The following is a 72,089-nucleotide window of genomic DNA, read 5'->3' as shown; positions in this document are numbered from 1 at the left end:
TGTTAACAGACTGCCTGTCAAACATCAAATTGTGGATGCTCCAGAGCTTTCTCCTGTTGAATACTGGGAAGGACAAAGCCATTGGGGGAGAAATTCGGTCGCGCCTCAGTTGGAGCGGTAATCCAGGCGGAGCAGTGATTTTAGCGCCTTAAAAAAGTTTGTGCCTCCCGGTGAGAAAGTTGTAAGAATTGGGCAAAGAGCTGAAGGTAGCGCAAAAATCAGTTGTTACACACTTGACCTGGGGGGGGGTGGGGGGGGCACTAATGAAAAATTTAACCAATCCATTGCGCATGTGTCGATCTCCGATTGCGATCCCGGGAAAAGCCGGGTCTTAAAGGCGCGGCATAGTAATGCACTCATTAAAGTTTTCAAAATCACTTGTTTTCAACTGTAGTTATGTCTGTCTGCCACTGCAAACTCGGAGGCTCAAGCACCATGCTCTGTGTAAATGTTGCACTGACTGTGACCTCTGAGGGAAGCGCTTTCTCATCCCTTTAAGGAGCCACCAGTTAACGACTCTGCAAGCCTGTACCGACTGTTTTTCCAGACGTTGTTATTGGCAGGCGCTAAATGAGGCGGCTGCACCTCATTTAGCGAGCTGGGCGCAAGCGTGGGCATTGCACCAGGACTAACGCCATGATCGGAGTGATCATCAGCAGCCAGGTGCTAGCGGTTTGCCCCCCCTAAACCAGTAACAAATTTTCTGGCGGGGTGCTAAAAGCTGCGCACCTGGTCACTAATCTCTTACGCTCGCATTAACTCCACCTCTGGCCAGTAACTGAGGCAATAGACAACAAAAAATCCAGCCCATTGTGTTTGGATTCCATCAAAAATTCTGTACCCTTGCCACCAACACCATCCTCTTCTCTGGTTGCTCACTCAGGCTGAATCCTGTTCAACCCTGAGTTGAGTTTTAAACCCCACACATTATCAATCACCAAAGATTGTATACTTCTGCCACTGCAACAAGGTCCATTTCTGCTTTTACCATTGAAGTCTTTGCCACCTCCAACACTTTCCATCTTGGCCACTCATTCTTCACCATTGATAAACTTCAAATTGTCCAAACCTCTGTAACAAATATCCTGTCCTGTATACCGTGTCGCACCTGTCCATCATTCATCTCCTCACTGACATACACAGGCTCCCTGTTCCTAATGCATTATATTCGGAATTCTTATCTCATCTCTAAATCTCTACATTGCTCTATTACACATCATCTCTGCCATTCCCTCCAGCCTACATCACCTCCTGAATGCATTTTGTTCTTCTGATGCTGCGCTTTCCCTCTCATCAACCCAACATGGTGTCAGAGCCTTCTGTTATCTTGGTTCTACCTTTTGGAATTCTTACCCCTAAACTCTATCTCTCTTCACCTTTATAAATCTTCACAGCATTAATTTCTGTGACCATGTCTTTGGTCACTCCTCCTAATCTCTCCTTTCCTGACTCAGTGTCCGTTTTCCTTATGTCTATTTGTGACGAGCTTTGGAACATTTCTTTATGTCACAGGTCCTATATAAAGGCATATCGTGGTTGTATCTAGTTTGCCACCTCATCTTATGTAGGCCAATTTATTTTTACCATACACTAATCATAGAATATTGTCTGATTTCAGAATACCATGAATTTCATACAACATGAGTGTAGAAATCCTAACGGTTAATCATAGACAAAAAATTGCATAATCAGCCAACTTTATATACACTCAGACTTTACACATGTCTTTCTTCCACATGTCTGTTCCTTGTAATACCATTTGGAACTTTGCACATGTGCTGGCTGCCTGAAAAAGCTATTTATTTAGCCATATTTCTCAATCAATTCCCTTTTAAAAGTTTTTATAGATTTTGCTTTAACCATTGTTTCTGGGAGAACATTCCATGTCCGAATAACTCTCTGCATTAACAAATTTCTCCTAACCTCTCCCTTCATTCTTTAGGAGATTATCTTACATTCATGTCCATTAATTATCTACTCAACGCTCAGTCAAAATAGTTTTTCTCATTTACCTTATAAATTCAGCTTTAAGCTACATTAAATGCTCCGTTCTTGAAGCATGTCCAATGTTTTATAATGTTGTATGTTTCCTGGATTACCCTTTAATAAGGCCTTAATAAGCACTAAACATTTTAAATATTTTTGCTATGGTCTGTTGATCCATTTTCAAAGGGATAAGAATCATCATGAAGTGTAAACACAGAGGAATAGCAAATTCCCCCACTTTCCAAATCTATTTTTAAATCAATTTACCAATGACAGGAACTTCAGTCCTGCAGTCAGAAAAGCAACAGTGATGGTAGCCAATGAGAATGTCTTGATCATTCTGCACTCCTATCTAAAGGACTAAAAGAAAAGTCAAGGGCAGAAAAACATAAAGCTTACATCTCTCAAATCTTTCTCTGTAGCTTTCCCTCTTTACATTTGGGGTCAGCCTTGTTGCTCTTCTCTGCACTCTTTCCAATCGATGTATTTGTTTTTGTATGGTATGGTAACCAGATTGAGCACAATACTCCAAGTAGAGTCTGATCATGACACCAAAACATGATTTCCAGAGACTTTATTGTAATGTGTATATGTCCTGGCATTCCATTAGCTTTTTAAATTGCTTCAACACATTGTCTAGATATTGTAACTAATGAGTCTGCTATCACCCCTAGGTCCCATTCTGAGCCTCCTTCTGCCAGCTCATTTCCATTCCTGTTGCACTTGTGATGCAAACCATTGCAACCAATGTGCAATAGATTACATTCATCAATGTTAAATTTGCCATTTGTCTGCTCAATACATTGCTGATCTAAACTGTTCTGCAAAGCTTTTACTGCATTCTCTGGCTTTACTGCTCTTCCTATTTTTGTTCCTCTTCAGCAACTCAGGCTTACAGATTAGGAAACAACATGGATGCCTACACTCAACCCTAGGAGACTTCATTCAACATCTTTCCCACAAGCGGACATTGGCATAAGAACATAAGAAGTAGGAGCAGGAGTAGGCCATCTGGCCCTCGAGCCTGCTCCGCCATTCAATAAGATCATGGTTGATCTGATCTTGGCCTCAACTGCACTTCTCTGCCCTCTCCCCATAACCCTTGATTCCCTTATCTTTCAAAAATCTGTCTATCTCCAACTTAAATATATTCAATGACCCAGCCTCCACTGCTCTTTGGGGTAGAGCATTCCAAAGATTCATGACCCTCTGAGTGAAGAAATTCCTCCTCATTTCCATCTGAAAGGGGCAACCCCTTATTCTGAGACAATGCCCCCTAGTTCTAGACCCCCCATGAGTGGAAACGTCCTCTCTGAATCTACCCTGTCAAACCTCCTCAGAATCTTATACGTTTCAATAAGATCACCTCTCAGTCTTCTAAACTCCAATGAGTATAGGCCCAACCTGCTCAACCTTTCTTCATATGACAACCCCTTTGTCTCAGGAACCAACCTCGTGAACCTTCTCTGAACTGCCTCCAATGCAAGTATATTCCTCAAGTATAAGAGCTCAGAAAAGCATTCCAAAAGAACTGATTTATGATTGATTAGAAATTGTGATCAGTGGAATTCTTCCTCTATGTTCCATTTCTTTAACCAAGTTCTTCTCCTGAAGCCCTGTCACTTTAATTTCATTAGAAGTATTGCAGCTGGAATTTTGCTAAAAGCTTTTTGAAAGTCCAAATAAGCAAGATGGCGAGTTCCATTACTTATTTTATTTGCATCATTCTCAAAGGGTTAAAGGAGGTTTTTCAGGCGGGTTAGAACATAAGAACATAAGAAATAGGAACAGGAGTAGGCCATTTGGCCCCTCAAGCCTGCTCCACCATTTAATAAGATCATGGCTGATCTGATCATGGACTCAGCTCCACTTCCCTGCCCGTTCTCCATAACCCTTTATTCTCTTATCACTCAAAAATCTGTCTATCTCCGCCTTAAATATGTTCAATGATCCTGCCTCCACAGCTTTCTTCCCCACTCCAAATTCATGCTGCTGTTTCTTATTAAGTTATTGATACCGTGGTTTCACGGTCTTTGAATAGTTTCCATTATTTTACGTGTTATCGATGTTCGGCTAATAAGCCTGTAGCTGCCTGAGCCAATCTTGCCACCTTTTCAAATATAAGTATAAATTGGCTTGCTGTTACTACTGAGGTTCTGAGAGATATGCACAAAACCTTATCAGTTCCCCAGCCTCTTTACGAGCTCTAGATTATGTACCATCTAGTTCAGGGGCTTTGTTAGTCTTAACTGTCTTTACCTTATCAAGTATCTCCACCACAAAAAACATTGGTTTATTTGAAGAATTGTAGTGAAGACTTAAAGGAAAATTAGGTAAATAAAACAACAATAGACCACCAAGTTTTATGGCATGACCAACCAAATCTCCTGTATGGCCTGCTACAAATTTCTTGGCATATGTTATCATTCGTACTCTCTCCAAACGCTCTTCACTCATGTATACAGTGAATTGAAGTCTCCATAAATAGACCAGCATCCCCTATGGTTCAAAACTTGCAACCTTGGTCATTCCCACCCTCTCTCTTGTAACACTAAAAATAAACTGCCTGGGGAGCAGAGCTCCATGCATGCATGGGTGCAGTTAGCAGTGTAACTTAGGCCTACATATCATCACTTTCTACAGATACTGGTCAGACTGGTAGCTATAGTTAAACTGCGTCCTTAATTTACCTCTAATACAGAAGCAACATACTGCAGATGCTGAAATCTGAAATAAAAACAGAAAATGCTGGAAAGCTCAGCAAGTCAAGGAACATCTGTGGAGAGAAACAGAGTTAACGTTTCGAGTCTGTGACCCTCCAGACCTGAAACAGTAACTCTGTTTTTCTCTCCACAGATGCTGCCTGACCTGCTGAGATTTCCAGCATTTTCCGTTTTTATTATCTTTAATTAACCTATTGTGTGAGAGTACTTATCTTTGGCCAGATATTGTTACTGCATCAAAGGATGTGCAAACCACATTCACTTTGAACTACACATTAACACAAGTTTTATTTTAAGTGCGAATATTCAGAAGGAGAAGACTGGATGATGTTTCTTAGTTGTGCTGTAACTGAATTGAATCACATAATGCAGCTCCTCTTCAGCTTAAAAGCAGGTTTACATGTGAAATTTGCAACAAGTACAGTTTTTGAGTCAACTCGTCAATCGTGGATCGTGTTTTTCATAATCAGTTATTTTTTTGTATATGTTAGTTCATAATCTGAAAGCCACAAGAGTTTCTTGTGTGGAGAACGTAAATGAACTGCTGGCTACTGGGTTTTCTGCGAGATTCTGACAAAGAAGTACAGTGGTTGAACTAACCAGTGAAAAATTGAATTCCACGATAAAGATTTCCCTAATAGCAGTAACTGGGCAGTGGTGTGTTAATGTTAATAGCCTACCTGGCAGTAACAGCAGACATTCCCTATTCCCTCTCCCTTCACATGGGGTGTAGCAGAGTAAGCCTATTGCCTGCATACATGCCAATTTAGAACACTTGTAAAAGCTGACCAACAGCTTTAAACAAGCTAACAGAGACCCAGAAAAGCTGACAACTCAAAAACAACCCTGACTATATGATATCGCGGATGAGAGACTTTAGCTATGAGATTAACATGATACATAGGAAGAAACTATTCCTATTGGTTGATGAGTTGGTATCTAGTGGGCATAAGTTTAAAATTATTATCAAAAGGATAAAGGGCTCAGAGATTTCCTTTTTACACAGTGTTGCTAGGAGGTGGTATGCCTTTCAGAAAAAGAAACAGAAGCAAAATCTATCACAGCAATCAAAACGGAAGTTGACAAACATTTTTTTCAAATATTGAAAGCAGAATGGGAGTCAATTTTTGGCTCTTTTAAAGACCTCGCGTTGAATGATACAGCACAGAGGGAGGCTGTTTGACCCATCATGCCTGTGCCGGCTCTTTGAAAGAGCTGTCCAATTAGTCCCACTGCCCTGCTCTTTTCCCCCATAGCCCTGAAAATGTTTCCCTTTCATGTATTTAGGTACAGGCAGAGGAGGCTGAATGGTCTCCTGTGCTGTAAAATTCTGTGACTCTATGTTTAGATAAATCACACTGAAACTGCAGAAGGACATAGATTTTTATTAACGTAAGCTGTAGGTGGACCCTTATGCATTGAATCACTTTTATTGCAGCACACAAATGCAGAATTACCAGCAGGTTTTGAATTAGAAATGATTGAAAAGGGATGTGACTGCGAATGGCACGAGAGTTATTTCCTCGGGGGTCTGGAGACATGCCCTCTCCTGCTAGCAAATTTTGATTTTGACACCTGATGTGGTGCATTATCTGGTATTTCCAGCCAACTGTATTCAATGTACATTTAAGTGTATTTTTTTTTTTATTTGTTATCGCTCCAGCCCGATTTCCTGTTTTATCTCTAAGCATCAGCAATTCTGCAAGTACAGTGGTAGGATTGTTCAAATAAAGTAAGTTAATGTGTTCATACCCAAGAAATTCTTCCTTACCGCAAAGATTGCTGTGATCAGTTTTGACGCAGCAGCAACAACTTGTATTTATATAGCACCCTTAATGTAGTAAAGCATCACGAGGCGCTTCACAGGAGCATTGTCAAAGAGGTAGGTTTTAAGGAACATCTTAAATGAGAAAAAAGAGGTGGAGAGGTTTGGGAAAGGAATTCCAGAGCTTAGGGTCTAGGCAGCTGAAGGCGTGGCCACCAGTGGTGGAGCGATTATAATCGGGGATGCTCAAGAGACCAGAATTGGAGGAGCGCAGATATCTCGGTGGGGTTGTGGGGTTGGAGGAGATTACAGAGATAGGGAGGGGCGAGGCCATGGAGGGAATTGAAAGCAAGGATGAGAATTTTAAAATCGAGCAAGTAAACTTTAGACATTAGACAACAGCCAGATGTGCCCCAGAAAATTCCTTTCACGGAAATGACAAGTTTGTAAAGCTGCATTTTAATTACCTATTTGGTATATATAACTTCTTTGGGGACAAACACTAAATAAACAAATCTGTAACTGCAACTCTGTTTAAATTCTTCAGCCTCAACTTTATGCACAATTTTGATTGACATCCAAGTTTAAAATGACATTGAAAACAAGAACAGCAGTTGCTAAATAATGTAGAGCACATTTCTGGAACAGACCTGCAAGATTAAGATGTGCTCTATATACAGTTGATTGACCTCACTGAAGTACCTTGATTGACTTGGTCTGATTGATCCCGAGAGCTCTGATGGTTCTAAAAGCCTTTGGTCCTGTCTGATTATTGTATAACATGAAATTATGAAATAAAATCAGAAATAAAGTATCTTGAAGAAGCCAGGCCAAAAACAGCAAGTTATTTAAATGAAGGTAGGCAAACTGTGGGGGAGAAATTCCCCAACGCCATGTTTGGGGGCGGTAACCCAGTCAGGGAGGAACTTCCTGAGCCCTTCTATCAGTGTGTCCCAAGTGCCTTAGTTTAGTGGATGTAACTATATGAGAGACTTCACAGTTCGATGTAACTTCCATTCGCTGCGTGGACTTGCTGTGGCAATGCTTGAATTAGGGGGTCAGGTGGGGGAGGCTACTGTCTTCGAGACATCAAGACTGAAGAGTTAATAACATGAGGGGTGGGTCTGCAGAACTGAGTAGCAAGGTTAACAGCGCATGCAGGCCCTTGAGTGGGTCGGGCTTCAAATGTCATTATCACATTGCTGTTTGTGGGGGCTTGCTGTGCGTAAATTGGCTGCCGCATTTCCCACATTACAACAGTGATTACACTCCAAAAGTAAAGCTGTAAAGCGCTTTGAGACATCCGGCGGTCATGAAAGGCGCTATATAAATGCAAATCTTTCTTTCTTTCCTGTTCTGGCAATATCCGGGGCGTTAGTCGGGTGGGATTGGCAGCGCTATGCGGCTTCACCACGTATCGCTAGCGTCTTTCAATGCCCCTCCCCTTCTATTAAAAGGGAAGGCCGCAGCGCACTCTGCAGGGTCTCTGATGGCCTCCACAGGGCCACCAGGATGCGCGGTGCCGTGGCCGTAGCCCGGCACCCAAGCAGAGTGCCGGGCTGCACGATGGCGGCCTGGACCACGCCACGGAGCACCAAAACGGGCCGGCCAGTTAGTCAGCCAAAACAACAAAATGGCGGCAGGTGGTGCAGCGCACCTTCCCTTTAACTTTCGCCCCGGGAGCGGAGGTCGGCCCAGTTCGTGACCCGCGAGGCTGGCGCTGACACCGCTTGTGGCAGTCTCAAGGGGCGCTGGCCAATTTCCGCTGCGGAGCAAAAAGGGGTCACCACAGGATGCTAAGGGGTCACCGCGCATGGCGATGACGTCATCACCGGTTGCGCGGTTGCCCGTGGTGCTACTAGCAAGGTGCAGCGCTACTGTGTTAATGCCTCCACAAGCTCCCGTACAAATTCATGGGAGCCGGTAACACCCTCACCCCCACCATCCCCCAGCCCCCCCACCCCGGAAGAAAACAGGTTCTCGCCCAATTAACAACCCCCGGAGGCCCTAACATGAAGCACAGAACAGAGGAATTTCACCCCCTGTATCTTTAATTCCTTGTAATGGTTTTATAATCACAATTTGTTCCTTCTTTCTTCCTGCTAACAATTTCAGAAAAGGACAGACATCAGTTTTATTTCTTAATGTGTAAAAAAATTGTTGAAACAGAACTAATCCTGTGACATACATGGTCTGCCAGTCAAAAACTCAAAAAGGGGCCAAAATTTGGTTGCTAATGGCAGCTGATAACGCCGGCGTTAGGGGTTAATTAGGCGGCAGTGTGTTGTCACCGGCGCTAGATGCTGTTGACACAGCCACAAAATTGTGTTGTGGTTTTTTTAAGGGCGTTAAAATTTAACTTCCCGCCAGCTAATCACTTCACGTGCAACGCCTCATTGGTGCCAGTCTCCCCAAATTCACTTTTGCTGCCTCACTTAGCGGCTGGTGGTGATGACGCCTGAAAACGTTGGCATTCACAAGCAGAGAATCAAATCCAGGGCGTTATTTAAAGGGAGTTGTAGCGAGCCCAGCCCAGACAGTTCGAAGGTGCTGGTATCCTGCGGCTACTCTCTCTTAAGCTTCAGTACGAGCATCTTGGAGACATTGTTGGGTTCAAGATCGGTTAAATTTGGAACTAGCATATTGCTGTTAACTCTGCAAAGTTGTTGGGGCAGTGATCGCACACATTGTCATCCTGTGGCGAAGACGTCAAAAGCAGTGGCTGCCATCATAAAATTCAGCATGTCCAAGGAAGACCTGGATGAGCGCACCCATGGCTTTACCAGGATAGCGGGTTGCCCAGGGTTCAGGGAGCTATTGGTTATATGCAATCTAGCATTGAGCTCCCCACCCCAAGATGGCAAAGTGTATCGGAATCGCAAGGGATTCCACTCCCTCAATGTTCAGCTGGTCTGTGATCGCAGGCAGATTATCTTCGCTGTCGATGCCCGATAGCCTGACAGCTGCCATGATGCCTTTATCCTGTGGGAGACCACTGTGCTACGACTCTTCCAGCCACCACATGAAGGCCATGGCTGGCTCCTCGGTGACAAAGGGTATGATGTGGCCCCCTGGTTAATGGCACCCCTCCGCAATCCCACCACCCCTGCCGAGCAGCGCTATAACAGCAACCATATCAGCCAAGGAGGGGGCAGCCTGACACTGCTGCGGCTGGAAGGGCTGCTCATCAGAGACTCATCGTGCATCGATTCCAGTGAATGACTTGAGATGTGCCGAATTGGCAGACTGAAAACCCAGCATCTACTAAACACATCTCTCCCGACCGTTGTGTATATAAATTGCAGCACAATAATCTAAAATTTGTTTATTTAACACATAAACCATGGTGTGCTGAAAACAAGCACAAGACAACGCCTCATCCCCAACAAATAATCATACCCACAAGACCCGTTCAAACATTCTCTACAACATCCAACTGCAACTATTGACATCAGTTCATTTTCCAACAAGTAACCATCTCGAGCGACTAGCAAACAATTGTTTCTTTATTTATCCAAGTGCAACAATTTACATGAGCTCACATTCCAACAAGGTAGCCATCTCTGTTAACTATCAAGCAATTGTTTGCTACGCCCTCCCACACCTACTGCTGCTCCTCAATGGGGTTTCAGGGCCTGCAGCAAGGCTGGTAGTAGATCGCTGACTTGAAACGGCAGCCACATATGATGGCCTAGCAGGAAGTCCCCAACCAGCTAGGGCCCTGGAAGACCGGTCTCACCTCAGCATGGGTGGAAGCACTCTGTTGTGGATGGGTTGCAGAGAGCGGCAGGTGCAAACAAGAATTATGTTGTCTTGAGAGATGACATCACGTTCCAATTGGCTCAACACAGTGCTACTCCCCCGGGGCAGAGCTTCATCATCTGCAGCAATCTGTGTGAGCACAGATTGCTGCCCTGGTTCGGCAAGGTTAGGTCCCCGTTGAACTGATGGGGCCCCAGACAGGATGACATAGACATAGACATAGACATAGAGGATGGCAGCTGTCAGTCCGCAGGCCTACAATAGCATCGGCCTGGTGCTCAATGGACACTGCAATGTCAGCCATAGCTTGTGCCACCATGTCTGGGACCCCATGGTCATTGCTTTCATCCAATATCCGTTGGTATCTACCAAGGATGGACTCGGTGGGCTGCTGAGAGGCATGAGCAATAGTTGAGGTAGACTTCTCTATTCTCACAGCTAATGCATCGAGACTCTAGGGCACCCTTGCTAGTACACCCAGCAAATCATTGTACAACTGCAGGGATTGTCTTGCGACAATCTCTAGTTCTGGCTTATCATCAGAGTGCTGCTGAGCATCACTCAGGCACGCACTCACCCACTGGGGAGGTGGCCCCTGGGCTTCCCCTCCCCTGTGGTGTTGCTGCAGGGCCCCGGAGCATCAGCCACCTCTGCCTCCCCCACCACCCCTTTATGAACAAAGCTGCAAGCCCCGCTCTCAGATGCCACTGGCTCCTGCATTACATCAATTGATGTGTCCTCCTCTTCCTCCTCGGCAACATCTCCACCAGTGGAAGGCTCAAGTCAAGGCCCCGGTGTATCTGATTGATAATCTGAAAGCACAAATACATAGAAGACCGGTTACCTGCAGCGGAGGCGGCCAGGAGCGATAAAGGCATTTGAGAATCCCAGTCTCATGGAAAGAGCTGAAGGATTGTGGTATCAGGCCTAAGAGGCCTGCCGGACACTGCAAAGGAACTAAACTTACCGTCACTGTCCCGAGGGGGTTCGGCCTCACCCACCACCATAGCACCAACTTGAACGCCCATCAGGGTCAAGACGCGTTCCTCCAACGGTGTCAGGTCCTGGAGTTCTGAATCGCCTCCTCCAGTCCTCATCAGCTCTCTGCAGTTGTGGGCGAACTTCGCCTGGAAGATTAAAGAGAATGTCTGAGTTAGAGCCCTTCTATCAGTGTGTCCCAAGTGTGTCCCAAGTGCCTTACATAGTTTAGTAAATGTAACTATATGAGAATCTTCACAGTTCAATGTAACTTCCATTCACTGCGTGGACTTGCTGTGGCACTGCTTGAATCAGGGGGCCACGACCTAACAGTAAATTGGAGGCTACCGTCCTCAAGACACAGATGAAGACTGAAGAGTTAAGAACATGAGGAGGGGGTCTGCAGAACTGAGTAGCAAGGTTAACAGCACATGCAGGCCCTTCAAATGGGAACCTTGCCTCACCCACGTACAGCATGGATTCCGAAACACTACATTGAGCAGAGAGTGCACATTGAGCTCAGAGCATAACATGGTGACATTTAAAATTTAAGATACTCACCCTCACCAGGCACGTCATGTCGTTCCACCTTTTTTTGGTATTGAGTGGCTGTCCTGGCCTCCGTGTCACTTGCCGACATGCTTTCTGCGATTTCCCTCCATAGCCATCTGTAAGTTTGTGGTTGTGATCTCCTCCCAGCCTCTGTCCTGAGCAACTCCCGCCGCCTCTCCAGGGCATCAAGGAGTGCATCCACGGCGGTGTCCGAGAACCTGTGGGCACACTGACAAGCTGCTACTGCAAGGTCTTCCATCCTCACCATCTGAGTGAGTGCATAGGGAGTGAATATAACCACGAGGCATCCAATTAATACCTCAATGGAATCCAGGTGGCATCATTTTGTAGGTGTTGCAGCTCTAAATGCTGCCTAACGCTTGGATGTTGAGCCCATGCTTAACGCCACTTAACACCTCCAGGTTAGTGTGCAACGCCATGAGTTAACACCTCAACCCACTTTTCAGGTGGCAAAACTGAATTTCGCGCCTAACACCTGGCGTTAAAAAAATCCTCTCAGCCGGTGACACCGCCTCAAAAATGGCGATACCCAATTTCGGCCCTAAGTATCACACAACCCTGGGACATCCTTAAACAGCAATCAAAATTCTAACCATGAACGTATTTGGAAACATAAATTAGAAATAAAATCGCTGTGATATTTGACAAACACAAATGTAAACCTAAGATGTTGTGCAACTTGGTCTCAATGGCTTTGTAACAAAAAAGTGAAAGCTTCTTCATAATATTCTCATGAACAGTATCAATGAATATGTCTTTGATTTGTACATTGTGTGCTACATGAAATGGCATATTTCAGTGGTGTCCTTTTCAGTAACTCCCTATATCCCTGATGGTTTATTTGATTGAGCACCAACTAGCATTGTAATGGAACAATTTGAAGGATCTTAAAGACTAGCTCCATTCCCTACAACCAGGTATACACTTTGACATATTGCAATGAAAGGGATGAAAATATTTTATGGCTTAACATGTTGTGTCTTCCATCTGTCATTTATTTTGATAAATGTATTCTTTTTTTTAAGGAAATTATCCTCCTACATGAAATTTTTAATCTACCAGAAAGATTTTCATTTACAAAGCACATTTCATATCCTCAGGATGCCCTAAAGTGCTTCACAATCAATGAAGTACTTTTAAAGCATGGTCACTGTTGTTAAGTAAACAAACCTGACAGCCAATTTGCATATAAGTTCTCACAAACAGCAATGAAATGAATGTCCAGTAAATCTGTTTGTGGTGTAGTTTGTTGAGGGATAGGTGTTGGCTAGGACAAACAAGAACACCCCTGCTCTTCTTCTTAGTATCATGGGATATGTTCATCTGAACAAGCAGATGAGGGCTCAGTTTAACATCTCCAAAAGACATCACCTCCAACAATGCAGCACTCTCTCACTATTGGGCTTAAATGCTAGCCTAGCTTATGTACTTAAGTCTCGGAATGGGGCTTAAATCTACAACCTGCTGTGTTAGATGCAAAGATAATACCAACTGAGCCGATACACAATTATTTGCAACTGAATATTTTACTGATAGAGATTAGCTCTATAGTTAAATATATAGACGAGTTTGATTTCCAACCTTTGATGTTACTTATTCGTTGAGAATTATTTTCTCCTTTAAGGATCTTGACATGCTTCACTGAGGTACTTTTCCAACTTCCCTTTCTCTCTGAGGTAGTTCGTCCTGTTGAAGGACTTTTCCAATGCTGTACCTAGTGGGGTGGCTTCCACCACTCTTACTGAGGTATACTTCCCCCACCCCTCTCAGTGGGGAGGTTGTAGGAAAATATATCTCAGCAAGGTAAAGGTACTGGAAACGTACTTCAGTGGGGGTGGGTTGGAGAAGTATCTCAGTTTGAGGAGGACAGGAGTATGGAAAGTACCTTAGTAACAGGGATTTTTGTATGCCCTGCTGAGGTACTGTTCCTACTCCCGTCCCAGTCATTTCTCCTCTACTCCTCTCCCTCCCTAACCACCTCCCCTCCCACTTCTCATCTCCTCACTCCCTCTCACCCTTCCCCTTCCTCCTCCTCTCCTCTCCTTCCCCTCCCCCATTCTTTTGCACTGGTCCAATTATCCCCCCAGCCCCGCAACATTTAACCATGCTTAACCTGTTCATAGCTTTGGATCTTGACTCATTGGGGGTATTAACTTTTATTGCGAGTTGTAAAATGGACAATAGCAATTTGGCCACCTGTTTAATGGAAATGAAAATTGGGTGGGGTGTAAACCAGGCAGCTGAATCACCATTTCCCATTTTTTGCCCACTGATAAAAGGAGGAGATTTATATGCACCCTGCATCCCTCCACTCCATGGCATTAAATGGGCACTGCTCCAAACTGCATTGCCACTGTACCATCCAAAAACAAAGTTATTAGATGCAGGGGTATATTGAAAAGATAAAGAAATGAGCATAAAAATCATTGATGTAATTCAATGTCAGTAAATGTGAGGTGGACACAATTAAACTATTTTACAATATTTTGATCCAAGGCATGATTAGATGGATCATGAGTTTGTTAAGATGCATTTTGAAATTTAAATTGCCTGACCCAGTTTCAAAAAAAGTATGACAAGTTGTTTATTAACTTGTTCCGATCTGTTCTTTCTGGAGTTTTACACTCACAATGTCTGTAATAATTTATTACTTTGATTTTATTTAGGTTTTACATAGAATCTCATTTTCATTATTTTAATTATACATTAAACTTGTCACACACAAGTAACTGGAGAGGAGATGAAGCTCAATAAAATAATATACAACATGTCAAACTCAGAATGAACTTGGCTTCAGAAAACGGAGTTAATTTGGGAAGGAAAACTTTTGAAGCAAAAATGTAAAAGAAGTCTTGATTTAATATAAACTAAGCGGATTTGTCTCTACTTAGCATTTTGCATCCTTTTTTCCCTCTCTTGTGCCTTCTTTTCATTTCCCTTTCCGTATCAATCTCAGATTACTCTTACAATTGCAAGGTTATCCTTAAAGCAGACATGTATAGTAGAATATGGATCTTTTTCTTGACTTTCAAAACATTACTCACTCAACTGGTATATATTGTTTTCTCTAGTCATAATAGATATTAATGGGGAGCAGAACTATAATGATTATATCACTATGTTTCTAATGAATTCTATTTGCATAATTCTATTTACACATTTTAGTTTACTTTAATGTTACACAGATAGCCCTAGAGATTGGCTTGTACCGGCCTCCCAGACGTACATTAGAGTAGGTGGATATTGGGCCTTATGCCTCATTTACATGAGACAGGCGAGCTGCAAACATCCCCAAGCAGAGCTATTGAAGAGGATCACAGTTTCGGGTCACTGGCAACGCCCCTTGGGTAGGTCCTGGGAGAGCAGGGGAATTAATTAGGTGGGAGGGGGCCCACCGAGAAAGGGAGGAAGCAATCGGGACAGGGAGGAGGCAGTGATCAGGAGATGAAGAGGAGGCACTGATCAGGAGATGGAGGGATGCAGCGATCGAGAGAGGAAGACGACAACTGGGAAAGGGAGGGGGCAGAGGAAGGGGGCAATGATTAGGAAAGGGAAGGGGGATATCAAGAGAGTGTCGAGCAGGGGCGAGCAGTCTTCAGCAATATGGCGAGTGGCCCATTTCCGGTGAGTAATGAGAATATGCGCCCTACCCATCACATTGGATATTTGGCACCCGCTTAGTGCCTGAGCAATGGCCATGTCACTATCGAATTTCTCGGACATTGTTTTTATTGCATCTCAACTTTGTAGGAATGAGTCCTGAACCAAATTTAAAACTCATAGCAGAGGACCTCCTCTGTGTGTTAGAGATAATGGATGTGCTAAGTGTGCAAAAATGTTTAGTCATTTTGTTCATTATCATCAAAAGAAGGTTTACTCATTTTAACCCACTGTCCTAAAATACCTTGCAGGACCAAATCATTTTCACACACATTAATGCAAGGAACTTGCTTTAGCACTTTTTTGACTCGCTAACTGTTACTGAAAGGAAAAAGTACAAATCACAAATTTGCCCATAATTATCTATGTCCACACTGTGTTCATGATGCCTGCTCTACAGGTAGCATTGATTTAACAGACAGAGTTACCAAAGATTAACCACAGAACAGAGCAGATGACATTGAAAGGAGCAACTTAACTGTTTCAGTCCACATAGCATCATTGATGCGTCAGCAAATCTCACTATTTTTTGACAAGGTCCCGCACAAGAGATTGGTGTGCAAAATCAAAGTGCAGCGTATTGGGTGTAATGTACTGACGTGGATACAGAACTGGTTGGCAGACAGGAAGCAGAGAGTCGGGATAAACGAGTCCTTTTCAGAATGGCAGGCAGTGACTAGTGGGGTGCCTCAGGGCTCAGTGCTGGGACTCCAACTCTTTACAATATACATTAACGATTTAGATGAAGGAATAGAGTGTAATATCTCAAAGTTTGCAGATGACACTAAATGGGTGGTGGTGTGAGCTGTGAGGAGGACGCTAAGAGGCTGCAGGGTGACTTAGACAGGTTAGGTGAGTGGACAAATGCATGGCAGATGCAGTATAATGTGGATAAATGTGAGGGTATCCATTTTGGGGGCAAAAACATGAAGGCAGAATATTATCTGAATGGCGGAAGATTAGGAAAAGGGGAGGTGCAACGTGTCCTGGGTGTCATGGTTCATCAGTCACTGAAAGTTGGCATGCAGGTACAGCAGGCGGTGAAGAAGGCAAATGGTATGTTGGCCTCCAGCTCCTGGTGGACCGCGTTGCAGAATTGGAGCTGAAGTTGGATTCGCTCTGGAGCATCCACGATGCTGAGAATGACGTGATTAGCATGTGTAGCGAGTTGGTCTTACCGCAGGTAAAGGGTCCACAGCCAGATAGGGAATGGAAGACCAACAGGAAGAGTAGTGCAAGGGAGGTAGTGCAGGGGTCCCCTGCGGTCATCCCTCTGCAAAACAGATACACCGCTTTGAGTACTGTTGAGGGGGATGACTCATCAGGGGAGGGCAGCAGCAGCCAAGTTCATGACACTGTGGCTGGCTCTGCTGCACAGGAGGGCAGGAAAAAGAGTGGGAGAGCGATAGTGATAGGGGATTCAATTGTAAGGGGAATAGATAGGCGTTTCTGCGGCCGCAACCAAGACTCCAGGATGGTTTGTTGCCTCTCTGGTGCAAGGGTCAAGGATGTCTCGGAGCGGGTGCAGGACATTCTGAAAAGGGAGGGTGATCAGCCAGTTGTCGTGGTGCACATTGGTACCAACGATATAGGTAAAAAACGGGATGAGGTCCTACGAGACGAATTTAAGGAGCTAGGAGCTAAATTAAAAAATAGGACCTCAAAAGTAGTAATCTCGGGATTGCTACCAGTGCCATGTGCTAGTCAGAGTAGGAATTGCAGGATAGCTCAGATGAATACGTGGCTTGAGCAGTGGTGCAGCAGGGAGGGATTCAAATCCTTAGGGCATTGGAACCAGTTCTGGGGGAGGTGGGACCAGTACAAACCGGATGGTCTGCACCTAGGCAGGACCGGAACCAATGTCCGAGGAAGAGTGTTTGCTAGTGCTGTTGGGGAGGAGTTAAACTAATCTGGCAAGGGGATGGGAACCAATGCAGGGAGACAGAGGGAAACAAAATAGAGACAGAAGCAAAAGACAGAAAGGAGATGAGTAAAAGTGGAGGGCAGAGAAACCCAAGGCAAAAAACAAAATGGGCCACTTTACAGCAAAATTCTAAAGGGTCAAAGTGTGTTAAAAAAGCAAGCCTGAAGGCTCTGTGCCTCAATGCGAGGAGTATTCAGAATAAGGTGGACGAATTAACTGTGCAGATAGCAGTTAACGGATACGATGTGGTTGGCATCACGGAGACATGGCTCCAGGGTGACCAAGGCTGGGAACTCAACATCCAAGGGTATTCAACATTTAGGAAGGATAGACAGAAAGGAAAAGGAAGCGGGGTGGCATTGCTGGTTAAAGAGGAAATTAATGCAATTGTAAGGAAAGTCATTAGCTTGGATGATGTGGAATCGGTATGGGTGGTTACGGAATACCAAAGGCCAGAAAGCACGAGTGGGAGTTGTGTACAGACTCCAAACAGTAGTAGTGATGTTGGGGACAGCATCAAACAGGAAATTAGGGGTGCATGCAATAAAGATGCAGCAGTTATCATGGGTGACTTTAATATGCATATAGATTGGGCTAACCAAACTGGAAACAATACAGTGGAGGAGGATTTCCTGGAGTGCATAAGGGATGGTTTTCTAGACCAATATGTTGAGGAACCAACTAGGGGAGAGGCCATCTTAGACTGGGTGTTGTGTAATGAGAGAGGATTAATTAGCAATCTTGTTGTGCGAGGCCCCTTGGGGAAGAGTGACCATAATATGGTGGAATTCTATATTAGTATGGAGAATGAAACAGTTAATTCAGAGACCATGATCCAGAACTTAAAGAAGGGTAACTTTGAAGGTATGAGGCATGAATTGGCTAGGATAGATTGGCAAATGATACTTAAGGGGTTGACAGTGGATGGGCAATGGCAGACATTTAGAGACCGCATGGATGAACTACAACAATTGTACATCCCTGTCTGTCATAAAAATAAAAAAGGGAAGGTGGCTCAACCGTGGCTATCAAGGGAAATCAGGGATAGTATTAAAGCCAAGGAAGTGGCATACAAATTGGCCAGAAATAGCAGCGAACCCAGGGACTGGGAGAAATTTAGAACTCAGCGGAGGAGGACAAAGGGTTTGATTAGGGCAGGGAAAATAGAGTACGACAGGAAGCTTGCAGGGAACATTAAAATGGACTGCAAAAGCTTCGAAAGAGATATAAAGAGAAAAGGGTTAGTAAAGACAAATGTAGGTCCCCTGCAGTCAGAATCAGGGGAAGTCATAACTGGGAACAAAGAAATGGCAGACCAATTGAATAAGTACTTTGGTTCGGTATTCACTAAGGAGGACACAAACAACCTTCCGGATAAAAAAGGGGTCAGAGGGTCTAGTAAGAAGGAGGAACTGAGGGAAATCCTTTTTCATCAGGAAATTGATGGGATTGAAGGCCGATAAATCCCCAGGGCCTGATGGACTGTATCCCAGAGTACTTAAGGAGGTTGCCTTGGAAATAGCGGATGCATTGACAGTCATTTGCCAACATTCCATAGACTCGGGATCAGTTCCTATGGAGTGGAGGGTAGCTAATGTAACCCCACTTTTTAAAAAGGAGGGGGAGAGAAAACAGGGAATTATAGACCGGTCAGCCTGACGTCCGTAGTGGGTAAAATGATGGAATCAATTATTAAGGATGCCATAGCAGCGTATTTGGAAAGAGGTGACATGATAGGTCCAAGTCAGCATGGATTTGTGAAAGGGAAATCATGCTTGACAAATCTTCTGGAATTTTTTGAGGATGCTTCCAGTAGAGTGGACAAGGGAGAACCAGTTGATGTGGTGTATTTGGACATTCAGAAGGCTTTCGACAAGGTCCCACACAAGAGAATAATGTGCAAAGTTAAAGCACATGGGATTGGGGGTAGTGTGCTGACATGGATTGAGAACTGGTTGGCAGACAGGAAGCAAAGAGTAGGAGTAAATGGGTACTTTTCAGAATGGCAGGCAGTGACTAGTGGGGTACCGCAAGGTTCTGTGCTGGGGCGCCAGCTGTTTACATTGTACATTAATGATTTAGACAAGGGGATTAAATGTAGTATCTCCAAATTTGTGGATGACACTAAGTTGGATGGCAGTGTGAGCTGCGAGGAGGATGCTATGAGGCTGCAGAGTGACTTGAATAGGTTAGGTGAGTGGGCAAATGCATGGCAGATGCAGTATAATGTGGATAAATGTGAGGTTATCCACTTTGGTGGTAAAAACAGAGAGACAGACTATTATCTGAATGGTGACAGATTAGGAAAAGGGGAGGTGCAACGAGACCTGGGTGTCATGGTACATCAGTTATTGAAGGTTGGCATGCAGGTACCGCAGGCGGTTAAGAAAGCAAATGGCCTGTTGGCCTTCATAGCGAGGGGATTTGAGTACAGGGGCAGGGAGTTGTTACTACAGTTGTACAGGGCCTTGGTGAGACCACACCTGGAGTATTTTGTACAGTTTTGGTCTTCTAACTTGAGGAAGAACATTCTTGCTATTGAGGGAGTGCAGCGAAGGTTCACCGGGATGGCGGGACTGAGATATCAAGAAAGACTGGATCAACTGGACTTGTATTCATTGGAGTTCAGAAGAATGAGAGGGAATCTCATAGAAATGTTTAAAATTCTGACGCGTTTAGACAGGTTAGATGCAGGAAGAATGTTCCCAATGTTGGGGAAGTCCAGAACCAGGGGTCATAGTCTTAGGATAAGGGGTAAGCCATTTAGGACCGAGATGAGGAGAAACTTCTTCACCCAGAGAGTGGTGAACCTGTGGAATTCTCTACCACAGAAAGTTGTTGAGGCCAATTCACTAAATATATTCAAAAAGAAGTTAGATGTAGTTCTTACTACTGGGGGGATCAAGGGGTATGGCGAGAAAGTAGTATTGGGGTACTGAAGTTGCATGTTCAGCCATGAATTCATTGAATGGCAGTGCAGGCTCGAAGGGCTGAATGGCCTACTCCTGCACTTATTTTCTATGTTTCTATGTTTCTAATGGACAACCAGTAAGGTGCTCAGATTTTGGAGGAGGACCACGAGGACACAGTAAACATTGAGGAAGACAGTAATAGACTTCAAGAAGATATAGATAGGTTGGTGGAATGGGAGGACCTATGGCAGATGAAATTCAATGCAGATAAGTTTGAGGTGATCCATTTTGGTAGGAAGAATGAGGAGAGATCATACATGTAAATGGTAGAATTATAAAGGGAGTGCAAGAACAGAGAGACCTGGGGGTGCTTTTGCAAAAATCTTTGAAAGTGGCAGGACGGGTTAATAAAGCAGTTAATAAAGCAGATGGGATCCTGGGCTTTATAAATAGAGGCATAGAGTGCAAAAGCCAAGAAGTATTGCTAAACATATATAAAACACCAGTTTGGCCCCAACTGGGGTATTGTGTCCAATTCTGGGAACCACACATTAGGCTTTGGAGCGGGGACAGAAGATATTTACTAGAAAGATTCCAGGGATGAGGGATTAGAGTTATGTGGATAGATTAGAGAAGCTCGGTTGCTCTCCTTGGAGCAGAGCAGTCTGAGATAGAGGTGCTTAAAATCATGACGTGTTTAGATAGAGTAAATAAAGAGAAACTTTTTCCAATAACTGAAGGGTCGATAACCAGGGGGCACAGATTTAAGGTGATTGGCAAAAGAACCAGAGGTGACATGAGGAAAAACCTTTTTATGCAACGAGTGATTAGGATTTGGAATGCACTGCCTGATAGGCTGGTGGATACAGATTCAATAGTAGCCTTCAAAAGGAAATTGGATGATACTTGAAGGAGAAAAAAATTGCAGGGATATGGGATAGAGCGGGGGAGTGGGACTAACTGGAATGCTCTTCGAAAAAGCCTGTGCAGATTCAATGGGGCGAATGGCTTCCTTCTGTGATTCTTTGACCCAAGGTGGTGTGTTTACCACAAATGACAGAATACCTCAACCTCATTAAGGAGCTATGTATCAGAAAGCTATATCTTACTAATGAAGCTAATGATGAATTGTGTTATGTCCTGAAACTACAACTTCAACCAAGGAGCAACATCTGCATTGGACTGACAAAAGTGACAAAGACACGCAACCTCTTACCATCGACTCCTACTAGACAATAGTTACAGACTTAAGAATCATCAGCTAGTTGGTGGTTCACTACTGCATACCCAGATCACATATGTCCTGATTCAACATGCATGTGACTATCTTAAATTTAGTTCCAGGATCTAGCAGCATCAGAAAAGCTGACAGGGATTGCCAAAAGGTGTGTTGCCCACCAGACTCAGTCCAATTTTTCTCCTTGGATTTCATTAAATACTTATGGTAGGTTGCCAGTGCTATTAGCACCCTCTATAGGGAGTCCCCCTCTGGGAGTATGGAAACACAGGTGCTGGTGCTGATATAAACTGGTTACAGCAGTTCTAAAGGCCGAGGCGGCATTTTGTGGCTTTACTAATTTGTCTCACTGCAATGTCTGAGACAGGTATTTCTTCTGAGTATCAAGCTAACTAATTTATAGACCCTTTGGTTGAGCTGTAAATGTCTGGAATCCAGCAAAGAACACAGATCTTTGGCTGCATAGGCATGTTGCAGATCGATTGCACATTTTGGCATTGAAGCAACCTCCAAAAAACCATACAAGCCTACTCAATGAAGGAAGATGTTCAGTGATTTTTTCAGAGATTACTGGAGGTGGTGGCACCTTGTAACAATGCACTTTAATAAGCAAGTTTCCTAGTTGCATCTGTCATGTCCTCACTGTGTGACACACCATCAACCATTTAGTAGCAACATGTAGGAGGTTTCAGAATTCCTTTCATACATCCTTCCTTCTCCTGCAAGTGTTGCTTTACTCATAGCCAACCACACAAGGAAGGAGTGAAATATTCACATGGTAGGTCATCATAGGCAGTCCCTCGAAACGAGGATGACTTGCTTCCACGCCAAGAAGGGATTAGTTCACAGGTGTTTCAAAGAAGGACCTAATATTCCAGATCCCGAACTACATCTTGAAGGGTGGAAGGTGCCTGTGCGTGGATTTTTTTAATGTGTGGTGGCCGTTGCACACCAGCCACCACACGGACTTGACAGAGCTAGGTCTTGGTCCAGTGGCAAGGATTAACCAAGACAACTGGAGACCAGTTCTGCTGCACGGACCTAGTGCGCACACATATCATAATGTGGGCTGGCTTGTGCTGCCCCTGGGCCCTCGCCTCGTCTGGGCCCCAAACTCTCACCTCTCCTGAGCCCCGATCACCACCTGTTCTTGGCCTCATTGAGAAATATGTTCTGAAACGTGGGTGGCATTCCAGCCATGGCACACAGAGGTGTTTCAATCTCTCTACATTGTTCCTAAATAGCAAAAGGACCACAACTAAGGACAAGGAATTGCCATCTTAATTCCCTAAGTTCATACAATGTGATGGAATGATTGGGCCAAGATCGGAGAGTGCCACCATGAAGGAATAAAATGTTTTCTAAACGGAAATTTGATTAGTGGGCTGGAAAAGAGCTACATGGCAGATAGAGAAATGTTGAGTTTATTGCCAAAGCAATTCCACGATAGCAGGAATCATTTGGCAGGAAAGGGGCAATGCAGATACTGCTATCGAGGAGGAGTCTGAAATTCTGGATGAAATAAACATAGTGAGCGAGGAGGTATTAAGGCGTTTAGCAGCTTTGAAAGTAGATAAGTCCCCAGGCCTGGATGAAATGCATTCCAGGCTGTTGAGCAAAGCAGAAGAGGAAATAGCAGAGGCCTTGACCATTATTTTCCAGTTCTCTATGGATTCAGGCAGGGTGCCAGAGGACTGGAGGACTGCTAATGTAGTACCCTTGTTTAAGAAGGGAGAAAGGGATAAGCCGAGTAACTACAGGCCTGTCAGCCTAATCCACAGTGGTGGGAAAATTATTGGAAAAATTCCTGAAGGACAGGATAAATCTACATTTAGAAAGGCAAGGATTAATCAGGGACAGTCAGCGTGGATTTGTTAAGGGTAGATTGTGTTTGACTAACGATTGAATTTTTCAAGGAGGTAACCAGGAGCGTCGATGAGGGTAGTGTGTACGATGTAGTGTTTATGGACTTTAGCAAAGCTTTTGATAAGGGCCCATATGGCAGATTGGTCACGAAGGTAAAAGCCCATGGGATCTAGGGCAAAGTGGCAAGTTAGATACAAAATTGGCTTAGAGGTAGGAAGCAAAGGGCAATGGTTGATGGATGTTTTTATGACTGGAAAGATGTTTCCAGTGGGGTTTTGTAGTGCTCAGTACTGGGACCCTTACTTTTTGTGGTATACATCAATGATCTAGATTTGAATATAGGGAGTATGATTAAGAAGTTTGCAGATGACACTAAAATTGACTGTGTGGTTGATAATGAAGAGGAAAGTCATGGATTGCAGGAGGATATCAATCTACTGGACAGGTGGGCAGAACAGTGGCAAATGGAAATTAATTCAGAGAAGTATGAGGTAATGCACTTGGGGAGGGCTAATAAGGAAAGAGTATACACATTAAACAGGAGGCCACTTAGAAGTGTAGATGAACAAAGAGACCTTGGAGTGCTTGTCCACAGATCCCTGAAAGTATCAGGTCAGGTGGATAAGGTGGTTAAGAAGGCATATGGAATGCTTGCCTTTATTGGCCAAGGCATAGAATACAAGAGCAGGGAGGTTATGCTTAAGTTGTATAATACACTGGTTAGGCCACAGCTGGAATACTGCATGCAGTTTTGGTCGCCATATTATAGGAAGGACGTGATTGCACTGGAGAGGGTGCAGAGGAGTTACGAGGATGCTGCCTGGAATGGAGAATCTTAGCTATGAGGACAGATTGGATAGGCTTGGTTTGTTCTCTTTGGAACAGAGGAGGCTGAGGGGAGACCTCATTGAGGTGTATAAAATTTTGAGGGGCCTGGATATGGTAGATAGCAAGGGCTTATTTCCCTTGGTGGAGGGATCAGTTACGAGTGGGCATAGGTTTAAGGTGGTTGGTGGAAGGTATAGAGGGATTTGAGGGGAAGCTTCTTCACACAGAGGGTTGTTAAGGTCTGGAACTCGCTGCCTGGAAAGGTGGTAGAGGCAGAAACCCTCATCACATTTAAAAGGTGCTTGGATGGGCACTTAAAGTGCCGTAACCTGCAGGGTTACGGACCTGGAGCTGGTAATTGGGATTAGACTGGATAACCTCTTGTTAGCTGGCGCAGATACGATGGTAAGTACTTCAGGGAATCTAATATGGCCATAGTGATCTCCTGGATTAGTTTCGATCACTTGGATCGGTCGGAGAGGAATTTTCCCAGATTTATTTCCCCCAATTGGCCTGGGTTTTTATCTGTTTTTTTGCTTCTCCCATGAGATAACATGGCTCCGGGGGGGGGGGGGCGGGGGGGGAGTGTAAAATGTTGTGATGCATGAGGTGTCGCAGTTGTGTGGGGTTGGACTGGTTAGGCCGGATGTTCTTTACCTGTCCGCCATTGTACATTGTTCATAGGTTTATATGTAACCTTCAGGATTGCTGACCAAGGGCTGTGTGGCTCTTTGTCGGCCGACGCGGACATGATGGGACGAAATGGCTTCCTTCGGCGCTGTAAATTTCTATGTTTCCGGCCCTATTTAGGTGAGGGCCTTCTTTAACAGCTGTGCCTGCAGTTGTCTGGCAGAGTACATAATTCAGTTATTGCTCTTTGAAGGGAGTGTCTCCTTGGCTCAGTGGCAGCTATCTTGCCTCTGAGCCAGAAGATCATTGGTTCAAGCCCCACTCCACAGGCTTGAGCACATAATCTATACTGCCACTTCAGTGCAATAATGAGAGTGCTGCACTGTTGGTGGTACCATCTTTTGGTTAGATGTTACACCAAATCCTTGTCTGACCTCTCAATTAGACACAAAATATTCCATTGTATTATGTGAAGAAAAACAATCAACACCACTTAAAAATCATTGTCTGGTAATTTATGACATTGCTTTCTGTGGAATCTTGTTGTATGCAAATAAGTTGGCTCAATTTGTCTATGAAAGAAAGAACGAAAGAAAGGACGAAAGAACGAAAGAAAGAAAGAAAGAAAGAAAGAAAGAGAGAAAGAAAATGTGAGGTTATCCACTTTAATAGGAAGAATATTTAAATGGAGAGAGATTACAAAATGCTGCGCTACAGAGGGACCTGGGGGTTCTTGTACATGAAACACAGAAAGTTAGTATGCAGGTACAGCAAGTAATTAGGAAGGCAAATGGAATGTTGGCCTTTATTGCAAGGGGAATGGAGTATAAAAGTAGGGAAGTCCTGCTACAACTGCACAGGGTATTGGTGAGGCCACATCTAGAGTACTGCGTGCAGTTTTGGTCTCCTTATTTAAGGAGGGATATACTTGCTTTGGAGGCAGTTCAGAGAAGGTTGACTAGATTGATTCCTGAGATGAAGGAGTTGTCTTACGAAGAAAGGTTGAGCAGGTTGGGCCTATACTCATTGGAGTTTAGAAAAATAAGAGTTGATCTTATTGAAACATGTAAGATTCTGAGGATGCTGGACGGAGTAATTGTAGAGAGAATGTTTCTCCTCATGGGGGAATCTAGAACTAGGGGACATAGTTTCAGAATAAGGGGTCGCCCATTTAAAATGGAGATGAGGAGGAAATTCTCCTTTCAGAGGGTCGAAAATCTTTGGAATTCTCTACCCCACAAAGCTATTGAGGCTGGGTGATTGAATATATTTAAGGTGGAGATAGATTTGAACGATAGGGGAATCAAGGGTTATGTGGAGTGGGCAAGAAAGTGGAGTTGTGGACAAGATCAGATCAGCCATGATCTACTTAAATGGCGGAAAAGACTCGAGGGGCCAAATGGCCTACTCCTGTTCCTATTTTTTATGTTGTTATAAAAGAAAGAACTTACATTTATATAGCACCTTTCATGACCTCACGATGGTCCAAAGTGCTTTACAGCCAATGAAGTGTTTTGAAATGTAGTCACTGTTGTAATGTACAGATATACAGCTGCCAATTTGCACACAAACAGCATAGAAATATAGAAACATAGAAAATAGGAGCAGAAATAGGCCATTCGGCCCTTTGAGCCTGCCCTACCATTCAATAAGATCATGGCTGATCATTCATCTCAGTTCCCCTTTCCTGCTTTCTCTCCATACCCCTTGATTCCTTTAACCATAATGGCCATATCCAACTCCCTCTTGAATATATCTAACGAACTGGCATCAACAACTCTATGTGGTAGAGAATTCCACAGGTTAACAACTCTCTGAATGAAGAAGTTCCTCCTCATCTTGGTCTTAAATGGCTTACCCCTTATCCTTAGACAGTGACCCCTGGTTCTGGACTCCCCCAACATTGGGAACGTTCTTCCCGCATCTAACCTGTCCAGTCCCGTCAGAATTTTTTATGTTTCTATGAGATCCCCTCTCATTCTTCTAAACTCCAGTGAATACAGATCCAGTCGATCCAGTCTCTCCTCATATGTCAGTCCTGCCATCCCGGGAATCAGTCTGGTGAACCTTCGCTGCACTCCTTCAATTGCAAGAATGTCCTTCCTCAGATTAGGAGACCAAAACGGAACACAATATTCTAGGTGAGGTCTCACCAAGGCCCTTACAGCTGCAACAAGATCTCCCTGTTCCTATACTCAAATCCCCTAGTATGAAGGTCAACATGCCATTTGCCTTCTTCACTGCCTGCTGCACCTGCATGCCAACCTTCAATGACTGATATACCATGACACTGAGATGTTGTTGCACTTCCCCTTTTCCTAATCAGCCGCTATTCAGATAATATTCTGCCTTCATGTTTTTGCCACCAAAGTGGATAACCTCACATTTATCCACATTATACTGCATCTGCCATGCATTTGCCCACTCACCTAACCTGTCCCAGTCACCCTGCAGCCTCTTAGCATCCTCCTCACAGCTCACACCGCAACCCAGTTTCGTGTCATCTGCAAACTTGGAGATATTACTTTCAATTCCTTCATCTAAATCATTGATGTATATTGTAAATAGCTGGGGTCCCAGCACTGAGCCCTGCGGCACCCCACTAGTCACTGCCTGCCATTCTGAAAAGGGCCCATTTATTCCGACTCTCCGCTTCCTGTCTGCCAACTAGTTCTCTATCCACATCAATACATTACCCCCAATACCATGTGCTTTAATTTTGCACATCAATCTCTTGTGTGAGACCTTGTCAAAAGCCTTTTGAAAGTCCAAATACACCACATCCACTGGTTCTCCCTTGTCCACTCTACTAGTTGCATCCTCTAAAAATTCTAGAAGATTTGTCAAGCATGATTTCTCTTTCATAAATCCATGCTGACTTGGACCGATCCCATCACTGTTTTCCAAATGCACTGCTATTTCATCTTTAATAATTGATTCCAACATTTTCCCCACTACTGATGCCAGGCTAACCGGTCTATAATTACCCGTTTTCTCTCTCCCTCCTTTCTTAAAAAGTGGTGTTACATTAGCTACCCTCCAGTCCATAGGAACTGATCCAGAGTCGATAGACTGTTGGAAAATGATCACCAATGCATCCATTATTTCTAGGGCCACTTCCTTAAGTACTCTGGGATGCAGACTATCAAGCCCTGGGGATTTATCGGCCTTCAATCCTAACAATTTCACTAACACAATTTCCTGACTAATAAGGATTTCCTTCAGTTCCTCTTTCTTGCTAGACCCTCGGTCTCCTAGTATTTCCGGAAGGTTATTTGTGTCTTCCTTCGTGAAGACAGAACCAAAGTATTTGTTCAATTGGTCTGCCATTTCTTTGTTCCCCATTATAAATATGATAATGACCAGATCATCTATTTTTGGTATTCGTTGAGGAATAAATTGTGGCCAGGACACCTGGGAGAAGTCCCCTGCTCTTCTTCGAATAATATCATGGATTTTTTACATCCACCTGAGAGAGACTAAAGTATCAGCCTAGATCATGTGCTCAAATCTCTGGAGCGGGGCTTAAATCTACAACCTTTAAACTCAGAGGTAAGAGTGCTACCCATTGAGCTAAGGCTGACACACCACAGAGCTATTTTACATCAGTTTGAGTTGGGTATAACTAGCCACATTTTTAAAGTGCTCAGCTGATGTGTTGGTGCACGAGAACTCTCCAAACTTGTATTTCGGCGTTTTAAATATGAGGAGAGTGTTTGCACTATCATAACATTCATGGTTAGCCGTCTGCACAGAGTTCACTGTGATGCGCAGCAGGCAGAGCACCTCCGATGTACTAACTATGCAATACACTTTACAGGTGCCAGTCACAGCATTGCCGCAGCCGAAGGCACTTACTACCATAAAGTGTCAAAATTGCCCGAAAGTCTGTCCATGGGGAATCGCCCATCTTGCATTGATTCAGAAACCTCGATTTCTGCCCCTGGAAATAAACCCAACCACACACGGCTGCTGTTGTAATATCCTTCATTCAATATATGTGCACGATTTAGAAAAGCAATAAATAACAGCAATACTGTGCACAGATGTGTGGCTGTATTCAAAACAGATCAAATACCTTTGGGCATGTTTATGTGTAATAAGTAATGTGTGTGTGTGTGTGTGTGTGTTCATATTAAAACGGTATATAAACCTCAAAGAAAAACTTTAAAAAAATAATAGTACTGTATAAATGGTGAAAAAAAATCTTGCGAATGGGAGGTGCTTGCTGATGCTTTGTCCAATGAAAAGGATTAGTAAGGAGCATGTCTTGTCCAATCAGGAGTGAGCCCGGTCTGTGCAGGCGGAGTTGCTGATGCTCCGATCAATCAGCCCCAAACTTTACAGAGTCTCAGCACCCGACAGGCGGAGGGGGGCTGGTATTGTCTTTATGTTAATACTTTATCTCTCTCTTCCCCCTCATCTCCAGCGTGCACTTATAACGGGAGGATGCGTGGAACGAGCCGGGTCTGAAATTTGAACATCATTTCTTCCCCACCGTTTAATTCGAGCGATCCGAGACTGGGGTCGGTCATGAGTTGTCTGGATGTTATGTATCATCAGTCTTATGGAGCGCACCAGTACCTACCAGCAGCAGCCGCAGCAGCTTACACCGCAGCCTATTACCATCACCATCACTCTCAGCAGGTAAGGGAACTGCCAGCCTTGGCCGCCAAGGTCTGATTGACAACTAATTGAGACAAACTGGGCGAAGGGAGGGGGAGAGAGAAAAAAGAAGCGAATTAGCAGCTGCCTTGTAAACTGGCCGTGAGTCAGCTGTCAAATTCCGCTGTGGTTTCTTCATTCCGTTTGACAACACATGACGCGATCTCTTTGATATGTCTGACAAGCTTGCACTGAAATTCTCTGCATAGCAGCCCGTGGTCGGAGGGGTGTGTTCTCCCAAAGTTTCAGTCGTCAGTCCAAAAGCACTCTCAGAAATGGAAACTCGGCTGATCTGATTCGTGGGTTCGAGAGAGAAAGAAAAATGTAAATCGTTTCTTTTTGTTTTCTTCTTGCATGCAAAATTGTCAGGATAAAACAGCCCACAGGATTTATATTTAATAAGATTTTCACATGATCAAAGAGTCATTAAAAAAATTGTTTTAACTTTGACATTGTGATACATGCAGATATTTTTATGGCACAGTGCAGTTTGGTAAAGTACATTAAAATACAAAAAAAGATGCGTGGAGCTTATTTGACAATTCCAGTAAGAGTGCGGTGCAAAGTTCCAACTGAATAAAATTTGAAATACATCAGCTAATATCCGCCAATCTATTTCAAACTTACAACTATATTGATAGTGATGTTAACAACAGTCGTTTGTGAAAAGGCCATTGAATCAATTTCACAACATGGAACAAATATCAAATCATTCAACAACTGTACCTGTTGAAACAAACACAAGAATATCCCAATGTGTATATACCAATGTGAATATCCCAATGAGACTATCCCAATGAGAATGTCCCAGTGGAAATATTCCAATGAAAATGTCCGTGTGAATATCCCAATGTGAATGTCCCAATGTGAATATCCTAACGAGAATAACCCACGTAAATGAGGATAACCCGAAACTGGTATTGTTTAACGTCTAATTCGTTGCAGTGTAAAGTGGTGTGGATAATTCCAGCACTTCCCTGTATATAATGCCACGTTAAACTTATTCAAGATGTGAATAGTTTCACAAGCAGACATGCTGGAGCACAGTAATAAACCGTGGGAAAGCGACATTTTAAAGAGATTGATATTGGATATTATGGGAAATGATATTGTAGCAACAATGAGCAGAAAAACATTGCCTTGGAAATGAAAGAGGGATGATTTGGAATCCTGGAGGTCTGGCGGTGTTCTTTTATTTAAGGGACCCAGTACGGTTTTCTCATGAAATCATATACTGCACACGCAATGCTGAGCTGAAAGCATATTTTAAATGCCTGCATTATCATAAATGAGCTTATTATAGATATTGGACTCTAGTATATTTGTATTAATAAATATATAAACCATACTTAATATTAACTATATAAAAATAATATTCGAATAATACTCTGTTTAGCAAGCGCTTCACTTTAAAACAAACAGATTACTGACATAATATATTGGAATTGAGAAGTTAATCATTGAGTACTGCGCATTTAAAGGGTGCCTTTCTGTATCTCTTTTTGCACATGAACGATAGTAGGTTCAAGTTATGGTATGAAATTTCCCATTAAAGGTAAAGTGAATGTTTTCTGTAAGGAGTATTGAGTCTTGTACTTCTAGAAATGGGACTGTCTTTTATTTTGGCGGGGGTGGGGGGGGGGGGGCTTAAGTGAGAACAGTAAGAATGCAATTTGTTCCCGAAGCAGAAGAGTGAAGCTTTGGAAGGGAGATGTGTGCCCGGATATTGCTGCTGTGTAGGGGTGAAGCTGTGTCTGAACTGCTTCTTGGTCTTGTCTCTCCGCAGCAGAAGTTAGCTCTGTACAGCAAGATGCAGGAGTCGATGGAGAGCAGCTCGCAGAGTAAAGAGAGCGAGAAGGAGCAGCCTCCTGAGGCCGAGTACATCAGTTCCAGATGTGTGCTGCTCACCTACTTCCAGGGGGACATTGGCGCCGTGGTAGACGAACATTTCAGCAGAGCCCTCAGCCAGTCCAGCAACTTCAACGCCGACAACCCCAGCTCCAAGCCCCGGGCGTCTTCCAGCTCCGTGTGGAAAGGTAGGGACATTACTTTTGAAAGCGAATACTGTGGCTCTAATGTGCATGGTTTATTTCGGAGGTTATTGGTAAATATTTCTCTAAAGCCACTCTTTTGTGTGAAGAAATGTTCACACGGTAGGAGATGGGACTAAATGAGGAGCTTGATCAAGTGTCCTCAACTGTAAGGGAGGAGAATCTCCATCTGGAGGCGTCCATGTGCAGCTTGTTTTAAGAGACATGTTACAGTTTTAATTGGAGTATGTCTTCAAGTGCAATATCTGACATTTTACACACCCCGATTCAAAGTTGTTATTTTATTGTACTGATTTGGTTTTACCGGCCATTTAATAATTGAATACATCTTGCAAACAGCGGTAAAGGAAATGCAATTAGAATGGACGAAATTAAATTGCGCATATTCAAATTATTTGCATTGATGAGCTTGTCCTAAAATAATTGTTCTCTGGTTTATAAGCGAGCGAGGGATAGTCAGAATGTCGGACACTTCTCTTTGGAAAGAAGTCGCACTTTTGTGTTTGCATCTGATTATTTTTTTCTTCTGCTCAACTGTAATGTAAAATACACAGTTGGTGTTTCCATCGAGTTTTACTGACAGGCAGACACTGCACTCATTAACCGCAACTGCAAAACTGCTAAAGTACAGCTTATACTGACGCCACTTACCCACACAGGTCCCTTATCCTTCTGCTAAACTTTTAGTCTTAGCGATTTTACTGTTCTGTTTATTTTCTTGTATCTTTGTGGCAATGCATTTGTATTCAACAGATTACAAAATCAAATAGGAAAAGTTATAAGGACCCACAAGCCACCTTCTAACTGCAGTGACTGAATTCCCAGCGACAGCTCTCAATCACCAAATCGGATCGATTTAGTTTTAATAAATGGAGCCTCACGATAGGTTTAGAAAATCTGCTGTTTAATCTCTAATATTTGCATTTTACAACAAGGTGATGGTGAAGGTACAATGCGGAATATTGTCCAAAACGTGCAAATTAAAAAAAAAACCTTGGCGGACAAAGGCTACTAACAATTTACTGATGGTTAGGAAAGAATTCCGATCAGTTTACGATCCGTCACCCTACTCCCACCAACACTCTCACGCCCATACAAGAGATGTCGTTTTATTCCAGTGACTATAGACAATAACAGATGCTGTTTTCCTCTGGGTTCGGTTCTCATCCGTTGAGTGAACCATTCCTAGAGGTGGAGAGAGGTACAGGCTCAAGCTTTTCACAGTACTTTGCCTCAACTTCGATTTTCTCAGAAATTCAGTTACAATATATAACTTTGACTCTTAAATCTTTTTTTTGCTTAGACGTGTTTGTGAAGGTTTATGTTGTATGTAAGTGTAGCTTTAAGTGCCTATTATGTCTTCATTCATCTCTTACATAATAGTGTAGCAATATATGTCCTTCATTCTGTTTATCCTGCTGGAAGATATTGCAGTCTCTCCATCTCTATATAATTGTGTGCGTGCGTGTGTACAATCGTGTGTGTATAGATAGATAGATATAATGTGTATATATATATATATATGATAGATAATATATGTACACATGATATATATACATTCTATCTAATATATTGGCCCAGAAATCCCGGTCGGTTGTTTCCCGCGGGCGATCGGGTAAAAAAACGTTTAAAAATGCGCACTTACCTTATCCTGCTGCGCCCACGCGAGTTTCCTGAGGCCCTGAGGCCTCCACTGACTGCACTTTACAGTGCGTGCACCTCATGACGTGTGCAGGCCTGGAGCTGGAGTCACATGACTCTGGGCAGCCAATCAGGTATAATATGATCTCACTCAATACGAACTCCGTAAATTGGAGTTCCCATTATTATGAATGAGAAACAGCCCCCAAAACAAACAAAACCATAATAAAAATAGAAAAATTATACTACATATTTTTATTAATTTAAATTAAAGTTATTTATATATTTAAAAATACATATTTTTCAAAACATTTTTTTTAAATTATGGTTTAAAATAAACTTACTATATTGGGCAGGGTTTTTTTAAACAATAAAATGTGTTTTATAATTTTATTTTAAAATGTTTGTGTGATTTAAAACTCTTACATCTGTAAAAGTAGGCTATGTGCCTGCTTTTATCAGGCACAAGAGTTTTGAGGACATTTGCTGAGCAAGATATGGATAAATCCCGCAATCTTGCCCTTGCAAATGTTCACGCTCCTGAGATATGAAAGATTTGTCAAGCTCCAGCTTGACAGATCGGAAAAGCCGTTTTTTCAGCGCAGCACTCGGTACGGACCTGGGAGGCCAGAATTTCTACCCCATTAGATATAAAATATATAATGATAGATAATATATATATAAAATCATTATATATATATATATATACATACACACACATTCTATCTTGCATATATATGTATATGTAAGTATATATATAGTAGCTTATTGCAAAGAAAATCCAAAGCACCTAGCAAATTTTAATTCCTTTTTTTTTGTTTTCAGAAGGATCACCATTTTCTACAAATCAGAAGAACACTTTCCCTGCTTCTTTCTGGAGCAGCACTTACCAGGCCCCAGCAACACCCTGTCTGAGTGGGAGTCACCCCGATTTCTCCGCTGCGGCTAGTGGTATGTTTCATTCCCCAGATCCCATGGCATGGCCTGGACATGGACTACACCAGGCCAGCGCTCCCCCACCAAATGCTGAGCCATGGCCCTACACGTTGGCATCACAGGGGAGTTCCAGCTACCCACTTGTGCATGAGGTTTACCCACATATGCACCACCCACATGCCCACACCCACCATCATAGCCCACATCTAGACCCTCGTTATGGGTCATTGTTGGTACCATCAGTGAGGGCAGCTAGGATTACCACAGCACCGGGTGAGATTTCAAAGACAGATCCTACTGCTACTGCTGCTAGTTCTTCATGGACTGGAGCCTTTCATGGAACTCTGGATATGGCACAAGGGGTAAACTTTGACACAGGTAAGAAGGAAGTATTTTCCTTTAAATTGCCAGGATATATTGCCAGTGTTTGCATTTCAGACTTTCTTACCGTATTACTTCAAATAAGGAGAATATTACTTTTCATCAAAGGCCTGATGGAACATGGAAAATATAACTAATATATAAATTTGGAGATATTGAATTTAATTATAAAAAAGGCATTTATCTAAATATTCTCACAGCATAGCAAAACTAAAACTCAGGCTGGAATTAATGAAAGAATAGGAACCATGGATGTTTACAGCACTAAAAGAGACTATTCAGCCCATCATGTCTGTACTTGACAAGAGCAATCCAAGACTAATCCCACTGCCCCGCTGTCTCTATAGTCCTGTATCTTCTTCCCTTTCAAATATTATTCAAATTTCCCTTAAAAGATGCTATAGCCTCTGCATCAACTATCCTGAAAAGAAATGTCTCCTAACCTCTCCTCACTCACTTGATGTCTATTTTAAACTGATAACCCCTCACCACTGACTTTCCAACCAGAGAATACATAGTCTTTCCCTATTCACACTATTGAAACCACGTATAATTTTAAAAAGCTCTAGTAAATCTCCTCTTAGCTTTCTTTGCTTTAGTATCTCAAGTGTATCCTCATAATTATAGTTTCCAAAACTTGGCAACATCCTAGTTAATCTGTGCTGGCTTTAATATCCTTTCTGTAACAAGGCACCCAAAACTGCACATTATACTCTAACTATGATCTTCTACAAATATATCATTACTTCTTTATGCTTGTACTCTATGTCCCTATTTCTAAAACCCAAAATGCTGTTGACCTTTTTATAGCTTTATCTACCTGCATTCTCACTTTCACAAAATTATGTATTTGAACTGCTAGATCTCCCTGTTTCTCCACACCCTTCAGAATTTTTCTGTTGAGCATATATTGCCATTGTTTCCCACACAAAATACATTACTTCACACTTCTCCACATTAAATTGCATTTGCCTGCTTTCTGCCCATTCTGCTAACCTGGCTATATCCTCCTGAAGTCTTTTACAGTTCTTGTGGCTTGGCAAACTCCCTACTTTTGGATCAACAGTAAATTTTAATATACTGCCCCTATGTCTAAGTCCAAATTTTATATATATATATTCGTCACTGACTCTAGGGTATGCCAATTACTGCCCTGCTCCAATTTAAGCAATATCCATTTACCCTAGCACTTTGTTTCCTGTCCCCCAACTGACTTTCCATTCATGCTAACACAGTTCCTCTTATACTGTACACCAGAATTTCTGTAACAAGCCTCCTGTGAGACTGAATGCCATCTGAAAACCCATATACACCACACCTGTATTCCCTTTATCTGTCCAATCAATCATTTATTGAATAGCTCTATTACATTTGTCAAGTGTTACTTGCCTTTAACAAATCCAAGCTAGCTGTCTTTTATTAATCCATGCATTTCTAAATGCCCACAAATTTTGTATTGAATTACGGATTCTAAAAGTTTGTTCATAACTGAGGTTAGACTAACAAGTCTATCGTTAGCTGATTCATCTTTCTCTTCCTTCAACAGAAGTATTACAATAGCTGCCCTTAAGTCCCCCAGCACAATTTGCATATCTAAGGATGTTTGAAAATTTATGGTGAAATACTCTACTTTCTGATTTCCTTCAATTGCCGAGGACACATGCTATTAGGGTCTGCTGAATTATCCACTTCAGTTCTGCTAATATTTTCAGAACCAATTTATTTTCTATAAGCATTTCTAACTATTGTGCCCAGTGTATTCTTCTCGTACACCAACAATCTCCTTTCCATCACTAGTTGTAAAAACTGACACAACAGAGTTAATTTTCAACTTCACTCCTGGGCAGCGACCTAGCAGAGCAGACTGCCTGACAGCCATGTAGAACCTGCCTGATTATTGTCCCATTGAAATCAATGGAATGAAAATCAGGCGAAAATCAACAGATTACCACCCAGGCAGTGAAGTTAAAAATAGTCCTTAACATATCTAATATCTCCATGTTACTTTCATCCACCACAACTAGATTTCCCTCTTCAATCTTTAGTGGTCCTACCTGCCTTTTAATTATTCTTTACTTTTTATAAGCTCATAAAAGCCTTACTCTTTTAATATTATCTGCTTTATGTTCCCTTTTAGTCCTGAACAGAACATGAATAAATAAAACTTTATTTAAATGACACTCTGTTACTGTTTGTTTCTAATTTAACATAAAGTTCCCACAATGATAGTAAGTGAAGTCACTACCCTCTTTGGTACTCAGCGATACAGATGTGTGAGCCTAGGTTCCCTCTGTGGTCTGTGTTGAGTTAGCTGATCTCAGCTAAGTTAGAGGGGATCCCACCCGATAACTATCCAGTGGTCATTTTGAAAAATGCACATGTGAATGTCAGGTAAGTACAGAACCAGACTCAACTGTGGTACCTCACTGTCAAATGGCTTTCTGACACTCACATTTAAAGATCGACTAATCTGTGAGGTATCTGAGATCCAGGGTTCAACAAGAGTCATTGGGGGTGAAATTTCCCCTTTGGCAAAGGCCCGGCCATAGAGGCTAACAGGGCACTTTTTTTAATGGTCTGGACACAGTGTCCAGAGCAGCCACCCCCCACCCCCCAGAATTGCCCCCTCTCGGGTGAAATGGGTACTTTTCATCCTGGGCGGGAGCACACACGGCACTGACGTCATTGCCATGCGCGCCAAACCCTTATCGTCCTGTGCCGATCCCTTTAGGCCCCGCGGGGGAAATTGTCCCATGGAACACGAGGTTGGCGTGGAACTATGTCAACGATAGCTTTGCAAAGCTGTTGCAGCTGGGGCACCCCGGCCGTCCTTAAAGGGGAGGGCTTTGCGCAACGGCCGCCATCTTTTTTTATCAGACAACTTTGCAGTCGACCTGACAATGGTGGTCGTTGGTTCGGCCAAAGCCCTCCCTAAAAGCCCAGTGGCGCCATGAAAGTACTGCAGATTTCACAGCGGCCCTCCCCTTTAAAAGAAGGAGGGGGACATTGTGACGTATCAGTGCCGTGCCCCGCCTTTGCCCCGCTAATGCCCCGGCAGCACCCCGCGGAAGCCATTCCCACCTCAGATACAGGCCCGCAACTTTTTCTCTTTCTAAGTGCCAAATTCAGCAAGATTTAGCAGCACATCTCGCCAGGTGCTAAATCTTCACTTCATTCAAATTGTGCGTGGAAATTTAGCCCCCAATCATCTTCAGGAGAGGATTTTTTTTTTAATTGGAAATTATACAGTGCTGCTCTTGTAAAATAAATATCCAAGTACTATGTAAAGAGAATAGGAGGACATCAGGCAGGAATTGATGAGAATAGAGAAGGAACAGAGAGAGGTTTTTTTAAAGGCAGGATGAGAGCTAAGAGCTAATGAAGAGAATTCCGAAGGACCAAGTGTGGCAGTTGAAAATTTGTATTGGAACCTAAATATAAATATTGTTAGTTTGTAATCCAATTTATTAAATTTTATACTCAAATATTACATAAGTGTGTTAATAATTTTCATATACCAACAAAATTGAAGGAAACAAAAACAATTAATAAAAACAATGCTGTTGCTTATAATATGCAGTATCTGACAGTATTCCTATTTATTTGCTAAAGAATTTATTTAAGCTGTTCAAATAAAAGTCCCTCCTTATAGTTCTCCCCATGGCCGCTCAAGCTGAAGGGCTTGGTGTTGGGCCCAGGGTTTATGCTGGTGTCACTCTTCTGCTGGTTGCTAGGAGATGTGGCAGACCAACCTGGAGCAACTCATTCTTGGAGCTCTCCTTCCATCCTTTGAGGAGATAGTTAATCTTTAGTTGCTGCTCCATCTTGATGGAAAGGCCAAGATGGGAAACTCCCCATGAAGGAAACCCTTAAGGAAAATCGATGCCTTATCACTGTGTGGTACATTGTATTAGCATACCAACATCTGTGTCACCATGCTAGCATATTTAAAGTGGGTAGCACACTTGCCTTCGAGTCAGAAGGTTGTGGATTCAAATCTCACTCCAGGAACTTGAGCACAAAAATCTAGGCTGACACTCCAGTGCAGTGCTGAGGGAGTGTTGCACTTTTGGATGAGACATTAAACCGAGGCCCCGCCTGCTCTCTCAGGTGGACGTAAAAGATCCCATGGTACTATTTTGAATTAAAACAGGGGAGTTATCCCTGCTGTCCTGACCAATATTTATTCCTCAATCAATATAACTAAAACAGATTACCTGGTCAGTATCACATTGCTGTTTGTGGGAGCTTGCAGTGTGCAAGTTGGCTGCCACGTTTCCCATATTACAACAGTGACTACATTTCAAAGGTATTCCATTAGCTGTAAAGTGCTTTGTGACGTCCAGTGGTCGTGAAAGGTGCTATATAAATGCAAGTCTTTTTTTCTTTCGTTCTTTCTTTCTAAAGATTTAAGCCTTACTTACCATTGTATAAAATATTTTACTGACTCAAGACAGCATTTTACTGTTAAGAGCTTGCTTGTGATCTTTTCATGATCCCCTGCCTTATTTGCTAAAGTTGTAGTAGAAGTATTGTGAACTTTTATACATGCTACACCAAAAGCATGGCGCTGTTGCACAATTAAATAAGAAGCACTACCAATATTTCAATTATTTGCCAACAAGAGCCAACAGCTTAAAATAAACAATTCATAGATTCTTGCCTTTTTTGCAATCTTTAATAAACTTTTTTAATTATTTCTGTCAGATATTTATTTTGTTGCTATTTAACAGTCTGTAGGTATGTACTAGCGAAAGGAACTTAAAGAAAATTATGAAATCATCTATAAAGCTGGAGTCTCACTCCCCTTGGTTTCTTGCATCATGTGGTGTGAGCTATACAAATCGCAACGGTTCCAGTTTTGATCCTTTTCAAACATAGTAAAATACAATATTATCTTCCTCTTTTGTTGCAATAGAGTGTATTGTTCATTGACCTTTCCTATCCCATGAAAATTCATAGGCATCAACTTGAGTGGGATTTCAAATATTTTCCTCCTTTTTATTTGTCTAAAAAGTGAGATGATAACTTTAAGGCAAATGCTGATAAATTGGAAAACTATATTTTGCAGCTAGTCTTACTACATAGTTACATTTCCAATTTTTTTAATAGGGCTTCTGCATCAAGAGAAAAGCAAAGAGCCTACTTGGTTCTAGATCGACTTTGTTTAGGCTTGATTCTGCAATCTTGTAAATGAAATGTCTCCATTTCATCTTGGTTTCAGCCCTTTGGTATGGTGGATCCCTCACAGGCTGAAGAAAAAATGCATCTGAGCAATCTGGTGGAATAAAACTGATGATCCAGAGTCTTTGTTCTCAACCAATTATCTACAGCAGAATTGTTATGATGGAAAATAAAGGGGATTCTATGTGGATCCACTTTGAACAAGCTGCCAAAATGTTTGAGAGTAAATGAAAAGTACATTTGTGGAATCTATGATGATCTCAGTGATGAAGTGAATCAATAATTATTGTCGCAGCAAGATATCAGGGCTACTTATTTTCAGCATCCAACAATGGGTTTCATAACCTCGTTTATGTAGAATTCGATGGCTATAAAGGACCATTAACACAACTTGCTGGGTGAAGATCTGCTTCAAGTACATTTTCTGAGGGTGAAGCACTGGGTGGAAAATTGTATTAGGCACAACAGAAAATTCTTTTATTTTTGTGGTTTTATAAAAGGTATGTGAAGTATTAGAGTTTTTATAAATTTCTAATACTGTGATTTTGTTAAAAATGTAATGTGACTCTACCAGGGATTTCTACATTTTTTCGTGATTTCTTACTTATTTAAGTATAGTTAACCATTTTGTGGACTGCAGTAGCACTTTTACCATGCCCTAAAGTAATACAGGTTTAAAGTCCTTTCATTTTGTTTGGCCCACTATAGGAGCATGCTGAATAGTTCTACATTTTGTTGACAGTCAGCATATTAGTTTTTCCACCACGTTATTGTAAAAAAAGAAATGATGGAAAAGGTATTTCTCTGGAATTAAAATAGCATTTTAGTGAAACCAAAGAGAAAAAGAGGGCAGTGTTTTACACTGAGAGTGTGCTCCAACTTAAGGACACACAAGTCTTGCCATCAAGATTCTACAAGGATTTTGTTCAAGTTAAATGGCTGATAATTATAAAAGGAATGGTTGATACATTTGGCACTCATTTTTAACATTTTATGGCAGCCACAAAAAGGAAAACGTAAAACAAAAAACAGTTTCACCTAAAAGATGGCAACAGAACTTGCAATACTTTAAATATGTACCTTATTTTATGCCTTTAGTTATTCGATCATAACTGCGTTTATTTTGGCGTGTTTGTAAAATGGAACTATTTTTTTCCCGCAAGCAAATTTTAAAAACTACCCTCTGTGGTGCCAAGTTTGAGAGCTATACCAATCATCCTACAGGGAGATGGTAAAAGGGTAATTTCGGAGCTGCTCTCAATTAATAGGAAGCTATAAGACACATTTCCTATTCGCGGTTGTATTCAGAGATTATTATAAAGAAGGTCTGGCAGATCATATTAAAAAACACATTGGATACAGTGAAAAAGTAATGCACACATTCGAGCTAACATGCAAGCTGTAAATAGTTCTGAAGGCAATAAATGACGTTTCAGATCCAATTTCGACATAGGAACATTATTGTCTACTATCAATTTTGAAAGTCTTTTAAAAAATTGGACGTTGTTTTTTTTTAAAATGGAGTCAGGATTCTGTGTTGAATATATTCTTTCCAAGATGTTACATATATTGTTCTCTGTTTATAATGAAAATGCGTATTGGCGCTAAAAGTGAGGCAAAAACCAAGGGAAAATTTTGTAGCAAATTTCTCTCAGCGAATTTGTTTCAGTATTATTTGTACAGTAAACTGTAAAACTCACTGATGTTAATAAAGAATACTTGCTGAAAACATTGCTTACAATTCAAATATGTATTCAAAGGAGAATGTTATTTTAACTCGCAATCTTGTGCTTCGCAAAGGAAACTTAACTTGCAAACATCGTTAGTTGCATCTCTTGCCATCTTAGTTCTATTCTTGACGGTAGAAAACATATTCAAATAATTATGTTCTAATAGACAGTAAAGAGTGTCACATTCTTTTCCCTCTTTCCAGACCTCACGTTATATACACACAATTAGGCCGATTCTAGAATAACAGCTTCAGTCATTTTTCTTTGTACAGAACCAACAATCACTGTAATTTCCCCAGTGGTGAAATTGTTGACGGATCAGATTTAAACCATCTGCAGCGACATACAAAAGCTTGTTATGAATTTGCTCTGTTAAAATTTCTGCAGCTGTCATAGTTTGTGTGTTAATGGGCGGCTTTTTTTACATTATAATATTGCAGACTATTGGAAGGACAGGCGGAGAAAGAATTCACTTCTGAAAGACCAAACTGTTAACAAGAAATAGCATTTTATATATATAGTACAACGATTTTAAACTTTCTAAAGGGAATGCAATCTAAATATAACTTGTATATATAGCTTTAAATATAACTTATGTATATATTTATAACTCCCACATTATATATAATATATGAGTGTATATATATATATATATGTGTATATATAGTTTGCCCATTTCCAATTGTAAAGCAACTCAGGATATTAAAGCATATACAAGAGTGAAAATGATATCAACATGTAAAGTACAAACTCGGAGTGTTGTACACAGTAACGCCAATTCGGTAAGACCAATTCTAACCTTTATTAAGGAAAATACAATCATCTGAATGCATCGTCCAGTTTGAAAACCGCGATTGATCATTATAATGTCAATGTTTGTGATGGGTGCAGATCTGTGATGATAGATTCTGAGATTTCCTATTACATAAGCGTTTACCAACAACACATACGGAACAGCTGTCGTGATGTGCTCCGGTTGGAAACTTGTAATGTGGAGATCAATTCCTTTTTTAACGACGTTGCTAAATAATCGGTTACCTCCATTGGCTTGTAAATGTTGGGCAACTGTGATATCGGTGTCTGGAGAACGGACATTTGACTTATCGGGACTAAATCTATAGAACTTCATGAGATCCGTTTGTGGAAAGTAATGGGTCTGCTGATAAACCTGGTGCTATTGCACCGCTAAATCTCAAATATTTGTGAATTTAAATGACTGTAAAATTCTCTCTTTCAGCCCTACAACACGCGATCCCCTTTAAAGCACTGAAAGACAGCAATGGACCCCAATAGAGTTTAAGTTTGATTATCGCTAATAGCATCCCCAATGAATATAAAGTCAGTTCGGTACAAATCCACATGTCACAAATTTCAACTCGAGCTTTCTTAGACTTGACTTCCGACCAACAGAACTTCATGGACGTTTCAACTTGTTCATAATCGAGGAGTAAGATATTCGAAAGATTTTCGGGCTACTAAATAAAGTGAGCAATGAAAGCATCACTCAACATCTCTCACTGTGATAATCGGGAACTATCTTAATCCCTTCATCGAAATTACACATCTGTTATAAATAGGCGGGTGGTAAGTAACCTGCAGAGAGCATGCAGAAATCAGCGCAGGCATGCGGCAAACCTATCCCACCCACCTTTTCCCTCAACGACTATCTGTCCCACCTGTGACAGGGACTGTGGCTCTCGTATTGGACTGTTCAGCCACCTCAGGACTCATTTTAAGAGTGGAAGCAAATCTTCTTCGATTCCGAGGGACTGCCTAGGATGATGATGGTGGTAAGTAACACTTATAAGTCACATTAACAACTACAACAACTGTGTTTACACTCTAGAAATTCACAACTATGCCATATAAAAGATCTCCACCGATTAGACCTGATTAAGGACAATGCGAGCGTATTTACACAGCAGCCTTTGAGTTGGAGGTGGTGTGTGAATAGGGAGGGAGACCAATGGTCTCACATTGATCATACTGGAACTGCTGAAGAGAAGAGCTCTATCAGCAAGGGCAGACATTGATGACGAGGTCCAACACCGCCTCCAGTGCGCCAGTGCAGCCTTCAGTCACCTGAGGAAAAGAGTGTTCGAAGACCAGGACCTCAAATCTGGAACCAAGCTTAAGGTCTACAGGGCTGTAGTGATACCCACCCTCCTGTATGGCTCAGAGACGTGGACCATATACAGTAGACAACTCAAATCACTGGAGAAATATCACCAACGCTGTCTCCACAAGATACTGCAAATCCCCTGAGAGGATAGATGCACCAAAGTGTTCTTGATCAGGCCAACATCCCCAGCACCGAAGCACTGACCACACTTGATCAGCACCGTTGGGCGGGCCACATCGTCCGCATGCCCAACACAAGATTCCCAAAGCAAGTGCTTTACTCGGAACTCCTACACAGCAAGCGCACCCCAGGTGGGCAGAGGAAACATTTCAAGGACACCCTCAAAGCCTCCTTGATAAAGTGCAACATCCCCACCGACACCTGGGAATCCCTGGCCAAAGACCGCCCTAAGTGGAGGAAGAGCATCCGGGAGGGCGCTGAGCACCTCGAGTCTCGTGGCCGAGAGCATGCAGAAATCAAGCACAGACAGCGGAAGGAGCGTGCGGCAAACCATACTCCCCACCCACCCTTTCCTTCAACCCACCTGTGACAGAGACTGTAATTCCCACTGTACAGTCACCTGAGAACTCACTTTTACAATGGAAGCAAGTCTTCCTCGATTTCGAGGGACTGTATATGAGATGATGACTCGAACTGCCCACCACAGAAGGCAGTACCAACGTGGTCTTCCGCAGGGCAGGTTCAAACGTGCTCTGTGGAGCGGCTGCAACAGGCAACATTGGGGATTTCAGGGAACATCTTTATGCAGTTTGCTGGCCCCTCTTGGTTTCCTTTAGCAAACGTTTTTCATTATATTAGCTGTCACGTGCGCATGCAGTCTGCGCATTGTGATGTTCTCTCTCACACACATACGTCATTATGAAATATAAACCCAGGAGGTGAGATTGGGTTTATTGGGTTTCGGGAGAGTTGATGTCAAGGTCTAAAACCAAAGTGACTGCGGGAGCAATTCGTTCGGTGCAGTATAAATACACCCACGGTTCTAGATGCTCTGCTGTCCTGAAGGTAGTTTAATATGAACCACAGTTTGCTCTTGCGGGCCAGAGACAACTTTCAAACAAACTAATCCCTACATTGCAGTTGGATGAGAAATCTACAGCGTATGCAAAAACCCTTACTCTGGAAAGGCCTTTCATGAATTTGTGAAACAGGGTTTGTAGCATCCTGTGCTCCACTGAAATATATTTCTGGGATGCATTTCACTCTTCTAAATACTCAAAAGTTATTTCTAAAGTTGTATAGATGAAGGCGTCTTGTCTTCAAAAGGACATTTGATGCCGTGTGAAGTGTGACAGAAGAGGGACAGAGTTAATTCCAGACGGTACATTCTAATTTCTGAAGGGAAAGTCACAAAACTCCGGGTGCTTTCATTAGGAAGCAGAAGACTGAAAGACATGATCCTGATGTTTTAAATGCGGAGAGGTTTTGCTCAAATTATCTTTGGCGTTCTGGAGCAGCAGAATTTTCCCTCAAGGGATTAAATAAATTGGGTAAAGTCCACGACAGAGCAAACCATACATGGTCTGTAGTATCAATAGCCTATTCTCATTCTTAATTCAAAGTAAGGAGCGATGTTTCCTCCTGAACATCTCAATGGAAGTCACGGATTCCAAATGTGTATAAATGGTGCAGATGAGTGCTTCAGCCATGCACTGTAACAGGTTAAATTCGCTCCAGAACCTAGCAATTATCTGGATAACAGTACCTTCACTGGAGTATAAATCTGAGACCAGTTCCGACTTCTTTCAAATCTAATGCAAAATATTTAAACTAGTATATCAGTGTGTGTGTCATGCATAATAACACTGCATTTAGATGGAATAGAGCAGAGGAGCTCAGAAGCACATGAACAAACTGCTAATCTGGGGCATCACTGGCGGCATTAACCTGTTATGATGCATGGTTGAGGCATGCTTCTGTACAGATCATATTTGTAAATATAAGAGCAGTGCGAACAGAGGAGCAGAGTCACTAACAATGGAAAAGGCTGCTTGTTGATATCTTGTCCCACTTCCTTGTTAACTAGTGCCCAATTATCCAAGCTGTGACTGGAGAAGTAATGAATACCCACAAGAGCTCAGAATCAACAGTGCTTTCAGCAATGATGATGCGTTTGCACAGGCTACTTGAATTGTTGGTGAAGGCAGAGCTTTGCACGTAGGTACTTAAATACTTGCAGTGTACTGCTCGCTGGTCTCTTGACTGCTGTAAACAGTGTTAGAGTTTGAATAGCCTGAATGGGATAGTCCGCGATTGGCGATATAGTGGGGAACTAGAGGATGAAAAAAAAACTTTTAACACGTACTTTTTTTTGGAAGGCTTTGTTACCATTGAACTTTTGTACCTGTGCACAATCTCTGTTTTATACTCTGTGTTTAGCAATAGGTTGGTCCCATCTCCCCAGGTTCTGGGGAAAGTGGGACTATTTACAGGCCGGACGGGTTGCACCTCAGCAGAGCCTGGACCAATATCCTCGCGGGTGGGGGTGGTTGTCAGTTCTGCTGGAGAGGGTTTAAACGAATTTGACAAGGGGTGGCACCAGGATGTAGCATTGGAAAGGAGAAACATGGTGCATGAAAGAGTGGGAGATACAGTTAGCACTAGAGTACGAGATAGTACGGTATTAGGTGGGGTCAGACTAAGAAAAAATACAAGGTCTAAGATGGGTTTACAGTGCATGTATGTTAACACACAAAGTGTGGCAAATAAGGTTGGTGAGCTGTGGGCACAAATAGTCAAATGGGAATTTGATGTTGTGGCGATAACGGAGACCTGGCTCAAAAAAGGGCAGGATTGGGTTTTAAATATTCCTGGATATAAGGTGTTCAGGAAAGATAGGGGAGGAAAGAAAAGAGGTGGGGTGGCAGTATTAAGGAGAATATTACAGTGCTGGAGAGAGAGGATGTCCTGGAGGGAGCAAGGACAGAATTTATTTGGTTAGAGTTAAGAAACAATAGAGATGTCATCACACTACTAGGTGCATTCTATAGAGCACATACTAGTGGGAAGGATATAGAGGAGCAAATTTGCAGGGGAAATACAGAGAGGTGCAAGAATAGTGACTTCAATTAACCTAATATAGACTGGGATAGTAATAATGTAAAAGGCAGAGAGGGGGAAGAATTTCTGAAGTTTGTTCAGGAGAACTTTCTTGATGAGTACGTTTCTGGCCTAATGAAGAAAGAGGCATTGCTAGATCTGGCTCTGGGGAATGAGGTGGGTCAAGTGGAGCAAGAGTCGGTAGAAGAACATTTAGTGATCATAGTATCATAAGGCTTAGGTTAGCTATGGAAAGGGACAAAAAGCAATCTAGATTCAAAATACTTAATTGGAGGAGGGCCAATTTCAGTGGGTTGAGAACGGACCTGGCCTGGGTAAATTGGAATCAAAGATTGGCAGGTAAAACTGTAATTGAACACTGGGCTGCCTTTAAAGAGATTTGTTTTTAATTCATTCATGGGATGTTGGCGTTGCTGACAAGGCAAGCATTTATTGTCCATCCCTAATTGCCCTTGAGAAGGTGGTGGTCAGCCACCTTCTTGAACCGCTGCAGCCCATGTGATGAAGGTACTATAGTGCTGACTTTGTCGTAACAGTTTGGTACAACTGGGTGGCTTGCTAGACAATTTCAGAGGGCAGTTAAGAGTCAACCACATCGCTGTGGGTCTAGAGTCACGTATAGGCCAGACTGGGTAAGGATTTCCTTCCTTGAAGGACATTAGTGAACCTGTTGGGTTTTTACAACAATCCGGTAGTTTCATGGTCATCATTACTGATACTAGCTTTTTAATTCCAAATTTGTTTAATTGACTGAATTCAAATTCCCCCCCGCTGCCGTGGTGGGATTTGAACTCACGTCTCCGGATTATTAGACCAGGCCCCTGGATTACTAGACCAGTAACATAATTACTATGCTACCGTACCCGTTGGTTCATGTTCAGTCGATGTACATTTCCACAAGATGGAAGGAGACTTCACATGGAGGCAGAGAATATGGCTGAGATACTAAATGACTAATTTGGATCTGTCTTTACCAAGAAAGAAGATGCTGCCAAAGTCATGGTGAAAGAGGAGGTAGTTGAGATACTGGATGGGATATTAGATGTGATAAAAATTGACAGAGCAGGTAGTGGAAAGGCTGGCTGTATTACATAGATAAGTCACCAGGACCAGATGGGATGCATCTTCAGTTGCTGAGGGAAATAAAGGTGGAAATTGCAGCGGTACTGGCCATAATATTCCAATCATTCTTGGAAGATTATGGCCAGTAGGACTGGAAAATTTCACATGTTACACTCTTGTTCAAAGAAGGGTATAAGGATAAACCCAGCAACTACAGACCAGTCAGTTTAACCTCGATAGTGGGGAAGCTTTTAGAAATGATAATTTGGGACAAAATTAACAGTCACTTGGACAAGTGAGGATTAATTAAGGGAAGCCAGCATGGATTTGTTAAAGGCAAATTGTGTTTAACTAACTTGATTGAGTTTTTTGATGAGGTAGCAGAAAGGGTTGTTTAGGGCAATGTGGTTGATGTGGTGTACATTGACTTCCAAAAGATGTTTGATAAAGTGCCACATAATATGTTTGCTAGCAAAGTTGAAGCCCATGGAATAAAAGGGACAGTGGTAGAATGGATACGAAATTGGCTAAGTGACAGGAAAGAACAAAACAAGCACAGAACCGTGAATGCTCATAACTCTGGTGCTGGGAAACAAAACTTGGAAGTATAGTGAACAGTGAGGAGGGTTGTGATAGATGTCAAGAGGACATAGACAGGTTGGTGGAATGGGCAGACACGTGGCAGATGAAGTTTAACGTAGAAAAGTGCAAAGTGATCCATTTGGTAGGAAGAACGAGGAGAGGCAATATAAAGGATACAATTCCATGAACAGAGAGACCTGGGGTTATATGTGTACAAATTGTTGAAAGTGGAGAAAGCAGTTAAAAAGGCATACGGGACCCTGGGCTTTATAAATAGAGGCATAGAGTACAAAAGCTAGGAAACTATGATGAACCTTTATAAAACACTGGTTCGACCACAATTGGAATATTGTGTCCAATTCTGGGCACCACACTTTAGGAAAGATTTGAAGGTTTTAGAGAGGGTTCAGAAAAGATTTACAAGAATGGCTCTAGGAATGAGGGACATCAGTTACATGGCTGGACTGGAGAAGCTGGGGTTGTTCTCCTTAAAGCAGAGAAGGTTGAGGGGAGATTTGATAGAGGTGTTCAAAATCATGAGGGATCTAGACACAGTAGATAGAGAGAAACTGTTCCCAATGGTGGAAGGGTCTATAGCCAGAGGACACAGATTTAAGGTGATTGGAAGAAGGTCCAAAGGTGACATGAGGAAAACCTTTTAACGTAGTGAGTGGTTATCATCTGGAAGGCAATGCATGGGAGGGTGGTGGAGGCAGATTCAATCATGGCTTTCAAAAGGGAGTTGGATAAGTAGCCGAAGGAAAAAAAATTGCAGGGCTACGGGGAAAGGGCAGGGGATTGGTACTAGCTGAAGTCATGGGCTCGACAGGCCAAATGGTCTTCTACTGTGCTGTAATGATTCTATGATTCTATGAAGACATAGAACTATCAGTAACATTATAATAGAATAACATTAACATAGCACGAGCTACTAAAGGAGAATTTCCTACAATACCAAAAATATATTACAATTGTGATACAAAGTTAATGTGCCTGGTAGTGTACCTCAGAATTGGCTATCTTTTGTGTTCAATGCAATACAATGCAAAATGTACTGAGAATAATTTCACTACTTGCATATTTATCGCTATACTATTGGTGATATGCAGTTATGCAAGGAAATAAGCAAGCGTGGTGGTATTTTTAATGGCAGGTTGAGTCATTACATGATATAGTTTAACTGCAGCTTTTACATAAATGTAAAGCAGTTTCAGTTGTACACAGACATGAAAATAGAAGTTTAACTTGAGTCAGATCCCAATCTAAAGCCAAGTAGTGTGAAATTCCTCTTCCCCCTCCCACCCGAGACGGTCTAACACGGATCAGCTCCATAATAGGAAGTATAACTCAAGTCTTACTGATTCGGCAACATTTCTCAATTAACTGTTGTGACAGTTAAATCCTATAGGTTGCTGGCTCAGAGGATGAGTATTTACAAGAGCTGCCTAATGCCTGTTTCAGGCCCCATTGCAAAATTGGTCTGTGACTGGCAGCAGCATGTGCCGTGCATCTGGTGGCCAGTTTCTTCGGGCGCTCAATAGGCAGTCCCTTTTAAGGCCCTGAAGAAACTGACTGCAGCATTCTTGGGCTCCCTTCTAGTTAAAGAGGTGCATTGCTGCATGAGCTTTTAAAAAAATCTGCAGTTTCTGGGATTTAGGGCTCTTAAGTTATGAAGAGACACTTGCAGAACTGAATTTTATTTTATTGGGGAAAAGAAAATTATGGGGGGGGGGATGCATGATCCAGGTCAGTCAGATGTTAACAGATGTTATAGATAACGTGGGTTATTTGACTTGAGATGGAGAACTAGATGACACATATCTAAAACTGATAAGCTTCGAGCAAAATTAGAGGCAAGAAAAATTACGTCTTCCTCCACAGTACCAAAGTCGTCAATGCTATGTCAGTTACTCACCAAATAGGAGCTGGATAGGTGTTTAGTTGGAAATTGAATTTGAGTTTTGTAGAAATAGGATTTGATTGAACTAATTAAATCCTCTGAAGAACACAATCGCACCTGTGCTGCTGAGCCTAAAGAGGGGGTGAAGATGTTGGGGCCAGCAAGTCCAAATTGAATAATGGAGATAAACATTCTGGAGCTTTGCCTAATTACATTTTGGACATGTGTTTATAATCAATATATCATCTAGATGTACAGCTATACGGATTGAAATTCAGTAACAAATGATAAATTCAAAACTGATCATTGCTTACATAAAGGTATGTTCATGCAGTTGCTGTGGGTAAGGAAAACACTAATATTATTAAAGGTAAAATTCATCTTGGATGGCAGTGCAAAAAAGAATGATAGTGAATTGCTAGCCTGTTTTACACCCTGCCCAATTTTCTTTCCATTACTGTGGAAAAATTATTGGGCCAAAAATTCCGGCCTCACCAGGTCTGTACGAAGTGTGCACGCACCCTGCCAGGCCTCGCAGAAACCGGTTCTCGCAGCGCGATGCACATGCACCGAAAACTGGCTTTTCCGATCTGACAAAATTTCTTTACAGAGATTCTATGCATCCCCGGGAGAAGGACATCTGCGCGGCAGAGAATCGGCTATTTGACCAATTCATGCCCAGCAAATGTTCTTTGAACTTTTACACCTGGTAAAAGCAAGCATGTAGCCTACTTTTACCAGCATAACACTTTTAAATAGAAACATAGAAAATGGATGCAAGAGTAGGCCATTCAGCCCATCGAGCCTGCACCACCATTCAATATGATCATGGCTGATCATACAACTTCAGTACCCCATCCTTGCTTTCTCTCCATATCCTTTGATCCCTTTAGCCGTAAGGGCCACATCTAACTCCCTTTTGAATATATCCAATGAACTGGCCTCAACAACTTTCTGTGGTAGAGAATTCCACAGGTTCACAATTCCCTGAGTGAAGAAGTTTCTCCTCATCTCGGTCCTAAATGGCTTACCCCTTATCCTTAGACTGTGACCCCTGGTTCTGGACTTCCCCAACAACGGGAACATTCTTCCTGCATCTAACCTGTCCAATCCCGTCAGAATTTTATATGTTTCTATGAGATCCCCTCTCATTCTTCTAAATTCCAGTGAATATAAGCCTAGTCAATTCAGTCTTCGTATGTCAGTCCTGCCATCCCGGGAATCAGTCTGGTGAACCTTCGCTGCACTCCTTCAATAACAAGAATGTCCTTCCTCAGATTAGGAGACCAAAACTGTACACAATATTCCAGGTGAGGCCTCACCAAGGCCCTGTACAACTGCAGTAAAACCTCCCTGCTCCTATACTCAAATCCTTTAGCTATGAAGGCCAACATGCCATTTGCCTTCTTCACCGCCTGCTGTATCTGCATGCCAACTTTCAATGACTGATGTACCATGACACCCAGGTCTTGTTGCAAACATTAAATTAAATCATTCATTATTATATTAAAAACCCTGTCCATTAAGGTAAATTTATTTTTAACCCTATTAAAACACATTTCAACATTTTTCCCCAAATTTTTTTTTCTGAAACATTTAATTACATTTAATTTTAATTAATTTGAAATATGTGAGGTGTTTTTTAAATTTATTGTGCTGTGTTTCGGTATTTTAGGGGGGTATTCTCATTGAGAGTAATGGGAGTTCATACAAACGGCGTTCCTATTATTATCAATGAGAATACTAGTGATTGATGGTCCAGGCCCACATGATTCCAGCAGATGCGTTCATACATGAAAGACAGGTCTCCATGCGCTGCGCAGTGAATGAAAGCCTCTGACCGGAATCTTAAGTTCTTCTGGGACCAATAGGTAGTTTCGTAGATTTTTTTCGGGTCAGAGGCGTTCATACAAAAGAAGCCTCCGATCATAATTTTCGGCCCATTAAAGCCATAGAGAGTACACAGGCTAGGTTCATAAAGGTAATGCCACGGATGTAAACTATAGTTATGAGGAGAATCTAGAGACACTCCTGATAAATATAGTTATCTTCTGACTCCTGACTCCCCTAAGCTTTTCCACCATCTACAAGGCACAAGTCAGGAGTGTGATGGAATACTCTCCACTTGCCTGGATGAGTGCAGCTCCAACAACACTCAAGAAGCTCGATACTATCCAGGAAAAAGCAGCCCGCTGAATTGGTACCCCATCTACCACCTTTAACATTCACTCCCTGCGCCACCAGTACACCGTGTACCATCTACAAGGTGCACTGCAGCGCGCTGCAGCAACTCACCAAAGCTTCTTCAGCAGCACATCACAAACCTGTGACTTTTACCACCTAGAATGCCAAGGGCAGCAGGCGCATGGGGACACCATAACCTGCATGTTCCCCTCCAAGTTACACATCAACCTGACTTGGAAATATATCGCCGTTCCTTCATCATCGCTGGGTCAAAATCCTGGAATTCCCTGCCTATGGGAGTTCCTTCACCACAAGGACCGCAGCACTTCTGGAAGTTGGTTAGCACCAGCTTCTCGAGGGCAATTAGGGATGGGCAATAAATGCTGACTTTGCCAGCGACACCCACATCCTAGGAACGCACAGAGAGATAAAAGAAACACTGATAATATTTTCAGTGCAGCAGAGAAAGGTAAGAGGAGATTTAATAGAGAATTTTTAAAAGATTTTGATCAAGTGAACAGGTCAAGGTGTCGTCTCAATTTAAAATTGTCACTAATAGAGTGAGGAGGGAAGTTAGGAGAAAAGTTTTTACACAGGAAGTTGTTGGAACATGGGATCCTTTGCTACAGAGAATAGTTGAGACAGAGACCACTGCATCCTTTATTGGAAAAGTGAATAAACATTTGAAGCAAAGAAAGATCTAGGCCTATAGGGAGATAACAGGGCTGTGTCATTAGTTTCTGATTGTTCTCGCAAAGAACCAGCACAGGCACAATAGGTCACGTGGTCTCCTTCTGTGCTGTAAACATCTTCACCTCAACTCCCTTAGCCTCCTTGTCTTCAAATCCACAACCATCTCTCAATGCCACCCTGCATATGAACTATTCTACCCATATCCTTGGTCATCTGGTCAACATTGCCATCTATCATGGCCTTTATGCATCTGTGGTCTTCACCTCCAGCTAGGCCATCTTTGACATTTCCTTGTCTCCCACACCCTTCCTCTCTCCTCCAATCCAACATTGCCAATAGGTCCTTGTCTTCAGGCACCATCCCTCCCCCTTATTTTATGCTGGGCTTTTGCTAATACATACTCAGCACAATGTTCAAGTCAAGTTTATGTAATCTATTCTATAGTGTGTGATTGGTGCATGTGCTTTGTTTCAGATGTATTAACTAACCGATCACACGGGTGAAGTATATTGGTTAGCTGTACGATTCACTGGTAGCTTGCTGGAATTCAAGACCTAGTACTCCCTCAGCCACATCTAGGTCTATGATGATTGGTGCTGACAACCTTCAGTTGCCTTCTCCCATGCCTGGTACAGGGGTGGGGAAACATTTCTCCTTTTGCATGTGCTGTGAAGGGTTTAACAGATCCTTTGTGACTTTCTGTCAGTAACGCTGACATTTACAGTAATTTGATAGGTGATAGCTCTACTTCGCCTTTTTTTGAGTGTGTTTAGTTGAAAGAAATTGCTGTGACTTAGGTAAAGCAGCACCAGGCAAGGTGCATGACCAGTATGGGGATTGAACCTGCTCGCTTGACGTTATTAGCACCACATTCTAACCAACAGAGCTAATGAGCCCCCACTAACTGGCTCTTAATTACAACTCATGTTGATTTTAGTCTTCTCTCATTTCAATCCATGGACTGAAAACAATTTTTTTTGTAAAAAGCTGGTATGTAATATCATTCCCTCAAACCTTACTAATGTACAATTTGTGTTCAAACACTATTTCTGCAGCAACATATATAACAGCTCTTGCTCTTCTAAGGAAATTAAACCTATTTAAAGGAGGTAGACAAACAAGCTTTCAGTAAAAACCATCTAATTTCAATTGCGGAAAAATTGACAGGGGAAAGAGGGTATATAATTTCATGGGTTGAAGATGTATAATAAGCATTGACATGATTACATTGAATGAAGGAACCATAGATTAATTGAAGTATGCTTTTTTTGATGAGATCCCTTCTTGCAGTATAAGACATTTCTTCCACTTTAGGACAACAATCCAGCCTTTATGCAATATTGTAAGAAAAGGCTCATGGTGCTAAATTATCCTCGGTATTAACATAATCCAAGCCTTGCTGGAATACAAGTGATTTCAGCTTTTGGGGATGCAGTTAACTTTTTTGACATTATCTCAGACACCAATGTGTTCCCAATGTATTTGTGATTAGTGCAGACTGATACAGCTTGATGATGTAGATAAAGCTAGTGTGCATTAACACATACAAGTTTAGCATCAGTGTAAAGAAGCTTTCGCTTTGCACTGATAGTAAATGTGCAGTATTGATCAGGAGTCAGACCCCAGCCTGACTTTCAAATTCCCCAGAGGAAGAAATCTTGCACCACTTCCATTTGACATCATCTGTAGTGCTGATCCAATGTTATGTTTAAATCTAAATTTTTTAAGTGCCTGGAGGTTCTTTTGAACCATCAACACTATTTAAACATTACGGACTAGAAATTCGGTTCTCGCCGATAATTGTATTTTTTCGTCCTAATTATCGTCATGACAACACTATGGCCATGAGGCAGTAAATTTGTGCCTTAAGCAGCAGTCATCTCGATAGTTGGAACTGTTTAAGTGTGGACCCACCAGCAGTTAAATTCAAAAGACACAAGATGAAGGGATTGATCATGTACAGAAGGCCAGCAAAAGACATACAGGCAGTCTATGAGGAGAAAGTATACAAAAAGGTATCTATAAAGGACATATAAGAGTTAAAGGCACAGGCAGCGTACTTCTGTAAGGGCCAACATGCATCCTTTGGGGAGCTCATGGCATTTATTCAGGAGAAAGTAAATCAATGAGCGCTAAGGCTAAAATGGGTAAATGCTCCCTTGGCATACATCACACATTACTGCACTCAGAGAGATGAGGAGTTAATGAGGCAGGATGCAAAAGAGGATCAACATTTAAGGAAAGAGATACAAGATTTAAAAGAATCGCAAGTAAAGGAGATTCAACAAAACAAAAAAGAGATTCAAAATATAAAAGAGCAAAAGGAAGAAAGTCTTAAAGGAGGGAGAAATACAGCATTTGAGACAAGAAATTGATCGATTAAACGACAGTATTAGGCAATTAGAAAGAGGGGCTGAACAGGCAGCTTCGTTGCTACAGCAACAAAGCCTTTCAAATTTAAATGCCACAGCAGCCGTCATTGAAGTGAATGAAAACAAAGTGGAGTTAAAAAAAATATATAAATCTGGAAAACTTGGGGCTCCCTGGCAAGAGGTAGAAGATGCTAGGGGAGCATTAAGGGAAGTAATTAAGAAGCCACATAGGGAGGCAGATCACTCCCAGTGCCAACTAGAAATAGCAAGCCTAAAAAGTAAGTTAGGGGAGCAGCAGGCCCTGCTATCCACAGTAACACGGGGAACCATAACAGAGGCAGCAGAAGGGGACAAGTGGGAGACAGATTGGGAAGAGGAAGGCAGTCAGTTTGAAGGATGGTATATCTTGGAGACACGGGGACCAACCGTAGCAGTAGTAACCACTTCTTTACGATGTAATGCACATGGTCACATCACCAGTAACCATACCGACTCACGGCCCATGTCTGATGTTGACACCACGGCGGGTAGTCATGAGTTGGGACCCATTGATGATGGGGATGACCCACTGGAAGTTAACAGGAGATAGGCAAATTTCAGGAGAAGTCAGCCCGAGTTAGAAGAGAGAGACTTAACACGAGTCCTCCTCTTGGCCTGTTCCACTTCCCTAAAAGATAATCCGCCATACGCAGTCCTCCCACATGGCACAGCGGCCGATGCACTCACGACCAAGATCCTAAACCACTTAGAGATCCAAAACTTGAACTTAATGGCTCCGCTTAATCAGACCAAGCAGCGCCTGGAAGAGACCCCTAGAGCCTTCAGTAATCGCCTGAACGATATCTATGAATGTACGCAGAACCAGGCACCCGCAAATGCTACAGTAGGAAAGAATCAGGAACAATTTAAATAGATGTTCCTGACGCAACTTCACATTTTAGTTAAAACCACCCTGGGCATAGCCATGAGGCCCACCAATCAGTGGACAGATGTAGAGACCAGCGCTCAAATAGCTTGGGAGGTGGTAAAAGACCAGTTAAAGGTGAAGTCACCACTCACCGCAAATAAACCATGACAACAGTGGAGGGATCTAGGTGTTACCCCTTTAAGGGACAGCGCTTTAATTGTAAGAAGGTAGGCCACCTAGCAAAAGACTGCAGTAGACCCAGACAGGCACCGGACCATGGTGCAACGCATAGATACCTCTCGAGGGATGAATCCAAGCCCTCTGGGACGGATCAATGATTGAATCAATTGATAACTCTCATACAAACCCAAATTGCCACGTGGGGGATGCAAAATCATTTACTGGTGCACGCAGTCGCCAATGCACACTCATTAGAGAGACCCTTTCAAGGATCTACCCTATGACTGGGTTTGGCCCCCAAAGATTGGTCGGAAGTGTCGTTCTGACGTAATGGTCGTGGGAGACCAGTAGTCCTTGTTGTCTTACAAGGGGGCCGGCAGCTGATTATGCTTATCGATACTGGCTCAGCCGTTATCATCATCCGCACTCCATACCTTGAACGCCATGTAGAGGCGGCCAAGGGTTATATGAAGCTTAAAGGATTTAGTGGTGATACAACCACCGCGTATACAGGGAAGGCCACTGAACTTCAGTTGGGAGGCCTCACCTGTAAGGTCCCAGCACCTATGCTGATGACCACCTCCGACAGAAGGGGAATTGTAGGGGTTGATGTTTTGGATCAGTATGGCGGGGTGTTGGTTACAATCGGGACTGTGTTTGGTTGGGTTGAGAGATAATGCGAAAGTGATAGAAATTTCAGATGCTCACTTGGTTTTTGCTATTAAAAAGCCATCTGAGTATGACCCTCCGGGGTGTAAAAATGAAGGTGTGGCAAAACTAATTCAGGAACACCTAGCGGTGTTCGCCACATGCAAGCATGGCTGTGGAAAAATGGCAGGCAAAAAGTCTATTGATAGACCCCTCCACTCATTCACTAAACAGTACCCCGTCCCAAGGGAGAGTCACCCTTACATCCGAGACACCATAAAATCCCTAGTTGAGCAGGGTGTTGTTAGGACAGGCACTTTCACGACCAATTCACCCACACAGCCGGTTAAAAAGCCTGATAGCAGCTAGCGACTAACTATTGATTACAGAAAGTTAAATTCTGTAACACCAGCCTGCTCACCGGTAGTAAGAGAAACTCCCACCATATTATCTCAAATTCTTGCTGGTTCCAAGTACTTCTTGACCCTCGACCGCCAATGCATTCTGGAGTATCCCTGTTAAAAGGGAAGACCAGTACAAATTGCCATTCACATTTAAGGACCAGAGCTACACCTGGACATGCTTGCCTCAGGGGTTTTGCAATACCCCAATGATTTTCCACAAAAGAATGGCTGCAATTTTAAAAGACTTTTCCCGCCCTACCTGCTTGCTGCAGTACATAGATGACCTACTGCTGGCAACCGACAGCATGGAGGAGCATCTGTCCCTTTTGCACAAACTTTTGACATTGTTGGCTCAGGCGGGACTAAAGGTGGATCCTCATAAGGTTCAATTAGAACCTTTCTATGAGTGTCCCTTTCTCCAGAGGGATCGTCCCCCGACTCTCACAAGGTGGAGATAATACAGTGATAATACAGTAATACTTATCCACTTCCAAAACAGCCGTACAATCATTGGGTCTGGTGGGGAACCAAAGAAACTTTGTCCAGGCTTTGCAGGGTGCGCAAAGCCCCTGTATGATTTGATAAAACTGCAGGGTGATGACATACGCCCGGCATGGACTGATGCTCACACCCAGTCCGTGGCTAAATTAAAAACTGCAGTGATACAGGCCGCATATCTGATCCCTCCCGATCCCATGCAGTCCTTTGATTTTGAGGTCGGGACCACAGAACAAAGCTTCACTGCAGATCTGTGCCAAACGTGAACTGATCGACTATAGCCAATGCATATGCGTCTCGAATCCTGCAGGGGGCAGAAAAGACGAATACCGCATACGAGCGCCACCTACTGGCCGTCTTCTGGTCGGTACATCACTTTACCTTTATTACTGGGTTACAGGCTACAATCCTGCACAGCGGACACACACCTCTGAAACTACTGATGAAACCTGGTAATTCGCTAGTTTCCTCGCAGCGCCTCAGCAAATGGACATTGGAATTTATGGAAAGAGACATTGATACAATTTCCAAAACCACCACATTGCTGCCACAATTTCTAATCTATGAGGGGGACCCGCATGAATGTATGTTACCCCTGATTAACTTTGAGACCCATCCTGTGCAGAAAGAGTCCATACAGGGTGCCCCAGATGTCTACATCGATGGGTTCTCATATCACATTGAGGGATCCCCCACACCGGATATGCTGTGGTATTGCCAGAAAGAACCATCCAGCAAAGATGCAACAGACAGTCTTCACAATATGCAGAAATCGGCACACTTCTAACTGCTGTGAAGGAAACCTCAGATAGACCCGTGAATATTTGGTCAGATAGTGTCAATGCTATAAACACCATGCTCTCCTTGCCCCTATACCACAAAAATGACTTTTGTATGATAGATGGTAAGGCCCTGGTCCATGGGCCCTGGTTACGCCTGCTCTGGTCATAACTTAAACAGAGATTCCAGCGCTGCCTCATAGGAAAATTAGCAGCCCATAGAAAAGTGGGTCCACATAGTGAGGGAAATTCCAGAGCAGACAGAGCAGCCAAGGATGCTGCGATTGATGGGGAGATAGAGGATATAGTTGTTGCGCCTTACAATGCTTTTAGCAAGGCCTCCCCAATGGATCACCTAGATTTAAAATCCTTGCAGCTGATCATATGCTGTTGTAAGCGCCTGGCATGAGGAAGGCAGACCCCTTCCTCAACCGACAGTCTGGGCTCCTAATACCAGACTAGCCACTGCCCCGGACTCAGATGAGCAGTTGCTGATGTTCAAAAGAGAACCAAACGCCTGCCCATTGGTATGTGTTCCACCAGAGGTGGGTCAGGAACTGCTCTCCCTCTTTCACTCCCACCCCACAGCAGGGCACTATTCGGCCCTGGTAACCTTCTATAAGGTAGCATCCACAGCTTGGTGGCCTTCCATGAGGGAAACAATCAACCAAAATGTGGCACAATGCCTAGCGTGCCTGCAGCACAATCCTCCCACATGCACTAACCGAGCCTTGCTTCACAGCGCGCCCTCACCTCAAGGGCCATAGAAACGTTTAAAATTCTGACGGGTTTAGACAGGTTAGATGCAGGAAGACTGTTCCCAATGTTGGGGAAGTCCAGAATCAGGGGTCACAGTCTAAGGATAAGGGGTAAGCCATTTAGGACCGAGATGAGGAGAAACTTATTCACCCAGAGAGTGGTGAACCTGTGGAATTCGCTACCACAGAAAGTTGTTGAGGCCAATTCACTAAATATATTCAAAAAGGAGTTAGATGTAGTCCTTACTACTAGGGGGATCAAGGGGTATGGCGAGAAACCAGGAATGGGGTACTGAAGTTGCATGGGATTACGGAGACGTGGCTCCAGGATGAGCAGGGCTGGGAACTCAACATCCAGGGGTATTCAACATTCAGGAAGGATAGAATAAAAGGAAAAGGAGGTGGGGTAGCATTGCTGGTTAAGGAGGAGATTAAGGCAATAGTTAGGAAGGACATTAGCTTGGATGATGTGGAATCTATATGGGTAGAGCTGCAGAACACCAAAGGGCAAAAAACGTTAGTGGGAGTTGTGTACAGACCTCCAAACAGTTGTAGTGATGTTGGGGAGGGCATCAAACAGGAAATTAGGGGTGCGTGCAATAAAGGTGCAGCAGTTATAATGGGTGACTTTAATATGCACATAGATTGGGCTAACCAAACTGGAAGCAATACGGTGGAGGAGGATTTTCTGGAGTGCATAAGGGATGGTTTTTTAGACCAATATGTCGAGGAACCAACTAGGGGGGAGGCCATCTTAGACTGGGTGTTATGTAATGAGAAAGGATTAATTAGCAATCTCGTTGTGCGAGGTCCCTTGGGGAAGAGTGACCATAATATGGTGGAATTCTGCATTAGGATGGAGAATGAAACAGTTAATTCAGAGACCATGGTCCAGAACTTAAAGAAGGCTAACTTTGAAGGTATGAGGCGTGAATTGGCTGAGATGGATTGGCGAATGATACTTAAGGGGTTGACTGTGGATGGGCAATGGCAGACATTTAGAGACCGCATGGATGAACTACAACAATTGTACATTCCTGTCTGGCATAGAAATAAAAAAGGGAAGGTGGCTCAACCGTGGCTATCAAGGGAAATCAGGGATAGTATTAAAGCCAAGGAAGTGGCATACAAATTGGCCAGAAATAGCAGCGAACCTGGGGACTGGGAGAAATTTAGAACTCAGCAGAGGAGGACAAAGGGTTTGATTAGGGCAGGGAAAATGGAGTATGAGAAGAAGCTTGCAGGGAACATTAAGACGGATTGCAAAAGTTTCTACAGATATGTAAAGAGAAAAAGGTTAGTAAAGACAAATGTAGGTCCCCTGCAGTCAGAATCAGGGGAAGTCATAACGGGGAACAAAGAAATGGCGGACCAATTGAACAAGTACTTTGGTTCGGTATTCACGAAGGAGGACACGAACAACCTTCCGGTTATAAAAGGGGTCGGGGGGTCTAGTAAGGAGGAGGAACTGAGGGAAATCCTTATTAGCCGGGAAATTGTGTTGGGGAAATTGATGGGATTGAAGGCCGATAAATCCCCAGGGCCTGATGGACTGCATCCCAGAGTACTTAAGGAGGTGGCCTTGGAAATAGTGGATGCGTTGACAGTCATTTTCCAACATTCCATTGACTCTGGATCAGTTCCTATGGAGTGGAGGGTAGCCAATGTAACCCCACTTTTTAAAAAAGGAGGGAGAGAGAAAACAGGGAATTATAGACCGGTCAGCCTGACATCGGTAGTGGGTAAAATGATGGAATCAATTATTAAGGATGTCATAGCAGTGCATTTGGAAAGAGGTGACATGATAGGTCCAAGTCAGCATGGATTTGTGAAAGGGAAATCATGCTTGACAAATCTTCTGGAATTTTTTGAGGATGTTTCCAGTAGAGTGGATAAGGGAGAACCAGTTGATGTGGTATATTTGGACTTTCAGAAGGCGTTCGACAAGGTCCCACACAAGAGATTGATGTGCAAAGTTAGAGCACATGGGATTGGGGGTAGTGTACTGACATGGATTGAGAACTGGTTGTCAGACAGGAAGCAAAGAGTAGGAGTAAATGGGTACTTTTCAGAATGGCAGGCAGTGACTAGTGGGGTACCGCAAGGTTCTGTGCTGGGGCCCCAGCTGTTTACACTGTACATTAATGATTTAGATGAGGGGATTAAATGTAGTATCTCCAAATTTGCGGATGACACTAAGTTGGGTGGCAGTGTGAGCTGCGAGGAGGATGCTGTGAGGCTGCAGAGCGACTTGGATAGGTTAGGTGAGTGGGCAAATGCATGGCAGATGAAGTATAATGTGGATAAATGTGAGGTTATCCACTTTGGTGGTAAAAACAGAGACAGACTATTATCTGAATGGTGACAGATTAGGAAAAGGGGAGGTGCAAAGAGACCTGGGTGTCATGGTACATCAGTCATTGAAGGTTGGCATGCAGGTACAGCAGGCGGTTAAGAAAGCAAATGGCATGTTGGCCTTCATAGCAAGGGGATTTGAGTACAGGGGCAGGGAGGTGTTGCTACAGTTGTACAGGGCATTGGTGAGGCCACACCTGGAGTATTGTGTACAGTTTTGGTCTCCTAACCTGAGGAAGGACATTCTTGCTATTGAGGGAGTGCAGCGAAGGTTCACCAGACTGATTCCAGGGATGGCGGGACTGACCTATCAAGAAAGACTGGATCAACTGGGCTTGTATTCACTGGAGTTCAGAAGAATGAGAGGGGACCTCATAGAAACATATAAAATTCTGACGGGGTTAGATAGGTTAGATGCAGGAAGAATGTTCCCAATGTTGGGGAAGTCCAGAACCAGGGGTCACAGTCTAAGGATAAGGGGTAAGCCATTTAGGACCGAGATGCAGAGGAACTTCTTCACCCAGAGAGTGGTGAACCTGTGGAATTCTCTACCACAGAAAGTTGTTGAGGCCAATTCACTAAATATATTCAAAAAGGAGTTAGATGAGGTCCTTACTGCTAGGGGGATCAAGGGGTATGGCGAGAAAGCAGGAATGGGGTATTGAAGTTGAATGTTCAGCCATGAACTCATTGAATGGCGGTGCAGGCTAGAAGGGCCGAATGGCCTACTCCTGTACCTATTTTCTATGTTTCTATGTTTCTATGTTCAGCCATGAACTCATTGAATGGTGGTGCAGGCTCGAAGGGCCGAATGGCCTACTCTTGCACGTATTTTCTATGTTTCTACGTTTCTATGACTCACCTCCAGATAGACTTCATTGGGCCACTTCCACAGGCACAAGGCAATTTTCAGCATGCCGTAGTGGTGGTGGATCAATTCACTAAATAGATCGAAGCATTCCTCTGCCGCTCCAACACCGCAATCACGGCAGCCAAACACTATTGAATCATGTGTTTTGTAGGTGGGGAGTGCCAGTACAAGTGGACAGCGATCAAGGTTCACACTTTAATGGGACAATTTTTACCAACCTGCAGGAAATGTTGGGGATAAAACACAAATTATATATTGCTCACCACCCCGAGTCATCCGGAGGGGTTGAAAGGGGGAGCAGGACCCTCAAGTTAATGCTAAAACAATTGTGCGTGGACCACCCCACTCAATGGGCTAACATGCTGCCAATATGCTTAATGGCAATGAGGTCCACACCTCATAGAACAACAGGGGTCTCCCCATCTCAGGCCATGACAGGGAGGCTCATGAGAACACCAGGCCAGCTAACACTGACAGGGATGAGTCCCCTGACAATGAAACCATGTAGTTCCAAGTGGCTGGAACAAGTAGTAGATCACACCGATCAGATCAATCAATTGATTTGTGGCCACCAAATTGGGGAAGTCAAAAAGACAAATTAAAAAGTACTTTGAGAAGAAAGTACATCCCTTTGAATATGAGGTGGGAGACCCTGTAATGATTCCAAATTATGGGAACAAGAAGCTGCCTTTGAGCCCAGGTGGTGGGGACCGCATACGATTATAGACTGATTGAACCCTGCGGTTTATTTGATTCAGTTACCGGGAAGAAACGGCGTTTACAAGAAGTGGTTTCACATTAATCAGTTAAAAACTGCCAAAGAGTAAATACTGCACTGATTTTGTTTCCTACAGACCATGTTACGGATCCTCACGATTGTCAGGACGATACTGGCCAGGACCGAAGCCGAGGTAAAATGGAGAAGTGGGAGCTGCAGCATGACTCACGAACATCATCAATCACCAATGCGCTTTGTGAAGCAACGGTGCACTGAAGATATGGGAAGGGGAGGGTCTCCGCTGGAGATGTTATTGTATTATAGTAAATCCCCTACGTGGCCTACACCTTACGAGGTGGGGACCGAGACAGGCCATCCACTTTTCTCTCTCTCTCTGTCTCTAAGTTCAAAACCTATTATACAGTGTGTTATAAATGTAAACTTGTATATACCCTGTACAGCCACCAGAGGGCTCATCCCCTGGAGTCCCAAGTGATCCCATAATCCCTTGGGAGCACAGGTATTTAAGGAGGCCTCACAGCTTGGAGAGGCACTCTGGAGACCTGCAATAAAAGACTGAGGTCACATTTTACTTTAAGCTCACAGTATCTAGTCAGACTCTTTCTTCATACACAACAACTGGTGACGAGATACAGATAACGAATCCAATGATGCAGAGAACAGTGGGCATCCTGGAGAAATCCTCGGAGGGAGATGATTGGGAAACCTTTGTGGAGCGACTCGACCAATACTTTGTGGCTAACGAGCTGGAAGGAGAAGTGAACGCTGACAAATGAAGGGCGATTCTCCTCACCGTCTGTGGGGCACCAAAGTATGGCCTCATGAAAAATCTGCTTACTCCAGCGAAATCCACAGAGAGATCATACGATGATTTGAGCACACTGGTCCGAAAGCATTTGAACCCGAAGGAAAGTGTTCTGATGGCAGGGGTACTGGTTCTGCACCTACAACAGGTCTGAAGGCCAGGAAGTGGTGAGTTATGTCGCCGAGCTAAGACGCCTTACAGGACATTTGCGAATTTGAAAGACATTTGGAGCATATGCTCATAGACTTTTTTGTACTTGGCATTTGGCCATGAAATGACATTCGCAAACCTTTGACTGTAGAGACCCCAACCTCGAGTAAGGCCATAGCGATAGTCCAGGTGTTAGTTGCCACCAGTGACAATACTAAGCAAATCTCTTAACACACGAGTGCTGCTACAAGTACTGTGAACAAAGTAATGTTGTTTTTGAATCGTAACGTACAGGGCAGGCCTCACATGCCTGCAGTTGCACGCCCACAGATGTCTCAGAGTCCACCATCAAGGGTGATGAATGCTAGGCCATTAACACCTTGTTGGCGCTGGGGGGGGGGGGGGGGCTGGTGATCATCGTTTCCATTCATACCACTTCAAAGGATACGTTTGCAAGGGCTGTGGAACAATGGGACACCTCTAACGTATGTGTAGGCGAGCTGCTAATCCTGTTAATCCTGCAAACCACCATGTTGCAGAGGAGGACTGATCCATGGTGGATCACGACTAACCAGAGCCTCAGACCAAGGAGGCAGAGGTCTATGGAGTGCACACATTTACCACAAAGTGTCCACCGATAATGCTGAAGGTTGAACTAAATGGACTCCCGGTGTCAATGGAGTTGGACACGGGCACGAGCCAGTCCACCATGAGCAAAAAGACTTTCGAAAAATTGTGGTGCAGCAAGGTCTCAAGGCCAGTCTTGACTCCAATTCGCATGAAACTAATCCCTGTAATCGGCAGTGCCGCTGTAAATCTCCTACGATGGAGCGGTGCACAAGCTACCACTCTGGGTGGTACCGGGCGATGGTCCCACGCTGCTCGGCAGGAGCTGGCTGGGAAAGATACGCTGGAACTGGGACGACATCCGAGCGCTCTCGCCCGCTGACGACACTTCGTGTGCGCAGATCTTAAACAAGTTCCCCTCGCTGTTCGAGCCAGGCATCGGGAAGTTCCAAGGAGCAAAAGTGCAGATCCACCTAATTCCGGGGGCGCAACCCATTCATCACAAGGCAAGAGCAGTACCGTACATGATGAGAGAAAGGGTAGAGATCGAGCTGGACAGCTGCAAAGAGAGGGCATCATTTCACCGATCGAATTCAACGTGTATGGGGCAAAAGCCAAGAAAATGCCTTTGTCAAAGCTAAAAAATTGTTATGCTCAAACAAATTGCTTGTGTTGTATGATCCATGTAAGTGTTTGGTACTAGCATGTGATGCGTCGTCATATGGCGTCAGGTGTGTATTGCAACAAGCTAATGATTTGGGGAAATTGCAATCGGTTGCTTATGCATTCAGGACTCTGTCTAAGGCTGAGAAAGCCTACAGCATGATTGAAAAATAAGCGTTAGCATATGTCTATGGGGTAAGAAAATGCATCAATATCTGCTTGGGCTAAAATTTGAGTTGGAAACTGACCATAAGCCACTGATATCCCTGTTTTCCGAGAGTAAAGGGATAAATATTAATGCTTTGGCCCACATCCAGAGATGGGCGCTCACGTTGTCCGCATACAACTACGCCATCCGCCACAGGCCAGGCACAGAAAACTGTGCCGATGCTCTCAGTAGGCTGCCATTGCCCATCACTAACCGATTGCCCCACAGGAAGCATTTGAGAGTGAGCAATCATCTGTTACCGCCCGGCAGATTCGAACCTGGATGGGCCAGGACACCTACTGTCCCTAGTTAAAAACTGTGTGCTTCACTGAAGCTGATCCAGTGTCCCAGTGGAGATGCAGGAAGAGATAAAGCCGTACCAGTGGCGCAAAGATGAAATGTCTATCCAGGCAGACTGCCTCCTGTGGGGCAATCGGTTAGTAGTCCCCAAGAAGGGCAGAGACACCTTCATCAGTGACCCCCACAGTACCCAGCCAGGCATCGAATGATGAAAGCGAAAGCCAGATCCCACGTGTGGTGGCCGTGTGGTATCGATGCGGATTTAGAGTCCTGCGTGCACAGATGTAATACATGCTCGCAGTTAAGCAATGCACCCAAGGAGGCGCCACTAAGTTTATGGTCTTGGCCCCCCAAACCGTGGTCTAGGGTCCATGTCGACTATGCAGGCCCATTCTTGGGTAAAACGTTCCTTGTGGTTGTAGGTGCGTACTCCAAATGGATTGAATGTGAGATAATTTCGGCAAGCATGTCCATTGCCACTACTGAAAGCCTGCGGGCCATGTTTGCCATGCACGGCCTGCCCGATGTCCTTGTGACCGACAACGGGCCATGTTTTACCAGTGCTGAATTCAAAGAATTCATGACCCGTAATGGGATCAAACATGTTACATCTGCCCCGTTAAAACCAGCATCCAATGGTCAGGCAGAAAGAACAGTGCAAACCATCAAGTAGGACTTGAAGAGGGTAACGGAAGGCTCACTACAAACTCGCCTATCCAGAGTCCTGCTTAGCTACCGCACAAGACCCCACTTGCTCACAGGGATTCCACCTGCTGAACTATTCATGAAAAGGTCACTTAAGACAAGGCTCTCGTTAGTTCACCCTGATCTACATGAGCAAGTAGAGAGCAGGCGGCTTCAACAAAGTACATATCATGATAACGCAAATGTGCCACGTGAGATTGAAATCAATGATTCTGTATTTGTATTGAATTATGGACAAGGTCCCAAGTGGCTTCCCGGCACTGTTGTGGCCAAAGAGGAGAGCAGGGTGTTCGGATCAAACTTTCAAATGGACTCATTCACCGGAAACACTTGGACCAAATCAAACTCAGATTCATGAACTATCCTGAGCAACCTACTTTGGATCCTACCTTCTTTGACCCCCAACATACACACCAGTGGCAACCGATACCGCGGTTGGCCACGAAGCAGAACCCATCATCCTCAGCAGCCCAGCAGGACTCACCACAATAGGCAGCCCAGCAAGGTCAGCTGCACAGCGGCCCAGCGAGGGCCCAACAGATGATTCACCAATACCAGCATTCACACCGAGACGATCGACCAGGGCAAGAAGGGCCCTAGAGTGACTCAACTTGTATTTACACTGTTGACTTTGGGGGGGTGGGGCGATGTTGTTATATATGTAAACTTGTATATCCCTGTATAGCCACCAGAGGGCTCATCCCCTGGAGTCCCAAAGGATCCCATAATCCCTTGGAAGCATAGGTATTTAAGGAGGCCTCACAGGTTGGAGAGGCACTCTGGGGACCTGCAATAAAAGACTGAGGTCACACTTTACTTTGAGTTCACAGTATCCAGTCAGACTCTTTCTTCATACATAATACAGTGGTCAGTCACCTCACAGAAACATAAACAGCAGAACTATCAGACTCTCTCAATGTTTATGATACGTGAACTTGAGGAGATAAACCACATGAGGAGTCAATCAGGATATTTCCCCCTCAAGGTGGGGAGTCTGTAACAATAAAAGTGTTTATATATACAGAATCAATTTTATCATTACTAAATGTTAAAAGTGTAGATTATATGGAAAGGCTGCAGTGTTAAAAGAAACAAAATGATGACTTCCCCAACTTCATGTCAGCATGGCTTTGAAACTCACCAAATTAGAAAATATGTTAATTGGAAAGCCATTAACCTAATGAAGGAATGGCACCCGCCCTCCAGACAGACACATGTATGAGAAGCCAATCAGGAACGCCCTGGAAGTAATACCAGAGAAACAATGGCCGCAGGGGTCTAATAATCCAAGATCCAGGTTGGTGATTGGAGCGCGGGCAGGTACAGCAGGAGCGGCGAGGTCGGGGCGAAGGAGTGGTGAGAGATTGTGGAGGGATGTAATCGGGGCCCAGGAGAGGCGTGAGTTTGGGGCCCTGAAGAGCCGAGGGCCCAGGGGCAGCATGGGCCAGCCCACACTGCGATATGTGTGTGCACTAGGTCCGTGCAGCAGAGCTGGTCTCCAGTCATCTTGGTTAATCAAACTTACGGAGTTCCCATTATTATGAATGAGAACATACTATACCTGATTGGCTGCCCAGAGCCATGTGACTTCAGCTCCAAGCCTGCGCATGTCCTAACGTGCACGCGCTGCGATGCACAGTCAGGGGAGGCCTCAGGACTGGGATCTCGTGTGGGCGCAGCAACTTCAGGTAAGTGCATTTCTTTTTTCTAGAATCCAGTCGAACGCTCACGGGAAGGAGAAGCCGGGATTTCTGGGCCTGGGTCTGTTGTAACTAAGTAGATCCGTAGGATAGCTGAGGACTTCTCTTTCTCTGATAGATGTGCATGTGTGTGTGTTTAATAAACTATTCCAAATTGTTTTAAAAGAATTGGTCTTGCTGTTAGTTTAATGCCAGAGATTTAGAAATCGTACACGCCGCACCGTTTTTTGCCAAAAATGGCAAAATATTGTCGAAAAACCGGTCACAAGGTCGGCGAATTTTTAGCCCTACATTTTTAGCGAGTTAGCATGCTCCCCTCCATATTCTATACACATCTAAAATGTTAATTGTTGACAGAGAATGTGCATGCATGCACCAAGCTCTTTCCTGGGCAGGACGGTTGAAACTCTAGTCAGGTAGGAGCAAAGCAGTTTGAGCCAGATACTGACTGACTGGATTCCAAACTGCAGCTACCAGTCTCGCTGTAGTGCAAGTGCACTCACTATTTCACTTGTTTCAGTTTTGTCCCAAATAACAGACTTCAAACCCCATTCGCCCTGGACTGAAGATACCAATGAAAAAGTGGTCAATCAGGAAAATCGATCACTTTGTGATGAAGAATGGGTCAAGATCTTTGCAGACAACTGCATTTTATTTTAAGATTGATAAAAGAGTCAACGCTTAATACTGACCTAAGGACAAATGATAATTAAAAATTACTCTCTTCAAAATCTAAATATGGATTCTTAAATGACAGTTAAGCAGTATTGTGATGAATAACATGATTTACTTCATTGACACTTGAAAATGCCCCTCAATTTTCCTTATTATGTCCTTACTGCTGCCATCCACTGCCACACTATATTTTAATTCAATCAGGGGGATGAGACACTTGGGCGGTAAATTTGTTCAGTTACCATCAGTTCTGATCCACGATCAAATAACAGGTAGTAAGTGAACAATAGTCCTGCTTTGTAAACCTTACACAACAGAATAATTTTTCTCAATTCTGATGATGTTTGCCACTTTCTAATCTACTGTGCTGCACAAAATTACATATGATTACTTGTTGAAGATTCTGACCAACAAAGACACTAAATAATACTCACATGGATTGATTACATTTAAACCTTGTATTTGGAAATAGAGACAGTGGCTTATTTTTCAAACATAATGCATGTGACCAATTATAGTGATTTTAATTACACAATATTGGACTCCCTAACTGATCCTCCAGATGCCTCATAGTACTAATGACTGAACATCTGTCTGGGTAACTCCATTTTCAAGTAGGAAAACATTTACTCAAAGCTTGAAAAATACTCGTAAAGGCAAGTAACTTAAATGTACAGTGGTATCTCACTGGAATAAGCAGGAAGATGAAATGAGCCAAAAACTACATTTTTAATTGTGTACCATGCTCAAATGTTCTACAAATCATTTTAATGAATGGAAATATTAAGGATTGCATTTTATCATCAATTATTCAGTAAGCATTCTATTTTTGTATGTATGTAGCAATCATAGGTAATTGGTTAATTAGAACTTGTTAAATAAATTGTTCAAGGTTTTCTCATATTGAATTTTCCAGCTCCAAATGGCATGGCATATTGTTCCCTTTAGATCAGTCTGCTCTACCTACATGTTTAATGTGCAGCGAATGTATATTGTAAATATTGGCAATTAAATCAAAAAAGCCCAATTTAACACAAATTGAAATAAAGTCAAGCTTTTTATTTTGCAGTGTCAAATATACGTACAGAGATTGGTCTGAGGAGAATGTCATGTCACACTTGGTTGAAATAAGACATACAGAAAGTTTAAAGGTTTTAAAATAGTTAGAAAATATTCCTTTCTATCACTTTATATTAACATCTTAAGTAATATACTAAGTTTTTCATACCATTCTTAAATTTCATGGAGTAGGAGACTTTACATTTTGAATGTATAACTGATTGAGCAGTATAAAGCTACAGTTTAATTGTACCATGCATTTTACAAAAAATAATGAAAGATACAGATATAGTTGAAGTAAGTTGAACTTGGAAAATGAACATGGACAAGTACAAAATCCATAAGCCACAGGCAAAGTTAGAGAGCGCAGTTATGCACAGGCCTAATTAGCATCAGGCAAAATATTTAGCAAGACATATTTTCTTTTGTAGGTAGCTCAGTAGCTGCCTCTTCCTCTTACTTTGGCAGACCCACAAGACATACCTTCATATCCAGTCTAGCACGACTTCCTGATGGAGATTATGAAATTTGCCTCCTACATACAAGTACCAAGTGGCCATAAATACAGTTCTCGGAAGTGCAAAGAACTACTCTATTGGAGCTGCATAGAATTTACAGCACAGAAACAGGCCATTTAGCCCAATTGGTCTATGCTGGTGTTTATACTCCACATGAGCCTCCTCCCACTCTATTTCATCAAATTCTATCAGCATATCCTTTATTCCTTTCTCCCTCATGTGCTCATCTAGCTTCCCTGTAAATGCTTCTGTCCTATTCGCCCTCAGCTATTCCTCGTGGTAGCAGGTTCCACATTCTAACCACTCTTAGGGTAAAGAAGTTTCTCCTAATTTCCTTATTGGATTTATTAGTGGCTATCTTATATTTATGACCGCTCATTTTGGACTCGCCCTATGTCCCCATCAGGCCAACATTTTTTATCCCCTCAGTACAGTGGACAAGTGTAACAGATTCCCCCAGAAGGTAATTTAATCAGAGTCAATTAGCTTCTTTAAAAAGCAGTTGGATCGTTATCTATTGAAAAGGATTATAGAGATATTAACGATGTTCAATTTTGTTTTCAAGGAAGGCTGGAGAAGGAACTTGGTGTAGGGGATCAAGTCTATGGCAGAATAATCATACATGGAGCAGGCTTGAGGGGCCAACTGTCTTTTCGCTGGTCTGAATTTTGTGAATGTTCTTATTTAGTTCTTAAATTCAGGAGGGAAAAAATAAAGTGAGGCCAAAAGCAAACTACTGCAGATGCTGAAGCTAATACTGAAAAAGCTGAAACATGTACAGCAGGTCAGTTAGCTTCTCTGGAGTGAACACAGTCTATGTTTTGGGTGTATCCCATCATCCAACTGAAAAATAGGAGGCATGCATATTAATACCATCATAAAAGAGAGCAGGAGAGAACGTACAATAATTCCACTGCCTCTATTTCTGATCATATTAATATCCATCTCTTGCTTTTTACTTCTGATGAAGGGGATACAACTGAACCAACTGCTCTCCCCACAAGCACTGATTGACTTGTGTGTTTTCAGCTTTTTCTGTGGGGGGGGGAGGAAATAAAAGTACATTTCCAGTACGGTTGCCTGATAAGACGTCGATTTTGAAGACAGAAACTTAGGGGCAAAAATGTCTTTTCATAACCCCATTAGCTCAAGGCAGTTTTCACCCGGGAAAT

General features: G+C 43.0%; 1 protein-coding gene across 6 annotated transcripts; it reads left to right on the top strand.

The window, feature by feature from the left end:
• Positions 1 to 29,175: 29,175 nt before the first annotated feature.
• vgll3 (vestigial-like family member 3) lies at positions 29,176 to 64,173 on the top strand. Of its 6 annotated transcripts, none has more exons than XM_070893008.1 (4): positions 29,176 to 29,491; positions 31,296 to 31,545; positions 34,030 to 34,515; positions 63,683 to 64,173. In XM_070893008.1, exons 1-4 carry the CDS (start codon positions 29,378 to 29,380, stop codon positions 63,820 to 63,822), a joined length of 990 nt encoding a protein of 329 aa, XP_070749109.1. In that variant the 5' UTR covers positions 29,176 to 29,377; the 3' UTR covers positions 63,823 to 64,173. The 6 variants fall into 6 exon arrangements, with proteins under 6 accessions (XP_070749109.1, XP_070749108.1, XP_070749107.1 ...); XM_070893007.1 differs by having other exon boundaries at positions 31,299 to 31,545; positions 34,027 to 34,515; positions 63,683 to 64,171; XM_070893006.1 differs by having other exon boundaries at positions 34,027 to 34,515; positions 63,683 to 64,169.
• The last annotated feature ends 7,916 nt before the right edge of the window (positions 64,174 to 72,089 follow it).

The sequence above is a fragment of the Pristiophorus japonicus genome, chromosome 11 (genome assembly GCF_044704955.1).
Source record: "Pristiophorus japonicus isolate sPriJap1 chromosome 11, sPriJap1.hap1, whole genome shotgun sequence".
Lineage (NCBI taxonomy): Eukaryota > Metazoa > Chordata > Chondrichthyes > Pristiophoridae > Pristiophorus > Pristiophorus japonicus.
Note: the sequence above shows the minus strand (reverse complement) of the source record. Positions and strands in the feature narration are given on the sequence as shown.

Coding starts and splice junctions, on each gene's coding strand:
- vgll3 (XM_070893006.1), top strand. CDS start 29,378: ATGAGTTGTCTGGATGTTATGTATCATCAGTCTTATGGAGCGCACCAG. Junction 29,492..31,295: donor ATCACCATCACTCTCAGCAG/GTAAGGGAACTG, acceptor GTCTCTCCGCAG/CAGAAGTTAGCTCTGTACAG. Junction 31,546..34,026: donor TTCCAGCTCCGTGTGGAAAG/GTAGGGACATTA, acceptor TTTTGTTTTCAG/AAGGATCACCATTTTCTACA.